The 72,089-nt window shown below is 43.1% G+C and overlaps 1 protein-coding gene and 1 non-coding gene across 6 annotated transcripts; one reads left to right on the forward strand and one right to left on the reverse strand.

The window, feature by feature from the left end:
• Nucleotides 1-10,555: 10,555 nt before the first annotated feature.
• Nucleotides 10,556-59,395, reverse strand: LOC121550725 (axin-1-like). 5 transcript variants are annotated; one of them, XM_045221273.1, is made up of 12 exons: nucleotides 59,216-59,395; nucleotides 45,544-45,741; nucleotides 33,097-34,077; nucleotides 27,250-27,396; nucleotides 24,026-24,122; nucleotides 19,073-19,210; nucleotides 16,478-17,034; nucleotides 16,182-16,340; nucleotides 15,770-16,021; nucleotides 15,246-15,353; nucleotides 13,542-13,691; nucleotides 10,556-13,286 (listed from the first exon to the last, which is right to left on the reverse strand). In XM_045221273.1, the coding sequence occupies exons 3-12, from the start codon at nucleotides 33,996-33,998 to the stop codon at nucleotides 13,160-13,162; spliced, it is 2,637 nt and encodes an 878-aa protein (XP_045077208.1). In that variant the 5' UTR covers nucleotides 33,999-34,077; nucleotides 45,544-45,741; nucleotides 59,216-59,395; the 3' UTR covers nucleotides 10,556-13,159. The 5 variants fall into 5 exon arrangements, with proteins under 5 accessions (XP_045077208.1, XP_041719015.2, XP_045077209.1 ...); XM_041863081.2 differs by lacking the exon at nucleotides 59,216-59,395 and adding an exon at nucleotides 58,290-59,167; XM_045221274.1 differs by lacking the exons at nucleotides 45,544-45,741; nucleotides 59,216-59,395 and adding an exon at nucleotides 36,941-37,111.
• A 5,793-nt stretch (nucleotides 59,396-65,188) lies between these two features.
• Nucleotides 65,189-65,260, forward strand: trnat-cgu. Its single transcript has one exon. It is a non-coding gene; the product is annotated as a tRNA-Thr (tRNA).
• The last annotated feature ends 6,829 nt before the right edge of the window (nucleotides 65,261-72,089 follow it).

Genomic DNA, 72,089 nt, shown 5'->3' on the forward strand with positions numbered 1-72,089 from the left:
GTTCTCCAAAATGCATTTTAGAGTTTTGAATTGTGTAGAAATGCAGTAAAAGAGCTTGAACTTTATAAACCCCACCCCCTGCACTTTGCCATACCCTAGGTTTAGCTGAAATGACGCCCTGCACATGCCTTACTTTTATTTCCATGCATAAATCAAAGCAGGAAATGCATCACCTATGCCTCTACTGCCATTCATTCCAACTAAACTGGTTTGGATTTCTCCCTGACCACAATGGCTGCCATTTTCATTTTAGTCATTTAGCAGACACTCTTATCCAGAGCAACTTACAGTTAGTGAGTGCATACATTATTTATTTATTTATTATTATTTTTATACTGGCCCCCTGTGGGAATCAAACCCACAACGCTGGCGTTGCAAACGCCATGCTCTACCAACTGAGCTACATCCCTGCCGGCCATTCCCTCCCCTACCCTGGGCCAATTGTGCGCCGCCCCATGGGTCTCCCGGTCACGGCCGGCTATGACAGAGTCTGGAATCGAACCAGGATCTCTAGTGGCACAGCTAGCACTGCGATGCCTTAGACCACTGCACCACTCGGGAGTACATACCATTCTGGAACTTTGAGGGTTTATGACAGAACGCCTCTAGTAATTTAATAGGATCTTTATAATAATAGTAATAGCACTTATCATACAGAGCACTTTTTGTACAGATTCTCAGTCACACAAAAAAATGTCAGGGAGCTGGCAGTTCATGGGAGATGGTCTTCCACAGCTGGATGATGATGCAGTTCTGTACAGGAGTAGCTTGAGTTGAGGTGGCGTCGATGGTCCAGCTAGGGAGTAAGATTAGTCAGACAGGCAGGCCTGGAGCTCTTTATCAGGCACCTCTGTCTCTGAAGTTCACAGCTACTCCTCCTAGGCGGTTGGAACAACTTCACCACCGAAAAGTGTAGCACACACCTGGGTGATGCTTCGGCAGCTATAAGCGCCTTAGAGACCACCACATGTCAGTAATCAGCAACAGTCTCCTACAAGGCGAGCCTCTGTCATCCCCTCACAATCCACATCCTTCCAGAAACCTGGGCAAGTGGAACAAATAACCGGTGCATCATTCAAATTTAGATTATCCAGCTAATGTTAGCTAGCGAGCTATAGCTAGCCAAGCCAAGTAACCAGACTTGCCATCGTCAGTCCTGCAAATCCATGGGTTACCACCAGATATTGTAGCTTAAGGTTATCAAACCCCCAAAAATATATTAAAAGAATTAAACAAAAATCACTTAAAAATAACAACAGTAGGTATAATATTGACAGAGCACTCTGCCTAAGCTTCCCTCATGGCACCATGGCAACCAACTATGGGAAATAGAGTCTGATGGATCAGAATACAATATCTTGACAGACCCGACAACTTGGAGGAAAACATGCTGGGTCAAGGGTGGGAAAGTTTTGATTCTGACACTGTACAAGGCTTTGGATTGATTTATTCTCTGCATGATCCTGCGATTGCTGTCTTGATGAGCATTGAAACGTATTCTTGTTTAAAGAGAATTGAAAAGAGGTGTGTCAGTAGCAATATATTCTCTATTTTCTATGGTGAAGGCTGAAGCCTTCTCAAAGAATATATGAAAGAAAAATTATTTGAAGTATCGATCAAAACTCCCTCTAACAGGGAGTAAGAGTTACTTACAGGTCCACAAATCAATGATTATGCATTTTTTATGCTGCATTTGGTCTTTCCCTTTCGCCTCTGAGCAAGATAACAGTGTAGGATTACTGTATACTGAGGAAATGTATACTGAGGACAACACATAGGCTGATAATACAAAAATTATCTAGCCACATTTTTAAAATTTTGAGCAGATGTTACATTTTATGTAGATGTGAACCTCAATGTTTGCGAAGAAACCCAGATGAACGCAGTTTACGGCTGAGATGTTGGTTTATGACTTTTGTCTGGAGTACCAATGTGTTAGACAAGCAGAATTTGGGATAATGCAGTCAGGCAGCGGCATGGTGAGGATTCACACACACACACACACACACACACACACACACACACACACACACACACACACACACACACACACACACACACACACACACACACACACACAGACAGACAGACAGACACACAGACACACAGACACACAGACATTCACACACTCACACACTCACACATTCACACACACAAACACACACACACATGCAAAATGAATGAATGCATTCTGCAGACAACAGGCTGGAAGCCGATCTGAACCCCGATATTACGAGGGACCTGATTTCATAGACCTCTGTTTCCAAGGGCTACAACGAAACTGTGTACTGTTGGGGGTACTCGAGGACCAGGGTTGGGAAACACTGTCATTGACCTTCCACAAATTGCTTTCTTTACTAAAGCCTTTTCATGATGCATCCAGGATACCAGTGGTGTTTTTAATTGATTTGACATTTCTCAAGCCGTGAGAAATTTGTGATATGCTGGAGTGCTGCACTTTGAACAGAGTATCCTGAACTGAGAGTGTTCTGAAAAGTAGCGCAAGTCATCTTGAAAACAAGTAGTTGTCATATGCACAACTCAAAACACGTATTAAATGCAGCTGGTCGAATGAATATACATGAAAAGGACAAATAAAATCTTGACATTTTCATACTATTTGATTTAGGATTAATTCATAACAACACTATCAACAAGGCAGGTCCTACAGGCCCTAGTTTTGTCGCACCTTGACTACTGTCCAGTCGTGTGGTCAAGTGCCACAAAGAGGGACTTGGGAAAACTTAAATTGACTCAGAACAGGGCAGCAAGGCTGGCCCTTAAATATACATGGAGAGCTAACATTAATAATATTTTATTTTTAACTAGGCAAGTCAGACGGCCTACATCGGCCAAACCCGGACAACACTGGGCCAATTGTGTGCTGCCTTATGGGACTCCCAAACACGGCCGGTTGTGATACAGCCTGGAATCGAACCAGGGGGTCTGTAGTGACGCCCCAAGTACTGAGATGCAGTGCCTTAGAGTGCTGCGCCACTCAGGAGCATGTCAAGCTCTCATGGCTCAAAGTAGAGGAGAGATTGACTTCATTACTACTTGTTATTGTAAGAAGTATTGACATGCTGCATGCATACCCCACAAGACATGCCACCAGAGGTCTCTTTACAGTCCCCAAGTCCAGAACAGACTATGGGAGGTGCACAGTACTACATAGAGCCATGGCTACCTTAAACTCTTTTCCACATCAGGTAACTGATGCAAGCAGTAGAATCAGATTTAAAAAACAGATAAAAATACACCTTATGGAACAGAGGGGCCTGTGAAGAGATACACACACAGGCAAAGACACATGCATACACACTCTACACACACGTACACATGGATTTTGTGTTGTAGATATGTGGTAGTGGAGTAGTGGCCTGAGGGCACACACTTAATGTGTTGTGAAAAGGGTTATAAAATGTGATGTCATGTAATATTTGTTGTTGTATATAACTGCCTTAATGTTACTGGACCCCAGGAAGAGTAGCTGCTGCCTTGGCATACAAATACAACAATTAATGTTACAAGTCTCGGAAATGGGTAGGAAATGAATGAGCTGAGCTGAGTCACATTAAGACGTTTTAACAACAATTAACACAACCCCATGCAGTGGGAAAAGATACAGCAGAAAATAGCTCAAATGAATCTACTGTTACTATGGCCTAGTTAGAAAAGATGCTTGCTGCAATTAGTTTTACATATCCATTGTGTTATTGACTGGTTTAACCACATGGAAGTGGGCTCACAGTCTGCCTGTTTACATTGTGGTTTCATCAATGCTGTTTTTCACACGAGCACAGAACCTGACTGACATTTCTTCATTCCTTTATCCACTTTTCTATTGTCATATCCATGATACATTGAACACAGTTCGTACACAGTTGACAGTTTTATTGACACCTATATGATGATTATCCTACCTACATCATTTGCAGGGCTCTGTTTAGCTGCCCAATACTTTAAGCAGCATATGTCATAAATAACAGGTACTGTAATTGTGCATTTTCTACACAGAGGAAATCCTGTATGTGCTGCTGTCTGTGGATTCCTCTGGGCCATGCATGACTAATTGATTGAGTCTAATTAGGCACACTGTTTCTGTTGGGTGGGAGCAAAGTGCACAGCTGCTCTTTATGTGTGCTTTAGTCGCCAGTGATTCTCAACACTGGATACAACCCCACACACAACAACAGCTAATGCATAACGGTGTGAATGTAGAATGGGAGTCCTGACACAGTCTAACGAAAAGCAATAATTTATTTAACGGGAGCATATCTTTACTAAGATATATCTTCACCATGCTATCTTGATGGAGGCCATATTGACATTTACTTTTAAAGGATGCATCGTGATTAAATAAAATATGAGTGTTTAGATTTGGTTACCATGGGGATTTCAGGCTCTGGACTGCTGTGCTGCAATTTAAAACATGCATAAATTAGTCAACAATACAAGGACTGCATGCAATAGAAAACATATTATCCCTCCCTCCCCTCCCTACATCTCTCTCTCTATGTTTCTCACACACTGTTCCCAGTCAATACAGGTTTCTCTGTCAGAACATTGCCTCCTTGGGTGTTGCATACATCCTTTACAGGTGAGATAAGTGTCAAAAGGATACGATCCATTTATAGATCTATGACCCGGTAAAGTACGTAAGGCAGTGTGGTATTGTAAGGAAGGTAATGCATGAAAGCAGGTTAGACTGGCATTTACCTTCCACTAGCCTGGGACATTGGACAATAGTGACCTGACAGGGTGACATTCATTTCTTTTTGATGTACAGTCCAGTCCAGGTCTCCATACCAAGCACAGCATGTACAATGTGTTCAATGACTTACTGATATACAGTGGCTTGCGAAAGTATTCACCAACCCTTGGCATTTTTCCTATTTTGTTGCCTTACAACCTAAAATTAAAATTAAAATTGAGTTTGTATCATTTCATTTACACAACATCCCTACCACTTTGAAGATGCAAAATCTTTTTTATTGTGAAACAAACAAGAAATAAGACAAAAAAACAGAAAACTCAATACTTTGTAGAGCCACCTTTTCCAGCAATTACAGCTGCAAGTCTCTTGGGTTATGTCTCTATAAGCTTGGCACATCTAGCCACTGGGATTTTTGCCCATTCTTCAAGGCAAAACTGCTCCAGCTCCTTCAAGTTGGATGGGTTCCGCAGGTGTACAGCAATCTTTAAGTCATACCACAGATTCTCAATTGGATTGAGGTCTGGGCTTTGACTAGGCCATTCCAAGACATTTAAATGTTTGCCCTTAAACCACTCAAGTGTTGCTTTAGCAGTATGCTTGGGGTCATTGTCCTGCTGGAAGGTGAACCTCCGTCCCAGTCTCAAATCTCTGGAAGACAGAAACAGGTTTCCCTCAAGAATTTCCCTGTATTTAGTGCCATCCATCATTCCTTCAATTCTGACCAGTTTCCCAGTCCCTGCCGATGAAAAACATCCCCACAGCATGATGCTGCCACCACCATGCTTCTGGTGTTGGGGTGATGAGAGGTGTTGGGTTTGCGCCAGACATAGCGTTTTCCTTGATGGCCAAAAAGCTCAATTTTAGTCTCATCTGACCAGAGTACCTTCTTCCATATGTTTGGGGAGTCTCCCACATCCCTTTTGGCGAACACCAAACGTGTTTGCTTATTTCTTTCTTTAAGCAGTGGCTTTTTTTCTGGCCACTCTTCCGTAAAGCCCAGCTCTGTGGAGTGTACGGCTTAAAGTGGTCCTATGGACAGATACTCCAATCTCCGCTGTGGAGCTTTTCAGCTCCTTCAGGGTTATCTTTGGTCTCTTTGTTGCCTTTCTGATTAATGCCCTCCTTGCCTGGTCCGTGAGTTTTGGTGGGCGGTCCTCTCTTGGCAGGTTTGTTGTGGTGCCATATTCTTTCCATTTTTTAATAATGAATTTAATGGTGCTCCGTGGGATGTTCAAAGTTTTGGATAATTTTTTATAACCCAACCCTGATCTGTACTTCTCCACAACTTTGTCCCTGACCTGTTTGGAGAGCTCCTTGGTCTTCATGGTGCCGCTTGTTGCAGACTTTGGGGCCTTTCAGAACAGGTGTATATACAGTGGGGGAAAAAAGTATTTAGTCAGTCACCAATTGTGCAAGTTCTCCCACTTAAAAAGATGAGAGAGGCCTGTAATTTTCATCATAGGTACACGTCAACTATGACAGACAAAATGATGAAAAAAAATCCAGAAAATCACATTGTAGGATTTTTAATGAATTTATTTGCAAATTATGGTGGAAAATAAGTATTTGGTCAATAACAAAAGTTTCTCAATACTTTGTTATATACCCTTTGTTGGCAATGACACAGGTCAAACGTTTTCTGTAAGTCTTCACAAGGTTTTCACACACTGTTGCTGGTATTTTGGCCCATTCCTCCATGCATATCTCCTCTAGAGCAGTGATGTTTTGGGGCTGTCGCTGGGCAACACGGACTTTCAACTCCCTCCAAAGATTTTCTATGGGGGTTGAGATCTGGAGACTGGCTAGGCCACTCCAGGACCTTGAAATGCTTCTTACGAAGCCACTCCTTCGTTGCCCGGGCAGTGTGTTTGGGATCATTGTCATGCTGAAAGACCCAGCCACGTTTCATCTTCAATGCCCTTGCTGATGGAAGGTTTTCACTCAAAATCTCACAATACATGGCCCCATTCATTCTTTCCTTTACACGGATCAGTCGTCCTGGTCCCTTTGCAGAAAAACAGCCCCAAAGCATGATGTTTCCACCCCTATGCTTCACAGTAGGTATGGTGTTCTTTGGATGCAACTCAGCATTCTTTGTCCTCCAAACACGACGAGTTGAGTTTTTACCAAAAAGTTATATTTTGGTTTCATCTGACCATATGACATTCTCCCAATCCTCTTCTGGATCATCCAAATGCACTCTAGCAAACTTCAGACGGGCCTGGACATGTACTGGCTTAAGTAGGGGGACACGTCTGGCACTGCAGGATTTGAGTCCCTGGCGGCGTAGTGTGTTACTGATGGTAGGCTTTGTTACTTTGGTCCCAGCTCTCTGCAGGTCATTCACTAGGTCCCCCTGTGTGGTTTTGGGATTTTTGCTCACCGTTCTTGTGATTATTTTGACCCCACGGGGTGAGATCTTGCGTGGAGCCCCAGATCGAGGGAGATTATCAGTGGTCTTGTATGTCTTCCATTTCCTAATAATTGCTCCCACAGTTGATTTCTTCAAACCAAGCTGCTTACTTATTGCAGATTCAGTCTTCCCAGCCTGGTGCAGGTCTACAATTTTGTTTCTGGTGTCCTTTGACAGCTCTTTGGTCTTGGCCATAGTGGAGTTTGGAGTGTGACTGTTTGAGGTTGTGGACAGGTGTCTTTTATACTGATAACAAGTTCAAACAGGTGCCATTAATACGGGTAACGAGTGGAGGACAGAGGAGCCTCTTAAAGAAGAAGTTACAGGTCTGTGAGAGCCAGAAATCTTGCTTGTTTGTAGGTGACCAAATACTTATATTCCACCATAATTTGCAAATAAATTCATTAAAAATCCTACAATGTGATTTTCTGGAGAAAAAAAATCTCAGTTTGTCTGTCATAGTTGACGTGTACCTATGATGAAAATTACAGGCCTCTCTCATCTTTTTAAGTGGGAGAACTTTCACAATTGGTGGCTGACTAAATACTTTTTCCCCCACTGTATACTGAGATCATGTGACAGATCATGTGACACTTAGATTGCACACAGGTGGACTTTATTTAAATAATTATGTGACTTCTGAAGGTAATTGGTTGCACCAGATCTTATTTAGGGTCTTCATAGCAAAGGGGGTGAATACATATGCACGCACCACTTTTCCGTTATTTTTTTCATTTCACTTCACCAATTTGGACTATTTTGTGTATGTTCATCACATGAAATCCAAATAAAAATCCATCTAAATTACAGGTTGTAATGCAACAAAATAGGAAAAACGCCAAGGGGGATGAACACTTTTGCAAGGCACTGTATCTGTATATGGTCACCAGCCTAGCCAACGTTTCAGTGTGGCCTTTCTTTAGGTACAGTAAGTGCATGTTAGTGCATGTTCATGCTTTTTGCTTTAAGCAGGTGCACCCTGCTGTTTCAGAGACTTTTGTGCATGTGTCAAGACAATGAAGAACACTGTGGTCTGACAAAACGCAGTAGACTTACTGTAGTACATGTTAAAGAACCGAGATGCTGGAAAAGGACATAACACCATCATACAAAGAGAGTCATCAACAGGGATGGTGTGAAGAGAGGTCAGACAGGAAGTACACAGCGTCTCCATCAGAAGAGAGAAGAAAAGCACACGTCTGATCACTACAGAACAACCTTGAATTGACGTTCGGTGGCTAGATTCTATTGCAAAAGGGAATGGAGGGCAAAGTTGTAGCAAAAACAACTTGGATATATATTTATATATATCTTGGACTGTGGCACCCACTAATGAAGGCCTATTTCTTTTGATTTGGTCTGGCTAGTTTTAGACACTGCTTGAGAACACACTAATGATCTTACTTTTTCAATTAAGCTGCTTGCTTCTCTAAACGGAGCCCAACATTGTGTTCCAGAATTAATTACAAGTCAATATGAGCTGGGGGCCTGTTGGGATGAAACAGCAGGGGCCTCAGGGTACTGCTATTGGATTGGAAAGAAGTGAGCGAGAACACAATTAACCAACACAGTGTGCTAGTGGCAGTGTTTCTAACACTTGTCTGGAACTAGGACAAGCCTCAAACTAGGGATTGGAAGACAAAGGAAGCTATTTCTGAGCAGTAACAGTAGCTAATGTGCAGATATATGAAGAGCTCTTTATATGGAGTCATTACTTGATGCATAATCACCCACACGGAAAAGAGACTTCAAGAGAGTGTCATTGAAGGTTAATGGAGAACGTCCTACAAATGTTCTTATCATCAATTTTGATCTTAGAAACCCTCTCATTTCTGAGAACACTTGTTTTAAGTGTAACGTTGCTTCTGCTTTATACAAATGTCAAGTATTTCCACAAACCATCTTAACTTAATAACATTTATTCACATACAAACCATCTTAAAAAATACTTGAATCTGACTCTTATCACAACATTGTCCCTTCGTAAGTCTGCATCAAAGTGAATCAGTCAATTCTATCATTCATTACACATCTATAACAGCTTTAAATGTAATCACTCACATCTGACTTGTGTCTGTATATGCAGCTATTTCTGATGTATTTTTATTTTTATTTTATGTAGCTTGTAATGGGCCACTTTAACCTCTAAAAGTCTAAGCTGTTGGGGTACTACGCTAACATATGGAATTGTTTTAAGATGGTCATACCATGGTTCATTTAGCTATTTGATTTTGAATTTTAGGACCCCTTAAGGTATCCCCACCAAAGAATATACTATAGCCCATAGAAACGCATTGAATGCCACAATCATAAATGGCAAAAAATACAATAAAAAATAAATCATAAGGAATAAGGTTTTGAAGTGTCTGTCCTATATCTAGGAGATATAAGAAAGCTATGGAAATATTGTACGTAAAAAAAAAACATATTTAACCCCATATTTTTTGGGCACAAAACTACCTCAATACTACCATTCATTTGTATGGGTTACCTTCAGACTAGTCTCGTGACACCTGTGGGGGTTGTAGTTTGTCGGGGAAACCGTTCGGACGCTACAGACATTTTTCGTGATGTCTCATGGTCTGACAAACACCGCAGATGCGGAAGGCAGACATAGGCAGATGCAGTGGATTGAGAGGCAGCCCACGCAAACTGATATCTCCAGCTTAAATTGACGGATTTTGATGGGGATTTTTTTATGTTGTTACTTAGATTGACGCACGGTCAATACTCTTAATGATTTTTAACTGCAACATCTTCCTTTGTAATTAGACTTGATAAACACTACAAACTCTTTCCAAACTCATGAAAAAGGAAAGCTGTTCTAATACAATCCACAACAAGAGTCAATCAAGAGTTTGATTCTGATTCTCAAAATGTGATTCTGTAGCAATGTTCCAATTAATTATCTCAATCTTGAAGTCTGAACCGTTATTCAGACAACACCCACACTCTCCAAAATTCTCCACCAGAACCATATATCAAAGGATTTGTCTGCAGCTGCTGTCATCTCAGCCGGGTGTGAGAATCTACTCCTTACACTAGGAAATGTTTCTCATACTCTGCTTGACGTGAACTGCAATTGTTTACAGTACTAATTTTAGGTATTTAGGTGTCATATTTTAGAGCCAATTTTCGAAGAGGTTCCCGGTAGTCAAGCAGTAGAACACTTGAGGTGCAGATACCGTACAGGTGAGAACCAGCCCACTTCAAGCACTGCTCACATTGTCAGCGGGTCAAGACTGCCATCTTCAGTTGAGGCTGTGCCATTAAACACTGCAGATTTTGTGTAAAAAGGGAAAGGGGTATACTTAGTCAGTTGTACATAGTAAAGTATACTTAAATAGGAATTTGTACGTATTTCATAAAGTGTTGTTAGTTTATAAATCAGTAGTAAACAGTTAACACATTTTAATGACTATAAGTAATGCATAAGTTCAGGTTTATTACATGTATTTATTGTTCAAGTACCTTTAAATGATAACCATACAACTCAGCACAAAGAAGCAGGTCCAGGGTATTGAATATCTCCTAATTGAATTGCTGGTTGAAGACACGTACATTTGTACATATTTACATAGAAAAGTTGTATCCAAAGTGAGATGTGACATAGGAAACACTTGAACAGAACATCCTTTGTAAGACGCTAAATAAAACATAAAGCTAGGCCCTGGTAATACTTGAGAATCACATAGCGGATGTCATGAGGACGACAATAAAGGCACTCTGTGATCGTTGTTATATACATTTCATTGATCATAAGTGGGGGAAGTTCACGTTGGGGCTTTCACAGTAAGAATCACTGCCCTCCATTGGTAATACATACAGACAGTGACCATCTAATCATCAAATGAAAATTATAACAGAGAGACAAATTATACATTGTAGTGTGACAGATGATGATTGAGTACCAATATTGTCAAAGATCATGGAGTAAATACCTCTCGTTTTAAAAACGTAAAATATGGTTATTCAAATCTTTAACGGGAGCAATAAAGGGTTGTCCAATACATATGTTAACTTTATACAGATTCTTTCAAAAATATCCATCTAAATAAATACAAAAACAGCATCTCAGAAAAGGATATCTTTGTCTTATATGTGGTGTTTATACAGCACAACACCCAGCAATACAGCACTCTGATTAAAAGGTCTGTATCTACTTGTCCTTACCATCCTAATCACAAACACAACGGTTAGCACATTCCACCTTGCACTGACCCCAGCACAATTCCCTAGAACAGGGCTCTCCAACCCTGTTCCTGGACAGCTACCGTCCTGCAGGTTTTCCCTCCAACGCTAATCTAGCGCACCTGATTCTAATAATTAGCTGGTTGATGAGCTGAATCAGGTTAGTTATAGCTGGGCTTGGAGCGAAAACCTACAGGAGGGTAGCTCTCCAGAAACAGAGTTGGAGAGCCCTGCCCTAGAACATTATGTGCAAGATAATTCCACTTTAACACAAGGATTTGGAGAATAATCAAGAGTAACCATGTGAATGAGGGTAAATAAACAGAGAAAAGGGGACAACGCATGTATCAACTTCTACTGTTCTCTTTGGTGTATTGTGACCATTCAAAAAGAAGATCATTTCATACTAAAGTTATTTCTAGAGACAATTTCTACCAGGCACCAAATTTAGCTCTATTGAGCTATGAAAGGCTACAAGTCATTATTCAGCTGTATTTGTGATACATTAACTAGGTAAACATATATTATGTCCTTTCATTGTCCAGTGGCCAGAGTGAAACCATGGGGTCAGAAGCCTTTCTGTATGCATGCACGCACACACCAATTAGATGATCAATGCTCTATTGAACTCAGTAGTTACTTAGTGACACACTTCCGCATACAGACCCTTTCTCTACACAGACACCCATGTATGACCCTTCAGGAGACTTCTACTATGGACTCTGATCTTAAATGCCTACAAAAGCTCTAGACTGTAAATAGAATGTGAATTTGAAACGTCAGTAGTATGTACTCAACTGGTTGTGATTATCTCTGATCAAATATGTTATTTTCAGCAAAATCGAAAAAGTTATTGAACATAGTGGATTGGCAGATGTCTGCAGGTATGGGTATAATAATGTATTTAATGTGCATACATACGTACACTACGGGGAAGGTTAAGAGACCTCAGAGTACAGTACATAGTACACAGATTGAGCTACTGCTGGGGAGTCCCTTTTCTAACTGAAAAACACAAAAGGCGGAATCAGTTAAGGGCATCCTCAAGAAGGCTTTCATTTTGCTCCACTGACACTAACGCATAATACAGTGATAAGTGCAACACGACAACTCAATGCCACTTAACTTTAGAGGACTGGCAAGGTTGAGTGTTACTGTAAAAAGCACTTGGTAGAACATGGGGTTGTATAATAGTTCCTACAATACTTGAAAAACAGCCCCATCAAAACACTTGGATCTCGTCGAACTGGAACAGTGCCACTGCTTTAATAGGATTAAAACATTAGCTTTTTAAAATATTTAAATAGATAATATAAAACTTTATCGTTATGTTTTAAACAGACAATCTGTACACATCTGGTACCAACACATATAAAAATGACAAGCTTGGTTACATTAGAAAGGATACCTTCTGATACGTCATATCAAAAATAATATGCTGCTTTAGTAAGCAGATTCATAGTATTTTTCTTCTAGTCAAATTGTACAATGCTACATTACATTACACTCAGTTAGAAAGACACTGAAGGAGAGAATGTCTTTGCTTTTTTAGTCCAATGCTTTCCTACTCTGTCTGCACAATGCAGTGGCACTGAGCAGATATGAAAGCCTTGGAGTCATGAGTGTCTCCCACAGTGTCCACTATGCAGTCTTCTCCTCCTTTTCTTCTCCTTTCATCCGTTCCCTCCTGTAGTGACTTACTCCGTACCTTTTCTCCCCTGCCAATCTTCCCTCTAATCAAACGCGTTCTCTCGGTCTCTCTCAAGCGAACAGCTCATCCATCAATAGCTCCATCGCAGGCTGACTTTGTGAACATCTCCTTCCTCTCCACCTCCATGTCAATCAATCTTTTCCACTTTCCCAATGATCTTCTCCTCAAAGATGGGCAGGATTGCATCATCTTCGCGTACCTCTTCGAACACCACCCCACAGTCAAACTCATCGCTTACCTTCTTGAAATAATACCTAGAGTCGGTTGGATAGAGAACAGTTGGTTGTTAGTTCAAGTCCATTGAAAAAGCTTTATTTATTACGCACCAAATTTACATAATACGAAAAATTTACTTTGGAATGTGGTTCATCATTTTACATGACCATAAACACAACAAAAACGTGATATTCAATTTCAAGGACTTCAGAGTTTAATAGATTAAAACATTTTATAACATCATCCTGTAAATCTACTTTCCTGTGCCTCATCAAGTAGAGTAGTGACCTCACCTGTAGCTTCCTTTCTTAGTCAGCAGCTCTTTAAACTGGCCCAGCATGACCATGCGACCTTTGACCGACGTCCTGTACGGGATGGGCTCCCCACAGAAGTAGTAGGCCACTGTAATGTTCTCACACGCAGGCTTCTTCGTCGCTTTATGTCTGCAAACAAACAAGCAAGAAGCTCATTAAATGGGTCAAGTCAAGGCTTCCTTTCATCTTTTGCATGAGATAACCTTAGCAGAACTCCAACTGCAAGCTCTGATCATTTGACAGAGTAAGAGTGGGAAAGACAATTCAGACATCCAGAGGTATAATTTCCTCTCAGTCAGAATCGGATGTAAGAAAACTAGATCAAGTCACTCAACTCCTTCTTTACAACTTATACAAATGTTGGTTGTGAACACCACCAGAGTTGCAATGCAGCAAATGACTGTTTAGGTGGCTAAGCATAAATCAACCAGGGGGCTGTGGGACCCTTAATGGGGCCTTAGTTTGATTTCCAGAGGTCCGCCAAAAAGGAGATAACCAATAAAGGCTAAATATGTTTGACACACAAATTCAAAGAATCAGTTTCATGATTTGAATATTTAATGAGCCACTTGTAATGTGTGACTTCACAGCATTGGGTTTCCTCTAAAATGCTATCAAATTGAGCACTCCTGGTATTGGTAATATTGCCCTAAGAAGCTTGTCATGGGAAAGTATTCATTTATCAATCAGAGTTCATGGAGGTAATGTTGTTCCAGCAAGGAAATGCTCAGTCTACATGGGATTGTGAGGAGGTGTTACGCCCTAATGCTACCAGCAGGGAGAAGGTTACTACAGTAAGTAGTGTTCCAAATGCATGCCCCCGGGCCTGATGTTGGGTTTGATGGTGTGGGGTGAGGTGGGGTGGTAGAGGCCCAGTGATAGGATGGGGTGGTAGAGGCCCAGGGGCTTTGCCAGGATAGCCAGGCTTTCATCTGGTCCTTACTGCAGCTATCCTGTCCCCTTACATCTCTAAACTGTCCATCTGAGGAAGAAGCCACAGGACATCAAACAGACTGCAGCTTCACACAGAGAACATCAAAGCTCTGCTCTCTGTTCTCGCCCCACACAGCTTACAGTACACCTCTCCCTAGCTGCTGCCTCCTGCCACCTCCCCCCCCTGTCCTCCAGTTCCATCTTCCCCATCTCTCTCCACTTAATATCATTCTAATTACTCATCCCCTCTGCTTACCAGTGTGAAGCTAGAGGTATGATCATTCTCACTGTCATCCACTGTCTTAGCCCTCACCCTGCAGCTATGGATTACTGTCTGACTCTAAGAAATGGCTGAAGAGGTGAGACTGATTATTCTAATCCCTGCCATACACAAGCAAATCAAATATGAATTTACATTTCAAAAAACTAAACTACACACAGATGCTATTGTATAGGAAACTATTACTAGATTATGGGGATACAAGTATTAGTGCCAGTAATCAAACATGATTGATTACTCATAGAAGGCAGACATACAGTATATGCCTCTACTAATCTCTATGGAGTCTAGGCCTCTGTTTGGCTGTGCAGATACAGGTACAGAGCAGTCGGGTCTGGATGCTGCTGGTGATAGACATGGGAGGTGGTGGTGAGGTGGGGTGCTGCTGTGACCAATGGGATGGGGGTTGGGATGGGGGCCGAGGTGGGGTGGGTGTTAAGGGCTACTGGGGTAAACCAGACTGGACGTACTCGGACTCGGAGAGCTCCGTGTCGGAGACGGCAGGCACCACGCTGAGCGGTGGGAACAGGGCGGGCCTGACAGCAGCACGCCCCCGCTGGATCACTTCCATCACATACCTGAAGGACCCAACAACCCTGGGAGTTAGACACTGACCGGCCACAGGGCCATACCAACCAGGATACACACACCAGTGATCATGCACAGATGTTCAATGAAGAAGGAAAAAAAAGGTCAGTGCATCACGCTACTCAAAAGAGGGTTTGATCAAAAGTTAAGAATGTTTAATTCTTTAGAAGTCTTCTGAGACCCTGTCATGCTTCAGCTCACCCCAACATTTGCTGTTTTAGCACCAACATTACTTTTCAATAACAACGTTATTGTTTTTTCCTGTAGTATCAAAAGGATGAGTTTGGTGATTCAGTCACATGGCTGCCACCATCACTATAACAATACAATGGATGGATAGACATGACATGAAGAACCATGCTTTGACAGAGACATCTCCCTTCCTCCCCAGGAAAAGCCGACTCACCTCTGCTTGGTCTGTAAGGTCCCAGTCTTCTTCTTCTCCTCCTCCAGTCTCCTCCTAGCCTCCTCCAGCTGAGTGAGTGGGTTGGGGGCCGGGTTGGGGGGCATGGTGGGGTCCTGGATGAAGGGGTGCGAGGGCTGCACATTGTTCCGCAGCTGGGCACTGACCCAAGGATGCACTGCCCCAGGACGCTCCACAGAGCTGGGCCGCGACACCTCGTGGCTCGACGGGGTCTTCTTGGACCCTGTGGTGCTCCTGAGAGACAGAGACAAAATCATTGTCATTGTTTTACCCAAATGTACACAAACCACCATAATACGGATCAGAGTTAATTAAATTGACTTGCATTGGTCATACGTTACTGATTCCCTAAGTGGGAAAGACGGCTAGCGGTCACCCATAAGCTGCAACTCACCCGTAGGGGCTCTTCTTGTTGCGGACTGCCTCTCCCTCCATCATCCACTGGAGGATCTTCTGGTTCCTCTCTACATCCTCTGGAGGCACGGGCACCTCAATGGTTCGCACCTCCTCACCCTTCTTAAACGGCCTCTTCGATAGCGTGCTACCTTTGCTACTACAGGAATTGAATGAAAAAAGGACAACTACGTTAATGGCAAGTAAAACAAAAAAGATCTGAGACATTTAAAAAAATTGAAGAACGAAAAACATAATTCAAAGAGACATGAAGAGGCTGTGTGTTGTTGTGCATACCTGTATCCCATAGGGTCCATCGGGCTGGGGCCCATGCCGTCAGCATAGTTGCGAGACTTGGACCCGTAGTGGTGCTGCTCCATCCCCCAGGGGAAGTTACCATTGACCCTGATGGTCGCATCAGCCTCCACCTGCTCTTTGGGCTTCCCTCCGGCAGGGTGGTGGATGTGGTGCATGTGTTTGTGGTGGTATTGGTGGCTGGCAGCCTCCCCCTTGGGCCCCAGCCGAGCTGGGTGTTTGCCCGGGCCTGTGGGCAGTGGCATCCCAGGTCCGGGCACCTTGCCACCTGCAGGGAAGCCGTCGGGTGAGCGGGATTTGGGGGAGTGGCGGCCGGTGCCCGGGGACTGGCAGCCGGGGGTCTTCATGACTCGCTGGACGTGGTCATCCAGGATGCTCTCGGGGTTCTCCTCGTGGGCATCAGGTCGCAGCACCAAGCCGTTGTAGCCGATGTCAGAGTAGCGGGGGTTGTTGTAGTGCTGTGGGTGGGCACCAGGGGGCAGTCTGTGACTGGAGAACGAGGTGGCTGTGGAGATGTCTGCATCATCACCCTCTTCCTCCTTTCAGAAAGAAAAATAAATTATAATTAAACATACTGAAAATGGTTACTACCCTACTCAACAGCAATACTACAAGTTGACATATCACATCAGTATATAATATACAAATATATCCTACACATTAATTTGTGCTGTACATTGAGACAAATCTCAATTACAACCTACATGTATGAGCTTTAGTGTCTGGTCATTTCCCAAAGAAAGAAAGGGGGTCCCAACTCACCACATTGCGAAAGAACAACTGCTAAAGTCATTTCAAAAGGCAAAGGCTATTTTTTCCAATCAGTCACACCAGCAGATGGCACAATTCCACAAAACCATGTGTTAACACGTGCCGCGGCATTATCACTGCTCTGCTGCAGAGGGAATGTTCTTCCTCTGTGATGCAAAGCTATTTCACTCTACATCAGTCAGCCAGCATAATCTTAGCTCTCAATAGACCCTTGATTTTTACTACAATTAAATAGCTCTATATATTTCAAGCTACAATCCTGCTATGTTCTAGTTCCTAGACAAAGGTGCAGTCAGCCACAGTAACTAACTGTATGACATGGAGCAACTGTGCATACCATTGTGCCCTTATTTCACCAGGTCTGTCTCTGCAACTAACTGAATGGCTAAGGATGTGTGGACCCAGTCGTCCATTCCTCTAACTAAATGACATCAGCCCCCATTGGCTCCTCACCACCTCACCCTTCCCACACACCTTTGATGGCATTTCAACATGGGAATCATTTGCAAATAACAGTGGGCAATTGATGTGGTGGAGGCTTTGATGCTCACTCCAGGTAGCGGATTCCTGGGCGGGAGCTAAGGACTTTCTGATGAGGGTCTGGCTGGCGCATGCAGATATTGGCCTGGCTCTCGGTCTCTGGCTCAGAGCAGCTGTGCAGGCCATTGCTCTGCACTCTGTTACCCTGTTCGCGCCAAAATGAAGCCAGATCCAGACCTGCTGAGCCCATCCTGCTGAAAGGCATCTACTAATGAATGTGATGTACTTAGTCTCTCTCGCTCACTCTCACCTCAGGGAATTGGAACGTACTGCTGCCATTGAACATGTAAATTATACATTAGGTGGGCCAATATTCAGAGCTTTGAAAAGTAAAGAGAAAAATGCCTATTAAGTTATTTATCTCTCAGTGGCACCAATGCATTGATCCTAAAGGTTCTGTATTATGTAGAGGAGAGATGAAGAAGACAAATGATTTCATCAGTCAACAGCACCATAATACCACAGGCTATCCTGCAATATTGACTTGTTCCTTTCAGAGACTACTGAAGGAGTATGCCTAGACCAGATGTGACCTCTCCACCAATCAACATTGGATTTTAGGCCACATTCAGTGAGATCAGGGTGTAAGTCTGTGGATGAAAACAAGGTAAGAGAGGAGAGGAATTGGGGAGGGGGGGGGTAGAACTACCTTATATTTGATTACGGTAAGAATATCAGTTAATAGAGTCACTATTTGTCACTCCCCTGCTTGACTCCAGCCCTTAATAAAGAGAAACCTACCGTTCCATGATGGAGGTTCCTCTTACGGAGGGGCCAAACTACATAAAATATCTGCCTTGAGACTTAAGACCTGGCTCTGTGTACTGAAAGAGATTCCATTTGCGGTGAGCACAGGCATTTCTTCACACTCCAACTGACTTCAAACAAAGTCAATACAGTGCGCCAGGCTCACAAGTGGCTCAGGCTGTCTGCAGGTGTTCCATCTGATGCCAGAGAGAAAGGGATCCAGGATACAGTGGGATGGATCCCTGATAGGCCAGAGCTAGACTTCTATAAATGATTCAGAATGGCATAATATCTGTTTCCCTTTTAATGAATCAACCCAGTCCTTTCCCTCATTACTCAAACAATGGAGATATTACAGTGTACCTTCTGATAGACAGTCAGACAAACAGTGATCAGCTATTGAGAACATGGTAAGTGGTTGTTAAGAGGATGGTGGGGACATATAGAGTAGCATAGTGCCCCACCAGGGACAGGGATCGTACAGACAGCAGGGTGGTATTTCTGTAGACAACAACGTACCAATCTGACCCTCTTCAGCCGCTCCTCCAGTTTCTCCTGGGCCTCCCTCTCCCTCAGCACCCCCTCCAGCCTGCTGATCAGATCCGCCGCAAACTTCTCCGGCTCCACGTGAATGTCCTTTGGTATCCGGTTTGTGCGCTACAGAGGGAAACAAATCATTTCCAGTTAATTTCAATTGTACCAGTAGTCATTAGTTGATAACATTGTTGACGTATTCTCTTCAAGGTAAAACCAGTGGTCACTATGCTGTTCACTTCTGATGATAGAACAGAAGGGAGAAAGTGGTATAGAAGAGGAGAAAAGACTGATCAAATAAGTCTATAGTTTATCAGGGAAAAGCTATCAGGGGACCTGTAATGGAAATGAAGGTGCCAAAACAATAACCTCAACCAAAGTCAAGAAGACTATTGCCTAGTAGCTACAAGGTCTGGTTTGACATGGTTTAAGACTTAGGATAGTCTGATGTAGGCTGCTCTGCATAACGCATGCTGTAAGCCGCAGGCATTCATCTCAACAATGAAAAGTTTCAACATAGGGTACTTCCAAAGTTGAAGAAAATGTATAGGATAGTCAGTCAAATATCAGCTATAAACAACTTTCTGTTGGTCAGTGACTTTATAATAGCCATTAAAAAAAACATAGAAATCAATCTCCAGATTGACCCATCGCAGCGTGACACCATGCCCCTCTACATGGGGCTGACAGCATCTGAGCTACAGGCCACGTCTGGAAACTCACTGGTACACCACAGACCAGACTTAAATCACTAAAAGGTGATTGTCCGTTCAAAATAATCCCCATCATTGCATGTTCGTTTAATTACAGGCAGCAGAGTGAAGTAAATTTTTATCAAAGTGAGATGCTGGCTATAATCAGCTCTTAGCTGGTATTCCCAACACAACTCAAGCCTGTAAGGTGCATTGTTGTAGTAATCTAGCAAAGAGAGATTAAAGTACATTCTGGGGGATAGGCTAAATATTGTACAGGGCCGTTTTACTCAGGGACCCACCAAAGCACACAGGATATGTCCACATGCTGATTACAAAGCAGGAGATTTCTCCAGCCCTGATGATATTTTTTCTTTGAATTCGGTTTCAGTTGGATTCATATTCATTTTACCCAACACAGGCAAAGCTTTACATACAAAAAGTCCTGAGTAGCTTTATGGCCTTTAGAAGATCTGGCTGTAGAAATTACTACACTATTGTGGCTATTACCCTCTATTAGTGAAGATTGTACACTGAGTGTACAAAACATTAGGAACACCGTCCTAATATTGAGTTGCGCCCCCTTTTGCCCTCAGAAAAGCCTCAATTTGTCAGGGCATGGACTACAAGGTGTCAAAGAGTTCCACAGGGATGCTGGCCCATGTTGACGCCAATGCTTCTCACAGTTGTGTCAAGTTGGCTGAATGTCCTTTGGGTGGTGGACCATTCTTGATACACAGAGGAAACTGTTGAGCGTGAAAAACCCAGCAGTGTTGCAGTTCTTGACACAAACCGGTGCACCTGGCACCTACTACCATACCCCGTTCAAAAGCAATTAAATATTTTGTCTTGCCCAGTCACCCTCTGATGGCACATATACACAAACAACATAACCTCTCCTCCCCTTCATCTACACAGATTTAAGTGGATTTAACAAGTGACATCATTAAGGGATGATAGCTTTCACCTGGATTCACCTGGTCAGTCTCTGTCATGGAAAGAGCAGGTGTTTGTAATGTTTTGTATACTCAGTGTATACAGCGCATACAGAAAGTATTTAGACCCCTTGACTTTCTCCACATTTTGTTATGTTACAGGCTTATTCTAAAATGGATTAAATTGTTTTTAGAAATTTTTTAAAATGTACACTACCGGTCAAAAGTTTTAGAACACCTACTCATTCAAGAGTTTTTCTTTATTTTCCCTATTTTCTACATTGTAGAATAATAGTGAAGACATCAAAACGATGAAATAACACATATGGAATCATGTAGTAACCAAAAAAGTGTTAAACAAATCTAAATATATTTGATAGTTGAGATTCTTCAAATAGCCACCCTTTGCACACTCTTGGCATTCTCTCAACCAGCTTCACCTGGAATGCTTTTCCAACAGTCTTGAATGAGTTCCCACATATGCTGAGCACTTGTTGGCTGCTTTTCCTTCACTCCGCGGTCCGACTCATCCCAAACCTTCTCAATTGAGTTGAGGTCGGGGGATTGTGGAGGCCAGGTCATCTGATGCAGCACTCCATCACTCTCCTTCTTGGTAAAATAGCCCTTACACAGCCTGGAGGTGTGTTGGGTCATTGTCCTGTTGAAAAACGAAATGATAGTCCCACTAAGTGCAAACCAGATGGGATGGCGAATCGCAGCAGAATGCTGTGGTAGCCATGCTGGTTAAGTGTGCCTTGAATTCTAAATAAATCACAGACAGTGTCACCAGCAAAGCACCCCCACACCATAACACCTCCTCCATGCTTTACGGTGGGAAATACACATGCGGAGATCATCCATTCACCCACACCGTGTCTCACAAAGACACGGCGGTTGGAGCCAAAAATCTCAAATTTGGACTCCAGACCAAAGGACAAATTTCCACCGGTCTAATGTCCATTGCTTGTTTTTCTGGGCACAAGCAAGTCTCTTCTTCTTATTTGTGTCCTTTAGTAATGGTTTCTTTGCAGCAATTCGACCATGAACTGATTCACACAGTCTCCTCTGCAAAGTTGATGTTGAGATGTGTCTGTTACTTGAACACTGTGAAGCATTTATTTGGGTTTCAATTTCTGAGGCTGGTAACTCTAATTAACTTATCCTCTGCAGCAGAGGTAACTCTGGGTCTTCCATTCTTTTGGCGGTCCTCATGAGAGCCAGTTTCATCATAGCGCTTGATGGTTTTTGCGACTGCACTTGAAGAAACTTTCAAAGTTCTTGACATTTTCCGGATTGACTGACCTTCATGTCTTAAAGTAATGATGGGCTGTTGTTTCTCTTTGCTTATTTGAGCTGTTCTTGCCATAATATGGACTTGGTCTTTTACCAAATAGTGCTATCTTCTGTATACCTTGTCACAACACAACTGATTGGCTCAAACACATTAAGAAGGAAATAAATTCCACAAATTCACTTTTAAGAAGGCACACCTGTTAATTGAAATGCATTCAGGTGACTACCTCATGAAGCTGGTTGAGAGAATGCCAAGAGTGTGCAAAGCTGTCATCAAAGCAAAGGGTGGCTATTTGAAGAAAATATATTTGTATATTCGTTTTGATTTCTTCACTATTATTCTACAATGTAGAAAATAGTAAAAATAAAGAAAAACCCTTGAATGAGTAGGTTTTCTACAACTTTTGACCGGTAGTGTATACAAAAAAACAACATCTGAAATATAACATTTACATAAGTATTCAGACCCTTTACTCAGTACTTTGTTGAAATACCATTGGTAGCGATTACAGCCTCGTGTCTTCTTGGGTACGACGCTACAAGCTTGGCACACCTGTATTTGTGGAGTTTCTCCCATTCTTCTCTCCAGATCCTCTCAAGCTCTGTCAGGTTGGATGGGGAGCGTCGCTGCACAGCTATTTTCAGGTCTCTCCAGAGATGTTCGATCGGGTTCAAGAGACTCCTGCGTTGTCTTGGCTGTGTGCATAGGGTCGTTGTCCTGTTGGAAGGCGAACCTTCGCCCCAGTCTGAGGTCCTGAGCGCTCTGGAGCAGGTTTTCATCAAGGATCTCTCTGTACTTTGCTCCGTTCATCTTTCCCTCGATCCTGACTAGTTTCCCAGTCCCTGCCGCTGACAAACAACCCCACAGCATGATGCTGCCACCACCATGCTTCACCGTAGGGATGGTGCCAGGATTCCTCCAGACGTGACGATTGCCATTCAGGCCAAAAGTTCAATCTTGGTTTCATCAGACCAGAGAATCTTATTTCTCATGGTCTGAGTCCTTTAGGTGCCTTTTGGCAAACTCCAAGCGGGCTGTCATGTGCCTTTTACTGAGGAGTGGCTTCCATCTGGCCACTCTACCTTAAAGGCCTGATTGGTGGAGTGCTGCAGAGATGGTGGTCTCAATGATGATCAATGGAAACAGGATGCACCTGAGCTAAATTTCGAGTCTCATAGCAAAGGGTCTGAATACTTACATAAATAAGGCATTTCTGTTTTTGATTTTTTATAAATATGCAAATAAAAATAATAATAATAATAATAATAATGTATTCGCTTTGTCATTATGGGGTATTGTGTGTAGCTTGATAAGGAAACATTTTTATTTTATCCATTTTAGAATAAGTCCGTAACGTAACAAAATGTGGAAAAAGTCAAGGTGTCTGAATACTTTTCAAAGGCACTGTACATGCATCCTAATGTGAGGGAGAGAGTCTTGTTAACCAGGACTCTTGACTCAGCAGCCCAATTAGGATGGGAGTTCTCCTGTAGTGAGCTGCAGAGGCATGCAGGGAGGCGGGACTGCCACAGAGGAAAAACACTGCTGTCTGATGGGCTTCAACACAGTCCCGTGTAGCTCAGTTGGTAGAGCATGGCGTTTGCAACGCCAGAGTTGTGGGATCGTTTCCCACGGGGGACCAGTATGAAAATAAATATATGCACTCACTAACTGTAAGTCGCTCTGGATAAGAGCGTCTGCTAAATGACTAAAATGTCAATGTAAAACACAGACAGACAGCTGAGGGCTGAGGAGAGCACCAAGCACAGTTTAGACAGCACACGCCTCTCCATGAGCTATTCACACACCCTACACAGGCCCAGAGAGAGATGGAGGCAGGCATCTTACAAATGCAGGAAATTGGAGAGATGGAAACATTTGAGAAAGACTGAGGTTTCTATAATACCAGAATAGAGCCTTGTAACCTGTCTTTGATGAGCTAGTGGGGTTATTACAGGTGTGTGTGTGTGCTTGTATGTGTAGGGGTGTGTGTGTAGCTACACCAAGGTTAACTTACAGGAATATGAGGTAGTGGCACTCGCCCATTTGCTTTGGCACTTTCGTGCATCTCTCGTCGATGCTGTTTGCGGTATTTGTATGGTGGAACCCCATCTCTGGAACAAAAACAAGGAACATTTTACAAGCATATTCAAAACTAAACAACTCATGGGTTACTTTGAAGCTGTATTTACATTTCTAACGGTAGCAGAATCAACCTAAGAGAACAACAACATTTTGGGAGTTTGTGGTAAATTGAGCGGATTGAGAATTCTGGACTTAGATTTCGGTAAATAGCAGAGTATCTATACCCTGAAGTTTCCGCTGTAGCCCTACACAGCAGTGAGCAACCAGAGAGCGGCGCGGTCGCTGATACCAACATTATGAATTGTTTAATCCCAAATCGCAGTGGTCCCGCTGGGTGTGACTCGTCTGTGCCAGGAGCTGTGGAACAAAACAGCTGATAACGGCCTCTAATCTATCCTGCTTCAGACACATGTTTTGGTCCTGCTGAGCAGCCTTTGATATTTCTTTAACATGCGTCCCCCAGTGCCATCTCTGAACTTACAGCACAGTTCCTTTCTTCTCTTTCTCTGGCTTCCCTCTGCTAACAGCACCACTTACTCTTAAGGAAACATGCTGCTTCCCGCTAATGCGGAAGAAAGAGGATTGTTGTGCTAAATAACAGCTTGTGTCCGACATTGGATCCTCCAAAGGCAATGCTTATACATTTACCCATCTTGAAACAAACCATTGTCAAGCAATGTGGGCATGTCTTATAAGACGTAGGCTATAACATGTACTTTTTATTCATTGTGTACCGATTCCTTTTACGCAATTATGAGAGCCTGTCAAAATCTACTTAGCTTGAAATGTGATTAAACAAATATGAAGAAAACCTTTGTCCAATGTTGTGCATCACTCTAGTGAGAGAACAACTCATTCAATTTCTAATATCACTAGCATTTATTTCAATAACCTGCTCTTTTACCGTCAATTCTCCACCATTTCCTTAGAATTCCAGGAAACTTGATTTAAAGGGAAACAAGTCAATGTCTTCAAATGACAACCTGTGCCCTGTCATACCTCCCAGTTTATAGCTCTATAATTAGCATAAGTAATGACATTAGGAGCTTTCATTTGTGTGGGTAATGAACAGATGGCTGTTCTCTGAGGAGAGGAGCAGAGAGAGATGTGTTGCTGCTCCCAGTGAGGAGACAGACAGGGGGAAATGGCACCAGTCGGCGTGCAGCAGGAGGCGCTAGTCAGACCAGGGTCCTATTCATTCAGCACCAAACGGAAGAAAACATACTCAAACAGAGAGGGACTACCTGAACTTGTCCAATGAGAAACTTGTTTCTGTTTTCTGTGGCAAAACATTTTGCTACCGTGTGCCCTAATGAATACGACCACGGTAGAGCTCAGATATACCGTAATTTTCGGACTATAAGCCGCGCCTTTTTTCCCATTTTTCGACCCTGCGGCTTATATAACGGTGCGGCTAATCTATGGATTTTTACAGCTAACGGCCACTAGAAGACCTCCTAAATCTATGGATTTTACAGGTTATAGTCCACCAACTTTAACTCTATGGGCTCTATGACCGGTCCGCGCCCCCCACCTTTAGCGGCGGGCTCCAGCAGGAAAAGCTGGAGGCCGGAAAAGAGTGAGACAGGTAGCGCGCAAAAGTAAAAGTGGAACCGAGAGTGGTACGAGAGACAGAACGAGAGACAGAACGAGAGCAAGACAGACAGACATTACGAGAGCGAGACAGTTTGTGCAAAGGAAGTTTTCATGCACAAACCCTCATTATGGAAAACAAACGTAGAAATGCATATGATGCAGCTTTTAAGTTAAAGGCAGTCAATCTGGCTGTCAAAACATCCACGATCATTAACGGGTTCCGAAAGGCTGGACTGCTGCGTGATGAAGAGGAGGACGCCGCCACAGCTGAGGCCCTTCAGAGGCTGTTCGATTCCGACAGTGACGAAGAGGAGTTCGTTGGTTTTGAGAGCGACAACGAAGGAGACGAGTGGCTGACGAAGCCACCCTGAGCCTGTTCGTTTCCGACACTGAAGATGAGGTTTTAGTACGCAGGAAGAAGACGGAGATGAGGATTAATGACTTGACTTTTCTGGTTACAGCCGTGTACTGCACCTTAGCCTAAAAGATGAAGACGAGGATTAATGACTTTTCTGGTAGGCTGATTACCGTATATTTTAAGCAGCCGTGTTGCTGCAACTTTAGGCTTACGCGCTTACTGTCGTGTTACAGGCACTTTATTTTACACTTTCAAAAAAACACATTTAATTTAGCCATTGATATTGCCTCGTCAAGCGCTGTAAGCTTTGTTTTTTGTTATGGTACTACTATAGGCTATAATGTAGATAAATATTCAAAGATGTGCACACTTTTTCAAGGTTTTTCAAAAATAACCAAAGTTAAGTGGTTAAATGATTGTGACGCTATTAACTAATTTTGCTGGGGAACCCCTAGCACTCCCTCAAGGACCACTGGTTGAAAACCACTGCTGTAGATCACTGCCGGTATGTGCGCTGGGAGCGCACCGTTTAAGTTTGAAAGTTGAAAAGTTTGTGTGTCTGAAACGCTATGTGATACAGTACAGTTTACACAGCACAGTATATGTTCTGTAGCTACTATTGCACTAAATGCTAACACTTGAATACGTTATGCAAATATGCAACTTGTTTGTTGAAATGTTAATAAATGGGAGCTTCCTCAAGCAGCCATCTCTTTCCCGACAATCCCCTCTGTGCACGAACCCTTACATATGGTAATTAAACATTAAAACACCTGCGGCTTATAGTCCAGTGCGGCTTATATATGTACACATCATTCAATATCATTCAATTTAGCTGCTGCGGCTTATACTCCGGTGCGCCTTATAGTGCGGAAAATACGGTACTGGGAATGGATTAAATAGAAAATAACATACTATTGTTTTCTATACCCACACACTCACATTTCATGAAATTGTTTGTGAAGGTCCTTATGCTGAATGGCAAGGAACAGGGAAGTTAAACTTCATTCTCGAGGCAAGACGCTGCCCTTACTCGTTGTATGTACTATTACAGTTTGACCGATCGTGTGTGTGCAAAACGTTTTTCTAATGTGCGCCCTAATGAATTCGACCCAGGTATAGCTCAGCATGGATTAGTACAGTATGATCGATTGTGTGTGTGCATTTGTGTGAGGTGATGCGGAGGCTGTGCGAGTACATACACACTGCTGTCGGTCAGGGAGAGTGTGTCTACGTCGCTGGCACTGGACATGCTCTGCTGCTCGCTGTCGTTGGCGCTGGTTGCAGGGGCCATGGCATAGCCCATGTTGACATAGTATGGGTTGACAGGCTCCCGCCACGGAACATGTCTGGAAGAACCACAACATTCAGAGAGAGAGCATTAAGGCAAAGTCATTAACAATACATAGCACATTATATAACAAAAATCAATGATGTCAGAGTGTATTAGCACCATTAAACAATAGATTCAGGTCCACATGAGACACATGAAAGTACATTTTATGAAGGTTATTGCACTGTATTATCATGACATTCAAAGGGAAGTATGTTGTCAGTTATTCTGGACAAGAGCAGATAAGAACTGAGTGACAATGTAAATGTAATTTAGATATAAAACAAAAAAACATTTACAAATAAGACTACTATCGCTATAGTAATACATGCCTTTCACACAAAACCACCCACATTGTCATAATGAATATCCTTCAGAGAGGGTTTCTATGGATAGGTACAGTAGGGGAGATGCTCACTTAATTCTTATTGGAGGCATCGCATCACCACATCCTCCATCATTGACTCAACCTCCCTCAACACGTTCCTCAAACTGCTCCCTTCACATGAATTATAGATCTGGACTCTGTTCTCTTCATCTTTAAACTGAAGAAGATCCCTCAAGTGTTCAGTACGTGCTCCCTCCCTGGGATCTCTGAAGCTCTCAGTCTTACTAGAGACCAAACCAAACCCAGGCTACTTCTGACTGGCTATCATTAGTCAGCCCATATTCTGCCCAAATGAAGAAAAAATAAAATCTATTGTGAGGTGGTAAATCAGTTTAGATTAAGAGGAAAAAAGGAGAGTAGTTGAAGAATGTCTTTTAGTTCTACATGATATAAGTAAAAGGGATGAGATTCTAATGTCTAGAAATGACAAATTACAATTGGTTCTCATTGAAAAGCAATGAGAGTCGTGACAGAGGATAGCATTTATTGTGTCATAACTAGACTGCCAATCTATCAAATCAAATCAAGATATAAACTAGATTTCCATCCAATTGGTGACAGATTTTCATGCGAATATTCAAAAATTCACAAAGAAAATATGCGCAGTTTCCCATCAGTGGTGTGTTTCCACCAAACGGAATTGTTGTGGATAAAAATCAGTGCGTGATGACGTAGTGCAGACAAAATGTACTTTTTTGCTTACGTTGTCATGGACCGAATAAAAATCTGAAGTTCAACGTGTTTCCATCGCATTCTCAACTCTACCGATAGTTTTGTCACAAAAACTGTTGCATTAAATAGCAAATGTGACTAGTCTGGTCTTGGCACGTGCGCTTTAGCCAACAGCTGGCAGATACAGAGCGGGTAGGCTCTGTGGGTAGGCTAGTCTACAATACATGATATTACTACGGATAAGAGCGATAATATTTGTATTTGTCAAACGGCAGTCAAGCATCGATCATCATGTCATCAGAATAAGACCCTCAACATTTATTGGAAAGGAGCATCAAGCTCATACCGTGCACTTTCACCACCCTGTGAAGTTCATCATAACTTATTTAATCTGTAGCCTAATAAACTACATGGTTTCCTGAGTCATAGTGGGAGGACCACACACCATGTCATTGAGTGACTCCAAGTTTACTTCGATATGATGGCTATTATATCAATATTTGCGCATAAAGGCATTTCCACCCCATTTCTCGCATAATTACATTATACCGACACAAAAAGATCCGACCATGTCAAATTAACAAATTATCTGTCTGTGTTTATAAAATTGTACTGAAACTTCCTGTTTCCATCACAACAGTTTGTTTTATATGGTATGACTTTACTCGCATAAAAACTATGGATGGAAACGTGGTTATTGGCTATAAATGACAGGAGCTATGTAGGCTAGTGGTACTGCCTTCACATTTCACCAGGACCATATCAGGGTTGCTTACAACTATTCGGCAAAGCGCAATAAAGTAAGACAGACTATTCCTCTACAATCCCGGAGGCAAATTCCCCACCCCCAAAAAAACACAGAAACAAGCCTCACTTCCTATTCAACATAACATGGAAGTAAATATAGGTCTAATCTTCTTAGAAAACATGTGTACAGTCATGTTTGCTGAACAGAGAGAGCCCTGCCCTGTCCATCAACCATAAGTCCTATCAGCTTTTATCACTGGAAAAGAGAATACAGTTTAATACTAAAGCACTCTAGTCATGAAATTATGCTTACGGCCTTTTAGCATTTTCAGTCCATAAGCACTGTGAGCTGTAAACCATTACATAATCTGTCTACTGAATTACCTATGGCGAACATGCATGACATTTGCTTTTAGCTTACTAGCCTAAACCTAACAAAACATGAAATGTCATAATGTGAAGAACTAAGATAACAAGGAAAAGAGCTCAGATAAGTACTTGATTTGGAATGGTCTGCAATTTTGCAATAAAAATGTGAGAAAAACAAGTTTCCATTGAAGTCTAAAAAGCCTCTCAATAAAAAAATTGTTTTGAGTAGTAAAAATCGATTCACTTCTCAAAACAGAGGCTCTGAGGAGAACACTTATTTGCTACTGATGCTCTAAAAACAGCTTTGATGAACAAAACCCACACCATGATGGCATCCCTCGTGATACATTCATCAAACAAAAACAAGTCCAACCAATACGGAGCCGTCAATGCATAGAAATGTACATTTTGTGGCTGAGGTGCAACGTGGTTGTGGATAACGACCACGTTCTATGGCTGAGGTTTCAAATGAGTGGGATTCATTTTAAAGGAGGGAGCATTCCGAGAGGAAATGCAAATGAAAGGAGCAGCGGCAGGAGGCCACAGTCTGTTTTAAGGAGTTTGCACGGCAAGGGAGCGAGCGCCAAGCAGGAAGCCTCCTTTCTACCAGGGTTTCCCCTTGACCTGGAAGCCTGCTTCCCCCTAGAAACCAGGGCTTCCAATTCTAAACCTGGCTGCGTTCTCTCTTCAGGGCACCACAGGGAAAATGTCAGCCTCCAACCGGAACCTGAACTATAGCCATCCATCCATCCTACTGACTGGTAGTGAGGCATCTGTTTATGAGCCTCTAAGCCCAGCCTGGTTCAGCCAGAGAGGAGGAAAGGGATGGATCATGGATGGAAGCAGCTCTCGGATTACTGCAGCCTCTGATGATTATTCCCAGGCAGCACTCAAGCCCATGATCTAGAATCTTCTAATGATTGAAGCAGCAGCCATGATGTCAATGTTAACAGGATCACAGAGAGACAGCAAAGAGAGGGAGCCGGAGGACAGAGATGCTTTCAAACCAACACTGGTTTCATTATTGTTGTATTTTTCTGCTCTGTTTAGCTACAGTCTGTCAGTGTGGGTGCACAGCTGTAAATGGATCACATTTCATCACGTTTCTTATGACCGTTGAGTAAGCTTTTGATGTAGGCTAGATGGCTTTCGATGAACATGAGGAAATACCTGAGTACAACAGCAGCACTTGCCTAAACGTTACTCATACCTCCCAGAAAGCCCATCAAAATCATCCATACCTTTGAATAGCCTAAGCCTGAAAAACTCAATTAACCTGTCCTCCTAATGCACCATGGGGGCACAGTAAGAGAAGCTCAATGCGAAATCATTAGACGTAGGACCTTTTGTTGTTCCAACGACTTGGGCATTTGTTTGCGCCTAGAGAATAATGACTGGTTCTTTGTCCCTCCCCTTTACATCGGAGTGCAGCCACCCCTGGATCACCACTGATTGGTTTATCAAAGCCCTGCTCATACACAGGAACATAGGTGAAGGAATCAGACCTGCTAGCAGGTTAGTTACTCATAAAATTTTCTCTACAATTACTCTGAAGATGATAGGGTTACATAAAAATGTAGGCTATATATCTAATCTGTTCAAACCAGAAATTGTCATTGAGATAAACAATCTAAGCTACTTTCCGAGGGAGACCTAGAGAGAGGAGGGGCACCAGGAGAAAAGTTCCCCATGGAAAATAAGTCAGGGGTGAATTGAATGAGTTGACAGACAGGTTGAAATTAGTCTTTCAGAATGAACAGTTTTATATACATTTGTATTCATGCTCATCATAGCATGTAAACATATTCAGAGAGCTTTGTCTCTACAACAACAGTGACTGGCTGTCTGAGAACAACAAAAATATCCTGCAACATTTTTTGTGCATTACTACAAAACTGAAGAAAAAAAATGTTTCTCTAAATTCATCGGATCCATCTTCACAACAGAGCTGCTCCCTTTTAATTCCCTGGATTCCATGTCTTCGCACATTAAGAGACATCTGACTGGTGCAAAATTTAGTTGCACAAAAACCCGAAGGGTGATGCTAAAAGGCTATTTAAAAATGGAGGGTAATCTTTTTGTAATTTCCGCCAAATACTAGACCTAATGAAATAGTCATTTGAAAACAACCTAAAAAAAAGCTCTGCTCTCACTAATTAAAGCCAATCATATCCAGGGGCCATAGAATACACAATCAGAAGTAGGGTGGAGTGTTTGTGGTTTTAAAATATCCTAGTCTTTCATTCTGTCACATTTATAGGCCAGTTGGAAATGAGAAAAGCCACCGTATAGGCCTTTACACTGTAACTATACTAAAAACGCTGTTCGGAGCCAAATAGACTAAATTCAGACAAAACAATATTCCTTAGCATAGGCCAATAGCCTAAACTATGTGCTATTTCTGAGTAGGCCTATTTCCAAAATCACAACACTAGTCCTAAACTGAAACAAAGACTTGGAAATGTTACTTTTTAGTCAGGCTAACTGAAAACACTGATTTCAAGTCCCTCATCTTCTACATATGTCAAGGTTTGTCTAAGACTGTTGTGAGAAAAGTGGATCAACTTCTAGTGATAGAATTCCGCAATCTTCAATCTCAGCACCAGACAATGCCAACAGTGAATACAGTGTCCTTACGCACATCTGAAAAGTAAAAATGCTGAGTTCTTACATATTTCAGAGCAAGGCAACATAAAGCTGCAAAATCCCTCCACATATTAATCTCACAGCTGGTGATGATAGCAGCTTTGCTTAGTGACAAATATGGAACAAATTCAGAGATGTGGGAATATGTATTTTTAAAAATATTGATATTTAATTCACAGACTTTGGCAGGAACATTTGTAGGCCTAATCCTTTGCATAGTGGGCTAAAAAGCCCAGATGCGCTGTTTCTGTTGCAACAGGACGAGGATTAGAGTTAAGTAGTCAGTCACATCTCACAATCCCATTCTGCGCATATGGAATGTCACAAGGCTGTGACACTGAAAGATTTCTGTACAATATAACATAAGCATCATATTACTATTGATTAAAGAATGGAAGACAGATAAACAAGACTGTACTTTTACAATCCTATTTTAGTCATCCAGAAGAGAAATAAGGGAGTGCTTCCTTTTGTAGTGCCAGGTTCATTTCCTTAGACAGGGAATACTTCCTTTGACTTTCTGCTACAGTTAAACCAGAGTTCTCCATTTTCCACAGTCAAAAGAGAAATCATGTTGAGCTTTTCTCTGAGAGAACCTTTCTTCAACTAGAAAAGCCTGCCATTCACAGAACACCTGCGTGGGGAACACAAAAGAGCGTCTGCCTCCACCTTCTAACAGCCATCAAATGCTCGCCCTCCGACCCCTGCCTCGCCATCACAGTCACAGGTACTTAAAGGCCTCTGCCTACACTGCATTCCTCTCATCTTAAGCTGTCCGCTGTGCTAAACTCAGAGTCTCTTTTCATCTCCAACTTCAGGCAGCACTCGCACAGAGAAGCTAGATAGTTATAGAGACTGGAGGAGAGAGAGAGACGGTGTTGGGACAGGATTTACCTGTACTCGTGACTGTCCTGGAATCGCTTGGTGCTGGTGACGCGCTGGGAAGCTGTCTCCTGAAGCAGCTTCTGAGTGAGCCGGTTGCTGGGAGTGGGATCGCTCTCCTGCTGCTCCTCCAACTCGTGGTCACATCTCCACTCCTCGTCCTCGTTCAGCGTCGGCAAATACCCTGGTAAAACCTTCCCACCCCCAGAAACAGAGCTCTGGTCGCTGTAGAGTTTAGGGCTCTCCCCCCCAGTCCTGGTATATTCCAAATAGATGTCAGACTTGAGGAACAGTGGGTAGGTGTTCTCCTCTATCATAGTCTGAATCTCAGTCTGAGCCTGGTCAAACATGGCTGGGTCAATGTGCAGCCTCATCACACAGTCCTTGATGAAGCTCTTGGTGGCTGGTTTGATCTGTCTCGACACTATTCCATTGTTGTCCAGGATGTACTTTTTATAAATGGCTTTCGCCAGTTTCAGCTTCTTCTCCTCGCCCTGGCCCTCGTTGGCCTCGAGTTTACGGAAGCCACTGCAGGCGAACCAGAAGTCCAACATGTCTGCGCATTCCTCTTGCTTGAGGAACGTCCTGAACAGGTGGATACCATCCTGGTCATCCAGGAGGGAGTGCAGGGACTCTGCCCACTTAAGGTAGGGCGGCGTGGGGGAGGCGCTGCCCTCCGGCTCATAACCCAGGTCCAGGTCAGGTCGTCTGGGCGTGGCCGTGGAGGCCTCGTTCTTGAGGCTCTCGCTCTTGAAGGAATAGAAGCCGTGGCTGTAGGGCCGTCCATCGCTGGACACCAGCTCTCCCTCCTCCCCAGGGACCGGGGGTCTAGGGGCATCCTCAGTGAAGCTGCCCCCCAGATCCACCAGGTAACCCCCCACCTTGTTGCCCACGCTCATGTTCACAGCGTCCATACACCCCGTCCCAGCACAGCCCACAGTGCAGAACTAGCAGATCCACACCTCTACTTATGACACTGTGAAAGAAATTCTCCTGTAAGAAAAATACAAAAAATACATAATGAGTGGAAGCTTTAAAACACACAAAATGTAAACATATTCACAGGCAATGATTCAGACGTTTATTATCTCATTTTGACAACTTAGTAAAAAAGAACAAACGTTTGAGGCAAACTTTAAATGCATTCAATACTGAGAAAATAAAATCACAGACTGCATATCCATGTCTAAGCTTAGAATTCACACAAGTCTAATATTTCAAAAATAAATCCTGCCAAAACAGAGATGCCATGAATTATTTCATTGCTCACATCAATAGCACACATCAATAGCACACATTTAAAGGTTTAAAAAATATTTTCACTACTAAGAAATAAAATTCAATAATCCCTAAAGCTTTAGCAAAGGGCATTGAATAAATCGATGCTCACGAAAAAAAGTGATCTGTGTGTCATATGTTCACACAAATTAGCACGTTCCACTAATGATTCCCCACAGCAATACCTTAACTTCACAAGAGTCAAGGACCTATTTGTATTGTTAGGTTTCTGAACTGTGGCTAGGGTATATGTTAGTATGAATGAAATCTATTCTATAAAATACAGAGGTAGCGAAAATAAAGAAAATTATTTTGGATATAGCCTAACTGCTTCGTGACAATCCTATTGAATGTATTTCCGACTTGGTATGGTTGGCTGAAAATAACTGAAAGGAAAAGGGTTATGTACATAGTAGTAGGTGACGCTTCCTTCCATTCTATAATAATGTAAAGTTCTTTTTTTTTTTTTTTTCCTGTAATTAGAGACCAATGTGCACATCGACCCCTCTTCACTATTGAAAATAAACGTAGACATTTTTCCATGTTTGAGATCAAGACTCTCAATATCTTTAGAATGTCCTCATCTATCTAGACACCAACTGACCTAGAATTTGTCAGCTCATATAAATACCTGGGTATCTGGCTGGACACAGCACTATTATTCCACACACACATCAATAATCTTCAAAGCAAAGTTCAAATCCAGAATAGGCTTTCTCTACCCAAACAAATCTACATTCACATACTCTGCTAAACACACCCTGGTCCAAATGACAACACTCCCCATCCTGGATTATGGTGATGTCATTTACAGGATGGCCCCAAAGTCCGCCCTCAATAAACTGGACGTACTTTACCACTCTGCCATAAGCTTTGTCACTCGTGCCCCATTCCAAACCCATCATTGTGACTTATAGTCATCCATTAACTGGCCATCCCTACATGTACAACATCAAACCCACCGGCTCACATTCATATACAAATCCCTCCTCGGCAAGACCCCCCTTTATCCAGGTCGCAGTTGTAAATGAGAACTTGTTCTCAACTGGCTTACCTGGTTAAATAAAGGTTAAATAAAAAAATAAAAAAATCTCAGCTCACTACTAAGACTCCCCACCACCAACAGCAACCTGAGATCCAGCAATTACATAAACCTGCCAATCCCCAAGACTCTCAGTATCTTTGGTGAAAATGCTTTTCAATGATCTGCTGCTTGAGACTGGACCATGGTTTTTTAAACACTGAAACTAAGCTCTTTTCAGCCAACTGGTACTTTTAAAAACAAACTGTCTGAGATTTTAACAGATAACTGCATGTGTTTTCCCCTGCCACTTAAATGCTGCCCATTACTGAATCTCTTACTGATTTTTTTACTGGCTGGGTATTATGTGTACTTTTGACTGTTGTGTCTATGATACTGTTTAACCTATTTGTGTGTTAAACGTGCTGTGCCTGCTCCATGACGGGTCGTCATTGTAAATAAGAATTTGATCTTAATTGACTTACCTGGATAAATAAAAGTAAAAAAAAAACATATATATATATATATATATATATATATATACACACAGTTGGTGTGGACGTTAGCTAATGACAACTGCTTTGACTACTGGGCATTAGTTTTCAGCCAACTATTCATCATGATTTGTACTATCATCAACATTATATGCAATTTGTCATGTCAATATCAAAGCCCTAAATCTACGTTTTTATTGCTTTAATTCAACGGCTCAATTTAAATCAGGGGGGAAAGCTTAGGTGAGAATGAAAAACGAATCCTACAATGAATTCACAACTTTCACTGTGTACAATACCAAAACAACACTGCTGGAATCAATTAACTTAGCAACACAGCCTTCCAGCAACAACGTAACAAACATGCAGGAACCTAATACGTTACACTGTAACAAAAAAGTTACAATATTGATGCTGGAATTCTATTAAACCACAACGTAGCCTACGTAGTAGCATATTTACCAAAATAGCAAGATCACATCTAACAAGAACAGGCTGTGATATGATTCCAACTGTGAACACGTAGATCATGCAAGCATTATCATGCGCACATTCACAAATACTGTGTTGCTGTCTTCCGTTTCGTAATATGCACGTACATTTCCAAAGATCGTAATCTGTCGCTACTATAACTGTATTACTACACCCATTCCCTGCCATCCCTAATGCTTTGAAGTGAGCCCCACATTCATTGCATTCATGTCTTGGCCTCTGAGTATGAGCAGCACAGCAGCAGAAACGGATGGGGGAGGGGAAGCTGAAACAAACTCCGTACACACAGCCAGGCCCTTCCGCAGCCGACCCACTAGTACACAACTTTGCAACACTATTTGCCTACTAAAATGTAAGTATCTTTGGTAATGAATGTTCAGAGATGTTCACAACCAACACCCCACAATTTTCCAGAATCGATAAAAGACGCAGCAGAGATAGAACACTCGATCTCAGAATTGACTAGCGCACACACACACAGCAAAGCGATGGCACATATCATCTCCGGCTACCGCAATCCCAAACCATGAGCTGAAAAAAAGTGCTCTATACTTCACCTGTGAAAACCTACTTGCCGTTTTCGAGTGCATCGGGAATTTTTGCTCGTACAGCTCACTGTGAATCGTGTCATAGATGCGAATAGCAAGAGTTTAAAAATAACAAAGAAAACAATCCGTTCTCCACCTCTCCATGGCTGTCTCTCACTCCTGTCTGTGTGGTGGTTCAGAAGATGTACAGCGCCACGAGCGTTCAAAATACATACTGCTGCGTGTAGAAGAAATGGAATGGGGGGTAAACCTGAACTGGAGGGAGAGGGATGAGGTGAATTCTCTTCAAATATTCTATAGTGTAGCTAGGCTTTCTCTACCCTGGCGACAAAATCTTGTATCACATGTATTGATGACAATAAAGACAACCTGATCAAACCAATCAAAAGCCTAGAATGACACATCTATACCGTTATTTGGAAATCCTTTGGCAGAAAGGGTCAAATGAAAACGCTCATATCAGGGAAATAATTTACAGAGGCTGGCACAGAATAATGAAGAATGGGGTTATTGTGTTTGCCTGCTGTAGTTAGTTTACTTTGAAAATGTCCGTGAAACATCAATATTAACACACATGGAATATGAACGTGGAGTGCAGTTTATCTACCATTAACTACCTTAATGTTGCAGGACCCCAGGAAGAGTAACTGCGCTAATGGGGATCCATAATAAATACAAATACAAATACAAGAAGAGAGCCAGAGAGAACTCTATTATCACCATATGTGCACTACATTACAACAGCCAATGAATGTATTTATTATATCTTATCATTTGAATCTATCAGCTCTGCCAGAGTTTACCAAAGAGAAATGCAAGGTGGTATGTTGGTACTCTTCAACTCTTCTAGCTCCCTTTTCACAGCTTGTAAAGAGATAAAGATCAAAGGTATTCCTGTGATTGTATTCCTCCACCTGACCAAAGGATAGAAATGCTTAGACAAAGTTAATGCAGGTGGCTTTCAACTTGCTATACTAATCTTTAGCCCCCTTTAAGAAATACACAAGGGAGTAAGAATTAACATTTATTTTTACTGGAATGTATATTTGCAAGGCCAATATGTGTTTTGACTGTGTATCACAGTCAAAACACATATTGGCCTTGCAAATATACATTCCAGTAAAAATAAATGTTAATTCTTACTCCCTTGTGTATTTCTTAAAGGGGGCTAAAGATTAGTATAGCAAGTTGAAAGCCACCTGCATTAACTTTGTCTAAGCATTTCTATCCTTTGTGTGTTGATCTAGACCTGCAAACTAGCTGCACACACCTGCAAACAATCAGGTCTGTAATCTCAAGGCTTTACTGTACTGAGATCAAAGGCCATTGGAATGCAGAAAGCCATTACTGGTCTTGATGATTTTATTAGATTAGATCATTCAAAAAGAACAGAGAATGACTGTACATATTTTTCAACTATATGTACAGTCTATATGTACATAATATTTTAGGGGGGCTGGATTTATGCCTGCACTGCAACTGAATGAGCCAAGACAAATCTGGCATATGTGCAGCCCTTCAAGAATTGGAGGTCCTTGTGTTGCGTAAAATGATCAGAGTATAAACAACATCTTGAGGTATACTTAGTTACACCCTGTGTTGTTGTAACCTGGTTGAGGTTAAATATGACTGAATGTCATAACTTTATGCTTCAAGGCACATTTTGTTAAAGAGATTCTCTGGGTACTTTTGTATACTTTTTAGCCAGTAGTTCTGAAAGTAGCACTCACGAGCCAAAAGTGGTCATCGGAAATTGTGTACTACGCCACATATGTGCCCCAAGTCATTGCTCTCTCTCTCTCTCTCTCTCTCCCTCTCTCTCTCTCTCTCTCTCTCTCTCTCTCTCTCTCTCTCTCTCTCTCTCGCTCTCTCTCTCGCTCTCTCTCTCTCCTGTGTCCACTGAGCCGTTGGGCCTGCCCTGCAATCTCATTGGATAATGCTGGGCAGTCGCTCAAGAAAACAGTCGCTTTCAAACTAGGGATTTCGTAAGACAGTAATTCTGTTAATAGATTATGCATGTATGAACTACACATTGACACATCTAGCCCAAAGCAGGAGGTTTAAAAAATACTTTCTTAGTTGGCAAAGTACCGGAGCATGTCTTTAACACAGTCAGCTCAATAATATAATTTCTATTTAATGAATGACAAATTTAAAACCCTAAATAATCACTTCTGGCTGAACAAATTGCTTAAAAACAAATATTTTCAAAATGATTTCTCAATGGTCTGAATTTTTGTGTGCACTTACAAAATAAAAATGTGTTTTGACCATGCTCAGGCTATTTGCTGTTATTGTGGAAGATCATATCTTTCTCAAGTTATCTTTTCTTGTTCAAAAACCCTTTCACCTCCAATGGCAAAAAAATTCAACAACCGTAAGGTGTTTGTCATGTCCTGTAAATGATCTACTTTATGTGATTGGCCTGGAGCCATCTTCTTCTGAGAATTCACTGTGACCTCATCCTTTTTTTATTTGACTCTTTTTATCAGGTCAAATATATATTTATTGTTTTGGAAAAAGTAAGATGGACAAATATGAAAGACTCTGAGAAATAAGTCGTATGAAGTGTCAATTCTTGTTATATTCTTTTGAGTCTTGTCTTTGAAGTGCAGATTCTATGCCACCATGGTGTGCTTCAATATACAGTCGTGGTCAAAAGTTTTGAGAATGACACAAGTATTGGTCTTCACAAAGTTTGCTGCTTCAGTGTTTTTAGATATCTTTGTCAGATGTTACTATGGTATACTGAAGTATAATTACAAGCATTCCATAAGTGTCAAAGACTTTTATTGACAATTACATTAAGTTTATGCAAAGAGTCAATATTTGCGGTGTTGACCCTTCTTTTTCAAGATCTCTGCAATCCGCCCTGGCATGCTGTCAATTAACTTCTGGGCCACATCCTGACTGATGGCAGCCCATTCTTGCATAATCAATGCTTGGAGTTTGTCAGACTTTGTGGGTTTTTGTTTGTCCACCCGCCTCTTGAGGATTGACCACAAGTTCTCAATGGGATTAAGGTCTGGGGACTTTCCTGGCCATGGACCCAAAAGGTTGATGTTTTGTTCCCCGAGCCACTTAGTTATCACTTTTGCCTTATGGCAAGGTGCTCCTTCATGCTGGAAAAGGCATTGTTCGTCACCAAACTGTTCTTGGATGGTTGGGAGAAGTTGCTCTCTGAGGATGTGTTGGTACCGTTCTTTATTCATGGCTGTGTTCTTAGGCAAAATTGTGAGTGAGCCCACTCCCTTGGCTGAGAAGCAACCCAACACATGAATGGTCTCAGGATGCTTTACTGTTGGCATTACATTTTTTACATTTTAGTCATTTAGCAGACGCTCTTATCTAGAGCGACTGGAAAGTCCAGCAAGCGCCAGAACCATCTCCTAAAGTTGATTAAGCTGCGGGATCGGGGCACCACCAGTGAGTGCATACACAGGACTGATGGTAGCGCTCACCTTGTCTTCTCCGGACAAGCTTTTTTCCGGATGCCCCAAACAATCGGAAAGGGGATTCATCAGAGAAAATGACTTTACCCCAGTCCTCAGCAGTCCAATCCCTGTACCTTTTGCAGAATATCAGTCTGTCCCTGATGTTTTTACTGGAGAGAAGTGGCTTCCTCGCTGCCCTTCTTGACACCAGGCCATCCTCCAAAAGTCTTTGCCTCACTGTGCTTGCAGATGCACTCACACCTGCCTGCTGCCATTCCTGAGCAAGCTCTGCACTGGTGGTGCCCCGATCCCGCAGCTGAATCAACTTTAGGAGACGGTCCTAGCGCTTGCTGGACTTTCTTGGGCGCCCTGAAGCCTTCTTCACAACAATTGAACCTCTCTCCTTGAAGATCTTGATGATCCGATAAATGGTTGATTTAGGTGCAATCTTACTAGCAGCAATATCCTTGCCTGTGAAGCCCTTTTTGTGCAAAGCAATGATGACGGCACGTGTTTCCTTGCAGGTAACCATGGTTAACAGAGGAAGAACATTGATTTCATGCACCACCCTCCTTTTAAAGCTTCCAGTCTGTTATTCTAACTCAATCAGCATGACAAAGTGATCTCCAGCCTTGTCCTCCTCAACACTCTCACCTGTGTTAACGAGAGAATGACTGACATGATGTCAGCTGGTCCTTTTGTGTCAGGGCTGAAATGCAGTGGAAATGTTTTTTGGGGATTAAGTTCATTTTCATGGCAAAGAGGGACTTTGCAATTAATTGCAATTCATCTGATCACTCTTCATAACATTCTGGAGTATATGCAAATTGCCATCATAAAAACTGAGGCAGCAGACTTTGTGAAAATTAATATTTGTGTAATTCTCAAAACTTTTGACCATGACTGTACACCACTGTGCAATACAAATAAGATAAGGGTGATTTCGTGGGAAGGTCAACCTGAGCATGTACAAATAAAGTTAGTCATTTCCAAATGAAACCACATTGATAATTATTCTATATGTTGGAGTTCAAGCTTTATTTGACCAGTTTAAGTAGGAAATTGCATGAATTTGGACCATTACAGAGTAGGCTACCAAGTCTCAAAAAAGGCTTTTCAGAAAGGGCTCGCAGAGTTGGTTTTTCCACTCACAGCTGTCCTCCAGTGTTAGTTATGAAGATGAGATGTTAATGAAGCAATAGCAATACAGACCAAAGTTTTGTTTCATGTTCTACTATCTTGTAAAGATAGTGGGGTGACTGGGACAGGCAATGTAACATCCATCCAGGAATTTTTTTGTAAAACATGCACCTTACATTGGATCATCTTGAAACTTTCTCTGTAAAGCCAACTTTCAACAAGGTTTTATATGGTCTATAATTGGTTTCTCACATTTCATTATGAGTATCCTTTTTCAGCGCAATGATATCCTTAACATCCATAACAGTTGTGGATGTGATGGATATTGATGTATCATATCTTAGCTTCAGAAGCTTGTGAATTCACCACATTTTGTGTGCTTGTTCTGAGAAGTATTCTTCAGACTTGTCCTGAAGCAATTGTTGATATCTTGAAAATTATGTGTTCTAGATAAGATTCTCTTGGAAAATATATTCTGATTGCACATACAATGCAGTGCTGTTTTTTAGATAGAAAGATGAGAAGAGTGTTTATCAACAATCTGTGAATAGTCCTGGAGTGTTTTTTCCAAATGGAAGCCCCCCCCAAAAAGAAATATACAGAAAAGTGGATCAGCAGTATAGGCACATGTATATTGTATCATTTGCATATTTTGTTACAATATTTCAGGGGGTTTTCAATACAAAAACATATTATATTCTACGGGTCTGTATTGCTTCATTAACATCTCATCTTCATAACTAACACTGGAGGACAGCTGTATATGTTTAAAGAGAAATTGTATTCTATTCAGGCTGCCTGGAGTTATGCAATCATAAGGTACTATGCCTTCTGCTGACATTTTAAAAACATTCCAAATGACAACACGTGTTATGATAGATTTTGATCAAGATATCTTTAAGATTTGAATGTCTATTTCAGACTCTGTAACAGCCATAACGGAGGGTGTAACATCCATAACAGTTGTTTGTCCTCTTTAAAGTAATAATGGAAATTACAATATTTTCCAAATTTTAGTTTTTGTGTTCAGCCAAGCCTTTCCTTCGAAATGGCAATCCATGTTTTGACCTAAGACTGACAAACTCACAGACTTTTGCTAATGTGTTTAGTCTCCCCAAAAAGTGTGTCCATTTCATTTAACACCGATAATGCTTCTTATTAGCTTAACGTTTAGAAGTCCACTTTTTGGGGATATACAGTGAGGGGAAAAAAGTATTTGATCCCCTGCTGATTTTGTACGTTTGCCCAATGACAAAGAAATGATCAGTCTATAATTTTAATGGTAGGTTTATTTGAACAGTGAGAGACAGAATAACAACAACAAAAATCCAGAAAAACGCATGTCAAAAATGTTATAAATTGATTTGCATTATAATGAGGGAAATAAGTATTTGACCCCCTCTCAATCAGAAAGATTTCTGGCTCCCAGGTGTCTTTTATACAGGTAACGAGCTGAGATTAGGAGCACACTCTTAAAGGGAGTGCTCCTAATCTCAGCTTGTTACCTGTATAAAAGACACCTGTCCACAGAAGCAATCAATCAGATTCCAAACTCTCCACCATGGCCAAGACCAAAGAGCTCTCCAAGGATGTCAGGGACAAGATTGTAGACCTACACAAGGCTGGAATGGGCTACAAGACCATTGCCAAGCAGCTTGGTGAGAAGGTGACAACAGTTGGTGCGATTATTCGCAAATGGAAGAAACACAAAATAACTGTAAATCTCCCTCGGCCTGGGGCTCCATGCAAGATCTCACCTCGTGGAGTTGCAATGATCATGAGAACGGTGAGGAATCAGCCCAGAACTACACGGGAGGATCTTGTCAATGATCTCCAGGCAGCTGGGACCATAGTCACCAAGAAAACAATTGGTAACACACTACACCGTGAAGGACTGAAATCCTGCAGCGCCCGCAAGGTCCCCCTGCTCAAGAAAGCACATATACAGGCCCGTCTGAGGTTTGCCAATGAACATCTGAATGATTCAGAGGAGAACTGGGTGAAAGTGTTGTGGTCAGATGAGACCAAAATGGAGCTCTTTGGCATCAACTCAACTCGCCGTGTTTGGAGGAGGAGGAATGCTGCCTATGACCCCAAGAACACCATCCCCACCGTCAAACATGGAGGTGGAAACATTATGCTTTGGGGGTGTTTTTCTGCTAAGGGGACAGGACAACTTCACCGTCAAATCTTGGGTGAGAACCTCCTTCCCTCAGCCAGGGCATTGAAAATGGGTTGTGGATGGGTATTCCAGCATGACAATGACCCAAAACACACGGCCAAGGCAACAAAGGAGTGGCTCAAGAAGAAGCACATTAAGGTCCTGGAGTGGCCTAGCCAGTCTCCAGACCTTAATCCCATTGAAAATCTGTGGAGGGAGCTGAAGGTTAGAGTTGCCAAACGTCAGCCTCGAAACCTTAATGACTTGGAGAAGATCTGCAAAGAGGAGTGGGACAAAATCCCTCCTGAGATGTGTGCAAACCTGGTGGCCAACTACAAGAAACGTCTGACCTCTGTGATTGCCAACAAGGGTTTTGCCACCAAGTACTAAGTCATGTTTTGCAGAGGGGTCAAATACTTATTTCCCTCATTAAAATGCAAACCAATTTATAACATTTTTGACATGCGTTTTTTTCTGGATTTTTTTGTTGTTATTCTGTCTCTCACTGTTCAAACCTACCATTAAAATTATAGACTGATCATGTCTTTGTCAGTGGGAAAACGTAAAAAATCAGCAGGGGATCAAATACTTTTTTCCCTCACTGTACACTCACCCCAAAGGGTACTATAGACACACACATGAAACGTTTCATTTATATTTTGTTTGTCCATTCTGTGAGACATTAAAATTGTGAATTGTCATGTAATTTCCATAATGCTAGAATCAGCCATAAACAATGAGGACAAATTATAAACTACAGTGACATACATTTCTTCAAGTCAGAACTTTCTCTCTCCTCCTATAGATAATTGCCTCTGTAAAAATTTCGTGACGAAGCCCTCTGCATGCAGTTGCATTCAAGTGCACTATTATTCAACAGTTGTAGCCACAAGGGCACACAGCATGCCAGAGGTCTCAAATGACACAGAATGGCTGACTAGAGGAATTGTCTGTCAACATAGAGTGACTTGGAGTGCAGTGCCCCTGAACCAATCACACCTCTATGACACATGTACATGTATTCATTATGTAAGGGATAATCAACAAGAGGCTATGCATTCTATGGAAACTAATGAACGACGTGGAAGGTGTGTTCCACGACGCACTAGCGGAGTGGAACTGACCTTCCACGGAGTTACATTATTTTCCAGAGAACACATAGAGCCACGAGTTGATTATCCCCTTCATACCATGGCTATAATTTAACACATTTGCTGCTAGAAATGTGTTCAACATCCACTGAAGTAGCTAGCAAGTTTACTAGATGGTAACCAAACAAACAGTCTCCTAGTTTACTTAACCAAACCATCAGTCCTAGCTTGCTATTATGAAAATCGAATTCAACAATGCCAATAATGTTTTCAATCCGACTTTTGTTTTCAAAAGCAGCTCAAACATAGAACATGTAAGAATTGAATTCTACCGTGCATTATAGGGAAATAATTCACACTCTAGAATGCCCTTCAAGCCAATCAGAAACGAGTATTCAACAATGCCATGTTATAAGCATTTATTATCTTGAGTGTCTACGTATGACTGCACAACAAGTTTGTATAACATTTCCAAGAAATATGTACAGAAGAGATACAGAAACAGCAGCAGAGTGGTGTGCTAGTAATAGAATGAAGAAAATCATTTGAAAGACCAAACCTAACCATGGGCTATTCTATATGATGACGATGAGAGGAGGACATGCAGCACTGCTCACAGACATACTGTATCTACCTGACATCTGTGTCTCATTATAAATAAGAGCTCATGTCTTAGGCTGCAGGCCCATATGACTGAAGACAACAACAAAAAAATGAATAGGCTCGATATTGAAAAATGCCACAAGTTCTGAAATATAATTTGAAATTATTGCTTAATTATGTAAAACAACATGCCTTACCGTTAGTAAAATGTTACTCCATTGTTTAATGGATTTCTCTCCTCCAATTTGACACCCAGTTGCTGAGGCTCCCATTGCAATCTCATTGGATACATCAGGTGCCAGTAAAGACAACTTCTCTCTCAATACTAGCAGAATGAAGGTCCCTGCCCATGGAGAATCTTGCCATATCAGGATGTATTTTCTATCCATTCGGTTCTGAAACAGAGGAACAAGAAAACATTTGGTTGCATTATCACCAAATATAAAATATTTAAAATCAATGCTCTGAGGATGTAAAATGCTAATGCAAATTTACTTGTACTTTTATTTTTCAAAGTTTTGACACCTCACTCAAATAGAAATGGAAGAAATACATCAACTGAATTTATGCCATTATTTAGAGAATAAACAAGCATCTCAAAATAATATCCAAAACCTGCCAGAACCAGCACCTTGAAGGAGACGTACTGCTGTGCAGAGGCCCCCTACCCCTTTTTAACTCAAGACTGTGTTTATTTCAATATTTCTCAGCTATGTAGCACTGTCATCCAGATAAGGGGCTATTTCAACATTACCATAACCTGGTGAATAATATACAAGGTCTGTAGCAGTGTTCCCCAATTGAGAGAAAACGGCAGAGCAGAGCTCCCATCAGATGCCATCAGCAGCTGCACACACAGCCCTCTCCCTGATAGCTGGGCCCCCCACGGCGAACCAACACCAGGCCTCCAGGAGTCCAGGGAATATCAATTCAGCTTAACACCAGCTGACCAGCAAAATAAAAAATGGAGAAGTTTGGGCGTAATGCCAAAGGAATGGATACGATTTACACAGATTGAGGAACTAGCTTTGCAATTCTGGTCAGTCTTGCATGAAGTATTACATAAAGCCATTGAAGCAGCCCTCAAATAATCGTTAACCCTTACATTAATTTTATTTGGCTTGTGGCCACGTTGCTTTTACATTATATCGATGTCTGCACATATAACGTATGGATGTCATGTTCCCCCCATAGAGCAAACTATTAGAATAATTTGGCAGCTGTGTTTGGCAGTTTTCCTCTACTATGATGTGTGGAGATTGTGACTGGCAGCTGTAGATGCCAATCGACTACCTGCTGATTGGCCTTGGGACTGATTGACAAATGGCATGACAGGTGCAGGTTGAGCTAGTACCTGCCCCCTCTACAAGGCAGCTGACAAGCTAGTGAGGGGTGGGTGGGTTATTGACAGTAAGGGCTGTCTTCTCTCCTGCCCTCAAGGCAGAGCTGCCTTGATATAGATATGAGAATTTGGATACATAAACATTTGTTATAGGACTATTATAGGGTTACTACTGTATGTTATTTATACTGTATGCTATTTAATAAACTAGTAGCCCTATCTTTCACGAACATCCATTTTCTCCCGCCAGAGTTTATGACAACAGAACACCAAACACTGTAAATAAACAACTTTAAGCAACCGCAAAAAGCTTCGGAGCAGTTTTTTATTGGCCAGTGAGTGGTCAAGCCCTCGTCACACCTACAACATGTTAATTCATTGAAAGCCTGCCTCTTTACGTAACCACCAGGTGTTGTGCCCATAATTCCCGCTGTCAAAATAGCAAAAGTATTTCTGACACACCCACAACTCGAGTGTGCTTAGATTTATGTTAGCGGTTAGTTTGTTAAAATAGATCCCATAGTGTACAATGATGTCATCCACTGCTGATCATTATTATCTAACCAAATAAAACACACTCATTAACCAAGCACTTGCTCTCTCTTTCTTATTTGCACCATGCCATCCAACTGTCTCCACTTGTAACTAATGAGGTCGCTTCCTTTATAACTATTCACATAACTTCACATAGAAATATTACACATTATTCTCATTCTCAGTATAATTGGAAAAATTGAGCCTTTTGGTGCTTGTAATATAATCACTTTGAGATCAACAAACAGTTAAATGGTAAAATATCATATAATTGCATGTTGCAGAGCTAGAGCATAGCATGAGTAAGGAGGTCAGGACATCAGATACAATGTTCAGGGTGGTAATCCCAACACTATCATACCCTCTACGTTACACATTAACCTGACATGATTACATCATGATTATATCGCTCCTAAAACAGGGACATATTGTCACGACTTCCGCCGAGGCTGTCTCCCCTCCTTGTTCAGGCAGGTTTCGGCGTTCGGCATCACCGGCTTACTAGGTACTGCCGATCCATTTATCATCACTCCATTTGTCTTGTCTTCAATCACACACACCTGGTCCTTATTCCCTCATTAGTCATTGTATAAGTGTTCCCTCTGCTTCCTTGTCTGTGTGGGTGATTGTTTATTGTGGAAGTTAGTGAAGCTCGGTGGAGTTCGTAAATTTTGTATCGACGGGAGTATTTTCCTGTGTGCCTGTTTTGTGCCCTGGAGTGTGTTTGACGCATTTCTGCGTAAACCTGTATTTTGCGGATTAAAGCCTGTTATTCTGTGATTTACGCTCCTGCGCCTGACTCCTTCAACACCACCTCATCACAGAATCACCCACCCGCCATGGAGTCAGCGGGAGAGACATGCATGCCTGGAGTCGTGGAACGGGTCCAGGAGCATTCAACTATGCTAGCCAGCTTGGGTGAAGCGATGGATCAGGTTCTTCAGGTCGTCCAACACCTGGAGAGGAGAGAGCCCGATCCGTCGAGACCAGCTGCTCAACGGGTTCCCGCCACCTACACTCCAGCACCCGGAGGGATCCAGATATCCCGACCACGGGAGTTTGACGGGACAGCGGCGCTGTGCCAAGGATTCCTTCTCCAACTGGAGCTCTACTTCTCCAGCATCCGGCCGGTCCCATCGGAGTGGGAGAAGGTGTCCGCCCTCGTCCCCTACCTCTCGGGGAAAGCTCTGGAGTGGGCCAACGCGGTGTGGAACAAAGGAGGAGCCGCGTTGGAGAACTACGGGGAGTTCGCTTGCCTCTTCCGGGCGGTCTTCAATCACCCGCCCGAGGGTCGAGAGGCGGGCGAGCGGCTGGTCCACCTGAGGCAGGGGACGAGGACTGCGCAGGTCTTCGCATTGGAGTTTCAAACTCTGGCAGCTGGGTCCGGGTGGAACGAGCAGGCCCTGATCGACCATTTCCGGTGCCATCTGCGAGAGGACGTCCGACAGGAGCTAGCCTGCCGTGACACCATGTTGTCCTTCTCGCAACTGGTGGACATGGCCATTCGTTTGGACAATCTGCTGGCAACCAGAGGACATCCTGGAGGAGGTCTGACTGTTTCCATCCCGGCCAACTCGGATCCAGAACCGATGGAGATGGGGGGAACCGCTAGCCGAGAGAGCGGAGGACGACAGCGCCAGTGCCACATTGGTGGCGCGAAGGGACATTTCACCACACGTTTTCGTCAACGCTCTTCTGGGTTTGGAGGCGGCAGGCAGGGCACTCTCGCATCATCCCAGGTATTGAACACCCACACTCGTTCAGAGCCCTCTGCTGTGCACTGTAAAATACACATCTCCTTTCCTGAGCACATGGTAGTTCCCCAGTGTAAGGCGCTAGTCGATTCAGGCGCAGCTGAGAACTTTGTGGACAGGGCATTCGCACACCGTATAGGCATTCCATTGATTCCCCTATCCATTCCACGCCCCATCAGAGCACTTGATAGTGGACCATTAGGGTCCGGGTTGGTTAAGGAAGTTACTGCACCAGTCACCATGATTACCCAGGAGACTCATTGTGAGCAGGTTACTTTTTCCATTATTGAGTCTCCTGCTTTCCCTGTGGTATTAGGTATCCCTTGGCTAGCACTCCACAACCCCACCTTCTCATGGCCGCAGAGGGTTCTCACGGGGTGGTCACGAGAGTGTCAGGGTAGGTGTCTAGGTGTTTCCGTTGGTGCAACCACGGTGGAAAGTCCAGACAGTACCTCCACCGTGCGCATTCCCCCTGAATACCTCGATCTGGTGCAAGCGTTTTCTAAAACGCAGGCGACTAAATTACCACCTCATCGGGCGGGGATTGCGCAATAAACCTCCGGGTAGACGCTGTACCTCCCAGGAGTCATATATACCCCCTGTCACAGGCTGAAACGGTGGCTATGAAAACATATGTCACAGAGTCCCTGCGCCAGGGGTATATACGTCCCTCCACTTCACCCGCCTCCTCGAGTTTCTTCTTTGTGAAGAAGAAGGACGGAGGTCTGCGCCCGTGCATTGATTATCGACCACTGAACAGATTTAGTTATCCTCTCCCCCTCATTCCTTCAGTGATTGAATCAATGCATGGGGCGCGCTTCTTCACCAAATTAGATCTCAGGAGTGCGTCCAACCTGGTGCGTATCCGAGAGGGAGATGAGTGGAAGACAGCATTCAGCATAACCATGGGGCATCATGAATACCTGGTGATGCCCTATGGTTTGATGAATGCTCCCTCAGTTTTCCAGTCCTTTGTGAACGAGGTGTTTCGGGACATGCTTGGTCGCGGTGTAGTGGTCTACATCGATGACATCCTGGTTTATTCCGCTATGCACGCCGAGCATGTGTCCCTGGTTCGCAAGGTGCTGGCCCGACTGTTGGCGAATGACCTTTTATACTAAGGCAGAAAAGTGTATGTTTTTCCAGCAGTCCGTCTCCTTCCTTGGATACCGCATTTCCACTTCAGGTGTGGAGATGGAGGGAGATCGCATTTCAGCCGTGCGTAATTGGCCGACTCCAACCACGGTTAAGGAGGTGCAGCGCTTCCTTGGCTTTGCCAACTACTATCGGAGGTTTATCCGGGGCTTTGGCAAGGTCACAGCTCCCATTACCTCCCTGTTGAAGGGTGGGCCTTCCCGGCTCCGCTGGTCTGCTGAGGCTGACCTGGCCTTCAGCAAACTGCGGGGTCTGTTCACCTCAGCCCCAGTACTGGCCCACCCCGATTCATCACTACCGTTCGTAGTGGAGGTGGATGCGTCCGAGGTTGGGATAGGAGCTTTCCTGTCTCAACGCTCGGGTACGCCACCTGAGCTCTGCCCCTGTGCGTTCTTCTCGAAGAAGCTCAGCCCGGCGGAGCAGAATTACGGCGCTGGTGATCGGGAGCTGTTGGCTGTTGTCCGAGCCTTGACCGTGTGGATGCATTGGCTCGAGGGGGCAAAACACCCTTTCTTCGTCTGGGCGGACCACCGTAACCTGGAGTACATCCGGGCAGCGAGGAGGCTGAATCCTCGCCAGGCAAGGTGGGCCCTATTCTTCACCCGGTTTGACTTCACTCTATCATACATCCCGGGTACGAATAACGTGAAGGCAGACGCACTGTCCCGGCTGTATGACACAGAGGACAGGCCCAGCGACAACACCCCCATACTGCCGGCCTCCTGCATTGTGGCGCTGGTAGTATGGGCGATGGACGCGGATATAGAGCAGGCATTACGCACGGATCCCTCTCCACCTCAGTGTCCAGATGGGCTACAGTACGTGCCTGCTCTTATCCGTGATCATCTGATCTACTGGGCACACACGTCACCCTCCTCTGGTCACCCAGGTATCGGCCGTACAGTGCGCTGCCTGACCGGAAAATACTGGTGGCCTACCTTGGCTAAGGATGTGAGGGTGTATGTCTCCTCCTGCTCAGTGTGCTCCCAGAGTAAGGCACCTAGGCACCTCCCAGCTGGTAAGTTACAACCTTTACCAGTTCCATAACGACCATGGTCTCATCTAAGTGTTGATTTTCTAACTGATCTTCCCCCTCTCCCAAGGTAACACCACCATCCTGGTCGTTGTGGACTGCTTTTCTAAAGCCTGCCGCCTCCTTCCTCTGCCCGGTCTCCCCACGGCTCTGCAAACTGCGGAGGCCCTGTTTACACACGTATTCCGGCACTACGGGGTACCAGAGGATATAGTGTCTGACCGAGGTCCCCAGTTCACGTCCAAGGTCTGGAAGGCGTTCATGGAACGTCTGGGGGTCTCGGTCAGTCTGACATCTGGGTTCCACCCCGAGAGTAATGGGCAGGTGGAACAGGTAAATCAGGACGTGGGTAGGTTCCTGCGGTCCTACTGCCAGGACCGGCCGGGGGAGTGGTCGGTGTTCTTGCCATGGGCAGAATATGCCCAGAACTCTCTCCGCCACTCCTCCACTAACCTAATGCCTTTCCAGTGTGTTCTAGGTTACCAACCGGTTCTGAAACCATGGCACCAGAGCCAGACCGAGGCTCCTGCGGTGGATGACTGGTTTCGGCGCACGGAGGAGACGTGGGATGCTGCCCACGTTCACCTCCAAAGCGCTGTGCGTCGTCAGAAGGCCAACGCTGACCGCCACCGCAGTGAGGCCCCCGTCTTTGTACCGGGGGATCGGGTCTGGCTCTCGACCCGGAATCTGCCCCTCCGCCTGCCCTGCCGGAAGCTGAGCCCGCGGTTTGTGGGGCCGTTCAAAGTCCTGAGGAGAGTCAACGAGGTCACTTATAGGTTATTACTTCCCCCTGATTACCGTATTAACCCCTCGTTTCATGTGTCTGTCCTCAGGCCGGTGGTAGCTGGTCCACTCCAGGAGTCTGAGGTGCGGGAGGTCCCTCCACCTCCTCTGGACATCGAGGGGGCCCCGGCGTACTCTGTCCGTTCCATCCTGGAATCGAGGCGTCGGGTGGGGGGCCTTCAGTACCTCGTGGAGTGGGAGGGGTATGGTCCGGAGGAACGGTGCTGGGTCCTGGTGAGGGATATCCTCGATCCCTCCATGTTACAGGATTTCCACCGTCGCCATCCGGCTCACCCTGCTCCGCGTCCTCCTGGCCGTCCCCGAGGCTGGGGTCAAGGGGGGGGGGGTACTGTCACGACTTCCGCCGAGGCTGCCTCCCCTCCTTGTTCGGGCAGGTTTCGGCGTTCGGCGTCACCGGCTTACTAGCTACTGCCGATCCATTTATCATCACTCCATTTGTCTTGTCTTCAATCACACACACCTGGTCCTTATTCCCTCATTAGTCACTGTATAAGTGTTCCCCCTGCTTCCTTGTCTGTGGGTGATTGTTTATTGTGGAGGTTAGTGGAGCTCGGTGGAGCTCGTGTATTTTGTATCGACGGGAGTATTTTCCCGTGTGCCTTGTATTTTCCAGCGCACCTGTTTTGTGCCCTGGAGTGTGTTTGACGCATTTCTGCGTAAACCTGTATTTTGTAGATTAAAGCCTGTTATTCTGTGATTTACCCTCCTGCGCCTGACTCCTTCAACACCACCTCATCACACATATACTGTACATAAGAAGGATTTTCCTTTGAGTCCCTGTGTTAATTTGTCTCAAATGTTGATGATTTTTCTGTACACATGAAACAATACAAAGTGATGCAATACAGAGGAATATATCTTGGTTTCAGCTATGCTGTCACGATCGTCAGGGAGAGACCAATGCGCAGCGTGTTGAACGAACATACTTTAATTAGTTAAAGTGTAAATACAAAACAAGAAACGACTCGTGAAGTCCACGGTATCAATGACCGAACACGGAACAAAAACCCACAAACACAAAGGGAAAACATACAGTTTAAATATGGCTCCCAATCAGAGACAACCAGCCAAACAGCTGACACTCGTTGCCTCTGATTGGGAGACTGCGACCGCGCCTCAATAAGAGCAAAACAGGGGAGGGCTGGGTGGGCATACCTCCTCGGCGGCGGTTCTGGCTCCGGCCTTGCCCACCACCCTCCAATAATCCCCCCATAGCGCCCCTGGTCCGGTCTGGCCCCGCTGGCTGGAGCTGACCTGAACGTAGCAGGAGCGGCTAGCTTCAGCTCCGTTGTGGAGCAGTTGAGCGGTACCTGATTTGGCACCGATGACCCAGGCACGGGTTGTGCCGGACTGACGACGCGCACCCCTGGCTTGGTGCGTGAGGCAGGAACGGACCGGACCGGGCTGACGATGCGCACCCCTGGCTTGGTGCGTGGAGCAGCAACGGGCCGGACCGGGCTGGCGACGCGCACCGTAGGCTTGGTGCGAGTGGCAGGAACAGGCCGGGCCGGGCTGGCGACGCGCACCGTAGGCTTGGTGCGAGTGGCAGGAACAGGCCGGGCCGGGCTGGCGACGCACACCGTAGGCTTGGTGCGAGTGGCAGGAACAGGCCGGGCCGGGCTGGCGACGCGCACCGTAGACTTGGTGCGAGTGGCAGGAACAGGCCGGGCCGGGCTGGCGACGCACACCGTAGGCTTGGTGCGTGGAGCAGGGACAGGCCGGGCTGGGCTGGCGACGCACCCCGTAGGCTTGGTGCGTGGAGCAGGGACAGGCCGGGCTGGGCTGGCGATGCACACCGTAGGCTTGGTGCGTGGAGCAGGAACAGGCCGGGCCGGGCTGGCGACGCGCACCGTAGACTTGGTGCGTGGAGCAGGGACAGGCCGGACTGGGCTGGCGACGCACACCGTAGGCTTGGTGCGTGGAGCAGGAACAGGCCGGGCCGGGCTGGCGACGCGCACCGTAGGCTTGGTGCGTGGAGCAGGAACAGGCCGGACTGGGCTGACGAAGCGCACCACTGACTTGGTGCGGGGAACAGGAACGGGCCGAGCCGGGCTGACGAAACGCACCACTGACTTGGTGCGGGGAGCAGGAACGGGCCAAACCGGGCTGACGAAACGCACCACTGACTTGGTGCGTGGAGCAGGGACAGGCCGGGCCGGGCTGGCGACGCACAACTTAGGCTTGGTGCGAGGGGCAGGAACAAGCCGGGCTGGGCTGGCGACGTGCACCGTACACTTAGTGCGGGAAGCAGGAACGGGCCGGACCGGACTGGTGACGCACACCACTTGCTTGGTGTGAGGAGCGGGACTGGGTTTCGTCATAACCCCCCGCTCCCTCAGCTGCCTACCGAGTTCCTCTCGCCGTGCCTCATTTCTCACCCTTTCCCTTATCGCCTCCAATAGCTCCATTCTCTGCAACACTAACTCCTGCTCCCTCTGCGCCAGTAGCCCCCTTAACCTGGTGGCCTCCTCACCTAATCGCCCTGTGGCAGCCTCCTGCTGCCCAGTCGCCCCTGCCGTGTGCCCCCCCCTAAAAATTTTTTGGGGTTGCCTCTCGACCGTCCGACGCTGACACTGCTTACGCCGTTGCTCCTCTCTCCGTCGCCTCTCAACTGTCTCACTCCATGGCCGGCGATCCATCCCGGCCAGGATCTCCTCCCAGGTCCAGGACCCCTGCCCGTCCAAAATCTGCTCCCACGTCCAGGCTGCCTGTTCCTGGACACGCTGCTTGGTCCTGGTATGGTGGGTTCTTCTGTCACGATCGTCAGGGAGAGACCAATGCGCAGCGTGTTGAACGAACATACTTTAATTAGTTAAAGTGTAAATACAAAACAAGAAACGACTCGTGAAGTCCACGGTATCAATGACCGAACACGGAACAAAAACCCACAAACACAAAGGGAAAACATACAGTTTAAATATGGCTCCCAATCAGAGACAACCAGCCAAACAGCTGACACTCGTTGCCTCTGATTGGGAGTCACTCAGGCAAACATAGAATACACAACCTAGAACACCCAACATAGAAACAGAACACATAGAATGAACACACCCTGGCTCAACATAATGAGTCCCAGAGCCAGGGTGTGACATATGCTTTAATTCGTCTTCCTTTCTGAATTTTCAGGAGACAAACCCTTGGGTATAATAATGCAATGTTTATATTATACTCATGGATGAATCCTTCAATTCATTGTACCGGTCCAAGTAATATGTATTATCTGTTGGTACACTGTCAACATATTGTTTGCATGTGGTGTGCAAAGTGCAAGGTTTACAAAGTTGCTGTGCATGCAAAATACAATACTGCTTTATTGCAAGATAATATTTATGAACAATTAATCATCCTACAGCTTCACTGTCAACATAGTACGTGTTATGAATTAAGTTATAATTTAACATGAGTCCTTTTAGCATTAGTGGTAAAATCCAAGTAAAATTCAATCAGGGGGGGGGGGGGACTACCTAGTGTGGAAAAGCATGTTTATGCTACTGCAATGCGAGCTTGATTGAATTGAGCCCATAGTCAGATATTCACTGAACTGAGATCAATTGTGTTACAAGTGAATAGAACGAACAGGCACACGGAACGGAATACTCCATCTTTATTTTTTCATATCTGAATTAACAGCAGCTTAAACATGTGCCACCTATGGTCTATGGTCTAATAAAGCACTTGATTTCCTGTGCTGCAATTCACAGCTGCCGAAGATGATAAGTTAACCTAAACCAGGCCTCTAGGCGCCTTTCATGTTCTCGATTGTCTGTGACCCAGCCATCTGCTCTCCAACAGCAGATGAAAATGCTTCTACAGGCATCCCTCCAGTGGGCTATATCACACAAGAATGGAGCCTGGGCTTGGCCACGCAGGGAATTCATGCACTGTCTTAGACCGTGATGAAATGAAATGAGCTTTCTGCATAGCAAGTGGTATTTCAATTTCATCTCCTCCTCACCTCCTCTCCTTAAGATTGCTTAGCATTTCATTTTCCAGACACAGTTCCTGTAAATCCAAAATAAATCTCAGGGCTCTCCCCCGGGCCTGCCCATTTTATCTCATTTGCACATCTGAGAGCTGTGTTTGCTTAAAGAGTCTCATTGGTGAGGGGGGAAAAAAACGACCAATGTGCATGTTTCACAGTGACTATGTTAAAGGTTACATCCCAGATACATTTAAATAACAGCTTATGAAATGTAATGAAGCAACAACGGGCATGCCTTCCTTTTGCAATTTCACTCCCTTTTGGGATAATGTCCTGACTGCGGAGTTATTTTTCTAAATGACTTCAGTATGTGACACATTTTTCATTGCTGTAGAAACGTGGATAGTATTGAGAATATGATCTTTACTTACATGATGCTTGCCAACCCAACATGCTATACCACTTTGCCAAAAGTCCAGACACATAGCCATAAACTCCTATTTTGTGTATGGCATTTACGACACAGTTTAGGATACTTGTACATGTACTTTACGCTTATGCCTACTTGCTTGATTCATTGCTTTTTATTTAGGAGTTTCTAAGTTCCTTTGAGGACATGCTGGACAATCACTCCTAAATCCTGATCAGTAGGAACGAAGACAAAATACATTCCGATCTCTCAGCTGTATGTCACTAATTTCTGTACCCATTCAGAATGCTCAAGTTCTGTTCCAACTATTTCAGTGGCTGTGACTGAATAATATGCAACTCAAGCTTTCAATAAACAGGCAATGACAGCCATAATGGCCGATTGAGATTGAGAGGGAACAGAATGCGACCTGCAGGTGTTCCTTTGACTTCCTTTCACACTGCTCTGGAGAACCACTTTTGGCTGTAGAGACATCTTTCGAAATAGGCATTGACTCAATACTACTATAAATATAGTAATTGCCATCATTCTAACTGCACTAGGAACAGTTTTAAGATGCAGAGATGGATGGACGAAGCATACATACAATGCGTACACCTTCATTTTTCTTAATAAACATGAATAAATCCTTAATTTCATGTTATTAATTTGTTTACATTGTCATTGGACTGAATCAGGATAAGCCATAATAAATGTTGGGGTTTTGAGGTTAAAATACAGACAATGACAACTAATGACAAATAATTAAAAAGCACATTCATAAGAATGATTTGTGTGTTTCCTCTCTTTCATGACAGTATATAAAATGATTTCAATCAAAAAAAAAAAAAAAAAATCAGCAATCATCTATTCTAATTGAATGACGCAAGCTTCCTTTCATAGAATAATCTTAACAACTTAATGCATCCACAGTTCTTCTTTTCTATTGCCTTTTGTTAGGGCTGCCAATGTGCATTTTCACTCCCTCGTAGGCCTTGCTTGAAATAGGCTTATCTCTGGTGAGGCCTCTTCACTTGACAATAGCCCATCTATACATTCAAATTCATGCTCTATTTATTTGTACACACAAGGCGGTATCATGTTTCAAAACCAGTCGTTTTCAAGTCACTCACAAAATGAAGTATGCATAAGATTAAACGCAATTAAAAATATGTATTTGTCTCAAAGTTCTCATCAGAAAAGTATGAAACAAGACACAGATAAAAATATAACAATGAAATTAAACACGGACAAATGTTTTCAGTGGCTGAGGGGTTTTTCAGCTGCGGATACTTTGAACCACAGTGCAAGCTTTGGTCAAGCTTTGGTTAAGAATAATTAAGTTACTTGAATAGAAGGGACTTAAAAGAAAGAGTGTCTCTTTGGTGTATTGATATGCTGCTTTTTTAGTGCTTGGAAGTCTTGAAAGAGCAATACCGAAAGACTGTCAGAAAATGTATTCTGGAGTCCTGCTGATGTTCTTTGTCATTGCTGAATATATCGTGACTAACAAACCCAAGAGTGGATTAGGCACAGAGGATTAAACGATTTGCCGTCTTGAGTTTATATTACTACTTATAGTTTCTACTCTTCGAAACATGCATATAACTACATATTCAGGCTGCTTTTTGTTTGTTATGGAATGGAACCCTAAAGTCACATGCAGCGGTGGCCATGCACCCAATTGCGATAGTCCTCTGATCATACAAGATCTGTTGGGTTGGACAAATGCACATGAAATTAGGCATGAAAGCTTGTCATTATGCCCAGTAGTTTGGGTTTGGAATGCACTTCAAGCAGTCAAAACAATTGATGTGCTCTGCCTTGGCAAACAAGGAGGCCCGTAACAGTAGCAAGATCGTCTGGGAAAGAAAACATTTAAACTGTTCGAAAAGAAGAAATGGAGCGGTAAACAAAGCAAAAGCAGCCATCGCTGTCAAAGGTTCAAAGCTGTGCAGACAGCAAAACTACCACCTCCATTTGAATTTACCTTGTTACGCGGTGCTTGTTTTTGTTGTGCTGAAATGCAGACTGCTCCGATTGTCTTGCTATGGATCACGTCCCGCGCTACGCAGTCTGCGGTATGCACAGCCGCCATCTTTAATCACAACTGAGTTCATCTGTCGATGGTTCTTTCCTTTCTCCCCTCTCTTACTCTGTACTTGTCTCTCCGTCCCGGCCCCCTCTGTGATTGTTGTGGGGGTTCTTATTTTCTGACTGACATCAAACCGCCATATCGACAGGCTCATGTGCCGCCCGATAGGGGGGCATCTCAAAACAAGCAGCATTGGCCGCTGTCCTTTACCTCGCCGCACATTCACTGATGACGTTTCTAGATTTTCTCCAAAACATAGCGATTCCAAACAAAAATGTATCTCAGCTCTGAGGCCTTTGATGTATGGAAGGCCAAATTCAAAGCTCCTCAATAGAGCCTATTGAATACATCTTTCTGTCCGATGTTCCGAGTAATGAGATTTAGAGGACTTTGATTGATCTAGGCCAATTTGTTGTCACCCGTACAGTCTCAGTCACAAATGTTACGGATAACAAAGGTATTAGAGACACAAACGCTTGATCCAACCGATCCAACTTTGTTGTTCTTCCGTTCTTTCGATGTACGAATCGAGAGCACAACACCTATCGTAAGTAAACAAGGGCTCAGCTGGAGTTCTATGATCACGCCATTTGAAAAAAAACAATTCTGAGAGACCTTTGACTAGATTTTTGTTTTGCTTTCATCCCGACAATGCTCTTCATCCATTCCGACACCCCACTCATAGGACTCTTTTCCCTCTTTTATGGTCGGAGACTCGATTTGAAGGCTAATCTTGTTTACTGTCACAGTTTTTTTGTTTTCCGTAAAGTACTTTCTTCAAACAATAACCAGTTAAGTCTGAAAATGGTCGATGCTCTCACCTGCCTCTCCTGCTGAGTGTGTCGTCGGTTCTGATTTCTCTGGTCCGCCATGACTGGGCGCAGTCGCCTGCTTGCCAGTCTAGACTACTTTCTTATACTCATGAACCTGTTTCTGTTTCTTACTAGTGGGTTGCTGAAAGATGTGCATCTTTACTTTATGTTGCAGCTTCTTCACTGCAACCCCATTGGAGGATGCGAGGACCAGATGATAGTCCGCAGAATCCTATTGTAACTATAGCAACAGACCCCGCAGGCATGAGTGATTTGCTGCTAATTGCTGGGTAAACATTAGAAACAGCCCACTTACTATTAGCGGATATGATCACAGTTTGTGGCGAGACTTAGGGGTGACAATTACAAAAATAATAGTGGCTTTGAACAAAGAAAGCTGAACTGAGTCCTCTTCTGCAATCCAGTCTGGTTTTATCCCGTCTGGTTAAAAAAAGAAACTCTCTAGCCAAGGAGAGTGCTGGAAATAGCTGTGCTTTCATATAAAACCTGAAGTTGTATTATTTTTAGATCAAAGCTAGCATGTGTTCAATGGATAGTGAAGATTGCGAAATGCCAAAAAACACACAACAGCCACTGAGCAGAGGTATAAGCAGATGAGAGTAGTGAAAAGAACACTGGGGAAAAGAGGGAGAGATGATATTGCCTTTGTTGTATAGCATTATCAGCTGCTTACCTTTCATTTGAATTTCACACTTGCTTGTCTTGTAGCAGCCAGGGTCAGATTCAGCAAACCCTTCCCACAATGACCGATTTTCCATTCACACTACCCCAACAAACATCCATGCTGTCGCCTGCCACTTGCATTTGCCTTGATTGCGCCACACTAAAATACATTTTACTTTCAGATTTTCTCTTGATTTCAGTGGGGGGTTTTTCACTCCTTCGGGCACATTGGCCAGCAACTGTAACAGAAAGAAGAGGAGCTACAACACTCAAAGACATGTAACAGCTGGCCAGTGGTATCAAGGAGAGCCAGGATTCATGTTCGGGAGGGGTGAGATGTTGGAGCAGTCAAGTCCTGGCTTGGGGAGAAAGATCTTGTTGTCATGATCACAAGGATGTATTTTTTCTTATTATCCTACAGATTCTCTCTGACGCTCCCCCAGTGGAACGCAGACCTACAGAGAGGAAATATTCATAGAGAGGAAATTTGATAGAAAGTTTTGCCTGACATTTTTTGTATTTATACCTGAACAGATTGATTAGAGAAGAAAAAAAATCTAGAGCCAAAGTACAGTCTACAAATCTGTCATCTGGTGGGAGTGACTATTATAGTAGATGCACATTTTACAAAATAGCATGGGTGTGTTAGGAACATAATGTCCTCTCTATATTGTGTTTGATTGTGTTTGTATTGCCACCTCCCAGCATTCTCTGCACATTCTCTGACTATGACGTCATCACTACATCAGAAAGACTCCTCAAACGGATCCACTACTGCAACAATGCAAAGCAAACATTATCCCACCACATACACAAATGAAGACATCTACATTGTATGACCACAGAGACAAACACTCAAAGACCTCAGTTTGGACAAAATTAACTACAAGTACTCTGTGCGTGTATCAGGTAATATTTCATAGTGGTGGATTTCTCATTTGAAGCCGACTGTGTTTTCATGGACACACTCACTCCCATATTTCCCCTCATGAACCGAAAAACAAGCCCTGCTTATCAAAGAGCGTCTGCTAAATGACGTTAATGTGCCCTTGAGCAAGGCACTTAACCCTAATTGCTCCTGTAAGTCGCTCTGGATAAGAGCGTCTGCTAAATGACTAAAATGTAAATGTAAATGTGTCTATAACAAGGAGCAACGCATTATTAAAAAGATAGCTACATTAAATAGTTGTCTTATTCTCGGAGGGGGAAAGTGAGTTTCTTAGTGTTTCACCACATGAATAAAAATGCCTCATAATGATGTAATTTCAGGCTAAGAAATAGCTCTCAGGGTTTTAGAGCTGAATTGATTTACGATTCTGTTTACGGATTTACGGAGCTGTTCTGAGCACAAAATCAATGCTGTATGACATCACAAAGTCCATACTATTTTAGCTTCAGGGTTACAATTTATTGTCATAGAGATTCAAACACAAGAGGAGGCACCATTGTTTCAGTGTCATTTCAAATGTTCCCCTTTCAAATGTTCTCCATGCCTCCGATACCTGTTCTTTACTATAAAGCCTAGATGTTCTGCGGTCTTCATTCTGCATCCATAACGGGCACTGGTCAGTAAAGCCCAGGTAAAGTCACTGAACAAAATCCTATCAACAGAAGTGTAATGGACAATGGATATGGCTTGTAATGACTGCTAGAAGGATGGATGTCCTCCTGTGCGTATCAGGCTGTCCAAGGCCAAAGCCTCATTTTCTGTACCAACTGAACTCTGGACAGAACCTTGAGCTCTGGCTACTGGAGAGTGTAATATATTCTGGATGTTATAGGCCAGGACTGCCCAACCCTGTTATAGGCAGACAGATACATAGCATGTTGGTGTGTGTATGTGCTTGGCATTTATAATAAGGGCCTGGCAGAGGAGAAAAGTAAGAATAGCCTAACTTGTGTGTTCCTGTTTGTTGATTCTACCCACTGGGCACACACTGGTTGAATCAATGTTGTTTCCGTGTCATTTCAATGAAATTACGTTTGAGTGGCGCAGTGGTCTAACTGTGCCACATCGCAGCGCTAACTGTGCCACTAGAGATCCTGGTTCGAATCCAGGCTCTGTTGCAGCCGGCCGCGACCGGGAGACTCATGGGCGGCGCACAATTGGTCCAGGGTAGGGGAGGGAATGGCCGGCAGGGATGTAGCTCAGTTGATAGAGCATGGCGTTTGCAACGCCAGGGTTGTGGGTTCGATTCCCACGGGGGGCCAGTATAAAAAAATAATTGTATTCACTACCTGTAAGTCGCTCTGGATAAGAGCGTCTGCTAAATGACTAAACTGTAACTGTAACCAATGTGGAATAGATGTTGACTGAGGGTCCTGTGTGGCTCAGTTGGTAGAGCATAGCGCTTACAACGACATGGTTGTGGGTTTGATTCCCAGGGGGGACCATTACAAAAATGTATGCGCTCACTACTGTTAGTTGCTCTGGATAAGAGTGTCTCCTAAATGATTCAAATGAATTGAGGTCTGTGGGTAGTTACTACCTTGCACAGACTGTATACAATAAGATCCATCCTCGTTATACAAGTGACTTTCTAATACCGAATTTTGTTAGTGAGCTACAGATTTGTTACCAATTCTAATTGTGTTCACCATAGTATTTTTTTGCTCAAGAATCATAATTTGGGCCTCATAGAAATGCTTTGGGTTGTGGTTGATGATTATTGTAATCCATAAATTCCATAACTTTCCACGCTTCACCACTGTATAACCTGTATTTATGGATTTCACAATTCCTGTGAACCAACAAATAATCTCCTACTGTTTATGTTGTTTTCACTTCATTTCACTAACTGGGCAGCTCTGCACCTATCACCGTCCCCAGACCACAGAACCTGGAACCCTGAGATAAACCATGCACAATGAAATTCCACCGATGATCAGCATGGGACAAAGTAGCAGCCAGCAGCTGCAGTCACTTTTAATCTCAACCTACAATTCAGTCTTCAACAAAACAATGAGCATGGAAACAAACAATAGACACCATCCACAACTAATCTTGACTGTCACATTCTGTATGTGATTTCTAGACACTATGACAGGAGCAGAGGTAATTCAAACCATTTGTGTCCTGAACATTGCATAATGTCATATTGCATTTCCATTGTCCTTCTCAAATCACTCTCCTCATGTTACTTCCGAAACAATGACAACTATTTGTGACTTCATTAGCTGTGGTGGATGTTCTGTTTATGTTGGCCATGTCTGTGCCGTGATGTAGCAAGCAAAGACAAACTAAACACAACTCAACTTTTTCATTGCGTGCTTTTAGATTTCATTTTTGCTTTAAAATATCTCTAAGTATAGTTGCTTGCTACACTTACTAAGTATAAAAAATAAGCATAAAAGGTAAAACTAGTTTAATAAAGACATTGTTAGCTGCAGCAAACCTCCAGAATAGTTTAACATAAAACAGAGCAAGCTTTTGTTCGTCTCTAGGTACTGATGATTAGGGATAAGCAGGTCAAGGTTTCATCCACAACATCTGTGGGTTTTCAACACTGACTCATTCCCAATGGTAATGAGTCTTATTCATTTTGGAAAGCCTTTGAAACAACCCCTAGGATATCTGATCAAATGAAAGCCCTAAGGCAAGCAATTCTCTCTGAGGTTTTGGAGAAGAAGAAGACAGTGAGAGCTCCACCAGCCTCATGCATATTGTATCACTAAATGTAGAGGCAATACAAATGTACTGACTATCCATATCAAAACTGTAGAGCAGTTCAACTCCAGTTTCCTTTTCTGGATGCATTTTCCCAGTAGACTCAGAAATAACACTAAAATATATCTGCAATATTCTAAAATACAGATTTGTATTTCTGTAACGATACACCCTCAGTAACAATGTAACATTTCCCCCCTAGAAAGGCAATTTAATATGAATGTTAGTCCGTCTGTTCCCAATGTTCTGCAATTAACAGTCTGAAAATAAGGATACATCTCACACTTACATTTCCTGTCTCGTGACTCTCCTTCTCCTCTCTCCCCTCCCCCATCACTAGCAGTCTGTCTCCTCTCTCTCTCTCTCTCTCTCTCTCTCTCTCTCTCTCTCTCTCTCTCGCTCTCTCTCTCTCTCTCCAAAAGGTGTTTGTTTATTCCTCCCTCCAGGCTGTAGGACTGAAGCCCACTCCCACTGTCAAAGAACCCACCGACAGAGAAGATTAAAGGACCCAGTAAAACAACTGGTGTAACTCAGCTGACCAAACCATCTGTGCCTCTAAGAACACACACTGCCGTTAACAAAACATATTTTTTTTTACAGATTATGTTGCATTTCTGCTTAGGCCTCTTGTCTTTTCTGCATTCCTCAATAAGTATTTTGAGCATAGTTTGGATGGGTGAAATTTACAAACTTGTGTTAAAGTTGGGCCAGTAACCGGAAGGTTGCTGGTTCGAATACCTGAGCCGACAAGGTGGAACATCTGTCAATGTGCCCTTGAACAAGGCATTCAAGAGCACCGTAATACTATGGCAGACCTTGTAAAACAACACATTTCACTGCACCTAAAAAATATATAAATGTTTGGCCATTCGCAAGTACATTCATTTTACATTACTAGCTGGGTCATTCTTAAAATGTTGTGACAAATGTGTCTTTGCAACAAAGACAACCTGATTGAATATCACATATTTAAAGGGTAATTTAAATGTAAAAAACTGTTTGAATAATAATTTTAATTGAACTGTATATTGCATAAATTGTAATAAATTAATTATTATTATAAATTAACAACTGTGTGTGTGTGTGTGTGTGTGTGTGTGTGTGTGTGTGTGTGTGTGTGTGTGTGTGTGTGTGTGTGTGTGTACTAGCTAGTATTGCAAGACAGTGCAGTGTAACAGCCTCCCCTTGTGGTTCATGCAAAACATTTTATTTTCCTCATTCTTTGTTTTTACTCACACCAAATGTCACGTTCAAAGTAGCAGTTAATTTAAGTAGACCTATGCTAAAAACCATTATATTTGACATGCAGTGTTAGGGGCCCTACTAGCTACTCCCTTTCAATGTAAATGTTGTTACTACTGTCCTAAACAAAACATTACCTATATCCAATTTAAATAGTTTGAATGTAGTACATAAAAAAAAACATGCACACGGCACAAGCCATGAAAAAATAATTTATACATTAAAAAAAACATGCACACGGCACAAGCCATGAAAAAATAATTTCTAAATGAAACATATTTTCTGGGGTATTTAACTGCATAGGGCCGCCGCGAGGTAGCTATGTGTAATATATATACTACTTCGCCTACATGAGATATGGAACACTCTTTCATGCGCTAACCAGCGCAGGCGCGGTGGCCAAGTGGTAAGGCGTCGGTCTCGTAAACCGAAGATCGCGGGTTCGAACCCCGTCCGTGCCTTTTGAGTGATTATCGATAGCATTTCTGCTCTAAAAATCTCTGTATCATTTCTATACTCGAAATATAATTTATACTAGAAAACGTAATTAGCCACAACAGTGAAATTTGTGTTGATTTTCACTTCGACTGCATTCATGACTTTTGAAACATTTTGTGGGACTACTTTAGCATCAATAGGGGGCAGCAAATGCTAAAGTTTTAAATGCGTCCATACAATCTTTCCTTCACAATTAAGAGTGAAACGTGACATATTGGCTGCAACTGCCTAAATTAGTGTGCTAAATTGCGCAATATATTCATATTTTTGGAGAGACATGGGGACTTTTGTAAGAATTTTACATTAAAACAACACAATTATTTGTTTTTGTTACATCCCATTTCATCTGCATTTTCAAACCCATTCATCATTAGCCTAACTTTTTGGCGCCCGCGGAGCCCTGTTCTGGGCACCATAAACGCACAAACCAGTGTGACGCTCCATGGATTTCTAGGAAAGCATTTCCCAGTTTCAATATTTGTATGATACTTTTAAGAAAATAAAAGTGGTCATAATTCCATTTACAGTAGGCCTAGCATATGCCAAACTTTACCCCCAATAGCTGCAGAAAACAATGTAGGACAACGCCACCTCTGACTGATACGAACCCCCTAGAATGTTTTTCTGAATTCCAACAGCCTATAATTAACAACAAAAACAAATATATTTGGATAAATGCCATATTGCTGTTTGTGAGACTGCATCACCCCCTTCACGGCCTCTCTTACCTCGTGGCGTGACCATGAAGCAATGTTTGAGGCGCTGGTATCGAGATTTTATTTAAATGCAATGAGTCAAACCCGCCAGACACTGGTGAGCTCACCACTAGGAGCACGGATACTTAAAGAAACAACAACAGATCAAATCAGACAGTCGTTCCTTCTTACCCTGCTGACTGGTCTGATATTATCAGGGTAAGTTTCAAGCGATGTTATATCCATGATACACGGAAGATGTTTTGCTTGAGAGGTCTGAGCGGCTGTCATGTCGTCTGTCTACCAGGGCTGGGAGGACAAGCAGGTGTGAGGGGAATTCTTATTGCTGTCAGTCCGATTATCTAAGAATGATAGGCCTATATTATTGAATAGCACAATGAACGATAAACTTGTCTGTGAATGTTTAGATAATGCTATTGTTTTGATATTAGGTTTGCATGATGAGTTGTATTAAATGTGCCGTTCTTTTCAAGGGGTGGGCTCTCAGAGTAGCAGACAGATTGTGTCTGAGAGTACCTGAACTCTCTAGGGACAACCAGACACTGTCTGGGACTCAACTAACGCCCAGTGAATTCACTAAATGCACAAAAGAGCTGTATATTAAAACATGTTGTATTACATTCTATACAGAGGGTTATATTGCAGCAATATCATATTAATGTGCACGTTATAATCCAGTTATTGTACAGGAAATGTCAGATTGATGCTAATCAAGAGGGTAGTTTATGAAAGGACACGTTCAAGGATTGCACAGTGATTCAAATCATGAGGATTGCATAATCAATAAGCACATCATTTGTATAAAATTCCCAGGCTACTGTAAAGCCTTTGTTCTTATGAAATCAATCTTATTGTAGGTCATGTAGGATGTAGCTAGATTAACTAATGATTATAACAGGCTGACACTGACACATTCTTAATAACAGTGAGTGAAAGTGTGTCGTCTGTTTTATAGCCAGTCAAACCCCCCTAGACCATAACCCAATGCAGTGGCGGCTCCTGAAAAAATTCTCAGGAGGGGCAATTTTTCTGATGATTTAGGTGACCTACACACATTTTAAAAAAGATATGTCCAGCAACAACATGAAGACAGGGGCAGCATATAAGTCAATACCAGAAGCATTTATTGACTGATCTGGGGAGATGGATTCCAGTTTCTGTGACAGATTATAAATAATCTCTGATGCCTTTGTTATATTAGCTTTTGGTTGAATGTACTGTCGTAGTAAATATATAATGTTATAGCTTGGTCTGACTAAAATCTTGTGCATATCCACCCTGTCCAAAGTCTCTACTTGGTCTCAGTTCTCCAGTAAACTTGTGATTATCAACAGTACACAACGGTAACAAACAATTGGGGGAACTCACGGGGCAGATAGTAAGGTCACAGTGACACAGAAAGCAGTTCAATGTCGGGGCTCGGGGGTACAGAGTCGCTCTCTTACCAGGATCGATTTTCCCTGTGACTGTCAGATCGAGGTCCGCTCCGACCAGGGTGAAGCCGGCCGGCTCCACTTCTCTGTCCGGGACTCTGTCATCCAGCCAAGTCTCCCAGCTGTATTGGATTCCGCTGCCAGCAACGTTTTCATTATTTAGTCCGTTCGTAGCGGGTATGTACACGATCAACAAGATCAGTCCAAAACCCACCACTCGAAATCCATGGTTGGCAGAATGTTTGTAAACTAAGTGTACAAATTAAAAACATAAAATAACGCCACTAAGTGTACAAATTAAAAACATAAAATAACGCCACACTGCAGGTCGCAAAGAGACGCTGCTAGCCGCTATTTGCTTAGTTACGTTCATGGTTACGTCACGTATGACGAAAGCGCGTAAGTGCAAGCCCACAGACACCCATAGAGAATGTATTGAAAGCTTTGAAATTTGAAAAAATAGATTTTACATGACAGGCTATGAGAGACTTCTGGGCGATTTTCAACCTGACTGAAATCGCCCAAAAACGGGCGGGGCCATTTGAAGCACGACTTTAGCCTGATTTGACATTTAGTGGCAGTCAGATCAGATTACAACACTGATAACTACTGTTGCCGTGATATAATTGATTAGAAAAAAAATCCCTTCCTTTTCCCGTTTGGCAGTGCGTCGCCCATATCGCCCTATTGAACAGGCCGTCCCTGACCCAATGTCAGTCATGCAATAGCCTACACACAAACTGCACTCTTTGAAAATGAGCTCAGGACAAAAGCTGAGGAGGATGTAATATTGTATCTAGAAGTAATTTTAATGTGTATGAGAATGTCAAGTGGCCTTAGTGTGATCTTAGTCACGGGATCTTGGGGGCGAGATGAGTTTGATCAGAATCCAACTGGCCCGCAAAGTCCCGCTTCTGGGACTCACCCTCTCATCTTAAAACCAATTAGCCCAACTTGATGTTTGTTTGTATGATACTGTGATTATGTTGGGACAGAATAAATAGTCAAACTAGTGGTGCCCAGTGAAGTTAAAATGTAACGCCGCAGGGAGAATGAGGGGCTTTTGGGGGCACTTGTGTTTCAGTTTCACCATCATAATGCCCCTAAAAATCCTTATTGCTCTTGCACTGATCTCCTATCATTGTGCTTATGGGGGTGTAAAAAATACATATCAGATTAAACTAAAATACATATCAGATTAAACTAAAATACATATCAGATTAAACTAAAGTACATATCAGATTAAACTAAAATACATATCAGATTAAACTAACCCAACTCTTTCTCCTCTATACATTTCACTGTACCCTTGGATTAATGTCCTAACTAGCTTTATTGTCTTGGATGTCATTACATGGGCTGATGATGATGTTGATGTTGATGATGATGATGATGTAATCATAATTTCTTATGCTTAGTTTTAGGTCAGCATATTTTTGATGATGTTGACGTGATGTTTTTGAGAATTTACTTAACTTCTATGTAGGTGTCACGACTTCCGCCGAGGCTGCCTCCCCTCCTTGTTCGGGCAGGTTTCGGCGTTCGTCGTCACCGGCTTACTAGCTACTGCCGATCCCATTCTCATCACTCCACTTGTCATGTCTTGTCTTGTCAATCACACACACCTGGTGCTCATTCCCCTAATTAGTATGTGTATAAGTGTTCCCTCTGTTCCCCTTGTCTTTGTGAGTGATTGTTTCATTGTGAGAGCAAGTAGCTCGGTTGAGCTTCCATTTGTTATTGCCAAGGTGGAATATTTTCCCTTGTGATAGTTTCGTTTTGATGCTGGGTGCGTTTTATTTATGTAAACGGTATAAACTCTGGACTTCGGTATTTTACCTCTTGCGCCTGACTCCTTCATTCACACCTTGTCACAGAAGGCCTTACTTTGTACTATTGCTGGTGCTAATGTTGATCATTAGTATTGATATATTTATATTGATGGCTGCCAACCCATGACTAATGCCCTAGCATTGTATGTACTAACTTTGCATTCAGTTTCATTGCGATTCATGTGTGTTTTTTATGTTTCTACGTCTCGTGCTCCTTGCTGCAAAACCAATTGCCCTCTGGGACAAATAAAGTTGAAACGTGGACTAATGTAGACCACATACATCTCTGTCAAAATGTTCATTTCATGCCTAAGGATAAAGAAAAGGTTATACCTGTATTTTGTTTATTGGTCATATATGCAATTAGGTCAATTAGGTTATGTTTATAAATAGTATTACATGTACTGTAGGTAAAATACTAATGATCCTTTTGTAGATTGTTATCTCACTTCTAATGATGAATAAATAATGATTGCATTGCATGAATCATAATTCAGTATGGCTTTTGGCTTTATATCAATTGTGAGAGGTTTGCGTCAATTACAACATGTAAGGAGGCAATAGAATTCTTCAAAAGATTAACGCAGGGTAGTTTTAACTTCTTAGCATTTCCCTGTAAAGAAAGAAGCCATGTCTTCTTTCAAAGCCCAGATTGTTCCATCCTAGTCCTGAGGCTAAGGCCAGAACACACTCTTTCACACATATCAGTGCTCAGAGCATGTGACACAAACACAAGCCACTGCTCAATATTTTTTTGTGTTAACATTACCAATGTATCTCCTTGGCTTGAACAAGCCCTTTGGTAGAGAGTTCACATATGTCATGCCTACAATTTGTGCTTGTCACAGATTGCCTTGAGTGCACAATTAAGTTGTTTTGCACCATGGTCCGCTCACAGCCCCTGTGTGTGTATCACTTTCCTGTTAAATTCCAGCTGACTGGGATCACTGAATGACTACACATTGTGCTAGTTATACTTTTTTTAAATGAACTATTTGCATCAGCTTTTTGAGTATTTCCAACATGAGGTATTATTATGTATACTATACAATTCCAAAACAGTTAGATCTACTTCATCTTTTTGATCAGGTACATTCAGTGATCATGTTTTTGATTATTTGCCACTTTAACCCACTTTAACCCATTGCTGAACACAGTGTTCATTCCACTAGCAGTCAGTGGAGGTAGAACTGCAAGCATTGCAAGATGCTGCATGTGCCTCTAGCATTAAGGGTTGTGTAAAAGTATCATAGTCAAACAATTTTGAATTACCCACAATCCTCTAAATTGAAGACACATGGTAAGTTGTTGCAAAAATTAAAAATTCTTAAGTTGAGAGTAAATATAATGAACATTTAGTAAATTATACACTGTATATTAAATTGAATTTACATTTTTGAATTTCATGCTTTTTGAACACAAATGAAGTAATACGGTATTACAAATATTGAAGTAAAACCCGAAACCTGAATTTGTATGTGAAAATCATATATTTTGGGGGATAATATTTACTAAGCCCCTGAATGATTTTTACAGTGTAGTGCAGTCACAGCAGCTGTGGATGTGTTATCATTAAAACCTAGCATTCATTATCCACTAATTGAAATACCAAACAGTTGGTTTAGTTCGATTACCGAAATGTTTTGTAAAGTACTGTAGATGAGGGAGAACAGTTGAAGACCAAATACATTTTGGTTCAAAGGAACAGCTTCAGTAGGCCATTTGCAATTCTGCTCGTCTTCATGAAATATGCTGCAGAGCAAGCGAGCTGAGACATGAAACAGGTGGTCAGTGGTCATTCACACCCATCAAGCTCTCTGTGTGTCCACAATTCTGTAGCTACTGCTGTCAAGAGAGCACTTCCTTCTATGTGGGATATACTGTGAGCGAGCAGAATAGATATTTATCTCTCTTCACCTTTACCTTGTAACTGATGACAGAATCAGAATGATTTTGACAGAATGGATCATGAAACAAAAGTATTTGTGATTTCATGGTTGTATTTGCATTCATAGTAGAATATCAGTGGAGGAGAACCCTCTATAACTAAGCCCATCTGTCATGCGTCAGTGTGTAGTGGCAGGACGGAGTCAGGCACAGGACACAGAACTTAGTCAACAACGTACTTTACTTGTCACAAGTAAATAAACATATCTTCCACGCAGGGAAGAAAATACAGACTCACATGTCAATGACAACAAAACAACAAACAATCACGCACAACACCATGAGGGAACCAGAGGGTAAAATAGAGAAACAAATTATTGTAATTGGAACCAGGTGTGTGCAATATAGACAAAACAAATAGAACACAGAAACATAGATCGGTGGCAGCTAGTACTCCGGTGACGACGAACGCCGAAGCCTGCCCAAGCAAGGAGGAGGAGCAGCCCCGACACCGGCCTCGGGGACGGCCAGGAGGACGCGGAGCAGGGCGAGTCAGATGACAACGGTGGAAATCCCTCAACAGGGAGGGATCGAGGATGTCCCTCCTAGGAACCCAGCACCGTTCCTTCTGACCGTACCCCTCCCACTCCATGAGATACTGCAGGCCCCCCACCCGACGCCTCGAATCCAGGATGGAACGGACAGAGTACGCCGGTGGCCCCTCAATGTCCAGTGGGGGCGGAGGGACCTTTCGCACCTCAAACTCCTGGAGCGGACCAGCTACCACCGGCCTGAGGAGAGACACATGGAACGAGGGGTTAATACGGTAATCAGGAGGGAGCTGTAACCTATAACAAACCTCGTTCAATCTCCTCAGGACTTTAAATGGCCCCACAAACCGCCGACCCAGCTTCCGGCAGGGCA

The sequence above is a fragment of the Coregonus clupeaformis genome, chromosome 7, assembly GCF_020615455.1.
Source record: "Coregonus clupeaformis isolate EN_2021a chromosome 7, ASM2061545v1, whole genome shotgun sequence".
Classification (NCBI taxonomy): domain Eukaryota; kingdom Metazoa; phylum Chordata; class Actinopteri; order Salmoniformes; family Salmonidae; genus Coregonus; species Coregonus clupeaformis.

Coding starts and splice junctions, on each gene's coding strand:
- LOC121550725 (XM_045221273.1), bottom strand. CDS start 33,998: ATGGACGCTGTGAACATGAGCGTGGGCAACAAGGTGGGGGGTTACCTG. Junction 27,397..33,096: donor CAGGACAGTCACGAGTACAG/GTAAATCCTGTC, acceptor TGGTTCTTCCAG/ACATGTTCCGTGGCGGGAGC. Junction 24,123..27,249: donor TCCCTGACCGACAGCAGTGT/GTATGTACTCGC, acceptor TTTTTGTTCCAG/AGATGGGGTTCCACCATACA.